This window comes from Aedes aegypti, chromosome 2 (assembly GCF_002204515.2).
Source record: "Aedes aegypti strain LVP_AGWG chromosome 2, AaegL5.0 Primary Assembly, whole genome shotgun sequence".
NCBI classification, from domain to species: domain Eukaryota; kingdom Metazoa; phylum Arthropoda; class Insecta; order Diptera; family Culicidae; genus Aedes; species Aedes aegypti.
Window position 1 is genome coordinate 293,368,167 of NC_035108.1, and position 56,407 is coordinate 293,424,573.

Below are 56,407 nucleotides of genomic sequence, written 5' to 3' on the forward strand. Positions count from 1 at the left end.
CCGGCAACTTCAGTTTTTCCCCCTTAGAAATAAGATGAAAAATCGCGATAATTTCATCGTTGCTCTGTATGGATCAATGTACGAGTTCACTAATTTGACTTTTGAGCGGTACCGTGTTATTTACGTGACCATGGCAACGAATGAATACGGCACCGTTCAAACGTCAAATTAGTGAACTCGTGCATTGGTCCGTTGACGTTTGAGCGGTGCCGTGTTATTTACGTGACCATGGAAACAAGGGAATTCGGCACTGCTCAAACGTCAAATTAATGAACTCGTGCATTGGTTCATTGCACCATATTTCCACAAGTTCTCAAAAAACTTTTCTATTTTTTGGAATCAGTTAAGTCTGTCGAATCGAAAATTTCAACAATATTCTATAACATTGTTTTTTAATCAAGTGAAGATTTTGATTCCGGGGTGAAGTAGATGATAGGTTTTAACAAAATTAAGAGATATGCTAAATATATGATCACTGAATATACGGTCACTGAATCTGAATCAAACCTCAAATATCTTACTACTTGTTTACAAATATATAAATTTTAGAACAAAACTGTGAATTACAAAATAAACTACATCAAACGTCTAAAGGTAGGCAATTTTGTTTTAATTGGCTGCCTGTTTACGAAAAAAAAACATTGGCCTTGGCGGATCCAAACAGGAATTAAAAAAATATATAGGAAGAACCAGTGGCGTACTCAGAAAATCGCTCTGAAAGGGGTTTAGAATCTATCTGATCTATAGTACTGTAAATGGGGACACTTTTAAAATTCTGATAACATTAATAGTGAGAGTTAAATATTAGACTAAATGTTATTACTTTATTCACGCGGTCAACAAAATTGAACACATACATAAACATTACAAGTTTGTCTAACAAATTCCTCACATTAACTAATTTCACGCGGGATTTCCTTAATTTTGCGTCGAAGGCTTCCGAAAAATCGTGAATTTCCATTGTCCCAACAAAACAGAAGTCAACCCAGACAACCAAAATGTACGTATAACGAAATCACCTGGAGGCTCTATATGTGCAAAATTTCACTTATAAGATGTTGCGAAACGGCCTTCTACGTACAAAAGTGGAAGCGATATGCGTGCATATATTATGTGATGAATAATAACATACAATGCGAGTGTATAAATATTCTACCGAACTAACCTGCAATATTATGCGACTTAACTTATGATAACAAATGATGATTTGACAGCTGCTACGGATTGATCCGATTTACTTGGTACGTGTGTACGGGACGAAACAAAATGTACAAATGAACTCAGAAAAGTAGTGTTTTATGCGAGGAAACTCATCAATCTGACGAGTTTATCCACGGTGTTTAGCGAGTTTGATGTAATTAGTATGAATAAACGAGTTGTAACGTGAACTTGCATGCGATTTCTGGTTGTCTGGGAACGCTTGTGTGCGCTTGAGTTCGGGCCCATTCAAAAATTTTATATCGTGGGTGTCTTCAAAATGTCCCAGTGAACCACGTATCGTATAAGAATGTGCATCCAAAATCATATATTCGTACGTTGAAAATCAGAATCGCACAAGATGCCAAATTAAACGCTATCAATGTCAACACAAGTTGTTTATAAATCCCCAACACGATTCATAAACGACAATCTGTGTTGACAACAAAACATATCGTAAATAGTGCAACACAGGATCGCGTTAAGTTGTATAAACTGACAGATCATATATCAATCCAGAAAGCATCGTATGAAATCGCAATAACTTAACAAAAATTGTCACCCAAACTTGGTATCTGCTGACGATGGGCTTCAAGGTACAACAAAGTATGTGTCGCTGTACATGAAACATGCATTAATATTGGCAAATAATGACCAGACTATCATGAAACCCTTGGTGGTACAGTGTTAAGGTGTTCGATTCTTAATCCAAAGGTCCCGCGTTATGGTGTTATGAAATTTGCGAATGAACCCTTACCACTTTTCAAAAGTATCTTGGTTGTGGTTTTACTGCACTTAAAAATCCAATTGCTGCTACATAATTTGGAAACATTGACCAGTTGAAAATCTACAATTTAATTTTTACGTTCGCGCGTTGGCGGTGACCGAGTACATTCTCGTGTACCGTAATCCGGGGGCAAATTGATCACTGGGGTCAATTTGATCAGGTCGGTTCCGAATAGCATTTCCTTTCAAGGATGCTCAATGCTTCATTGCCATCAAATACGTTCCATGTTTTCTAGTTTATAGATGTCTAATGGTGATTTGAAGCTATTTCATTTTTATTAAGGTCAGTTTTGCATAGAAATATTTACAATTTTTGAAGGTGCTAGCAATACTGTTGGAAATGTCGGTACTAAACAATCCGTTGGTGCTAAGCCAGCATGTAAACTTTGAGTGTTAAAAATGTTGCGAAAGCTTCAGTGTGAACTGCTGAACTCATTTTTGAAGTCGTACAGCATTACAAAAATAGTTTTTCACTCATAAAACCGTTTTATTGTTGACTAACGTGCTAATTTCAAGGGAAATTACATTTACATTTAGGCGTTTTATGTAGATTTTCAAAGTTTAATTTTGCAATAAAATGATGATATACACGAGTTGGAAGAATTTTGACATCAATTTCAGATTCAGGAGACCCTAATTTAGTAGATAGGAAAATTTCACATTCTAAAATATGCTTTATTATATAGTGATCAATTTCGCCCCAAAGTGTCATTTTCAATTTTTGATATTAAAACTAATTTTATGAAATGTATTTTTTTTTTCATAAAAAATTGATAACATAAACTGATGGAGATCAGTGAAGTACTGATTTTATCGAAATTTATTTGATACTAGTGGTCCCGGCAAACTTCGTCTTGCCATCAAGTAGGCTGCTGAAAAACGTCATGGTCGTCCTATACAAAACAGGCAGTTCCGTTCGCTCCCGTTTTTTCTAACTTTCCTGTGAACATCTTTAGTTTTTTTATACACACAAACACGTAGAAACACTTCAGGATCATATCTATATGATAAATTTCAAAATCCAATAGCCCGTTCTCAAGCCATTTCGTGACATACAAACACCATTTCATTTTTATTGATATAGATTTTTTGAATTCCAAGGGAAAATATGACAAAAAGTTGTGAAATAGTGATCAATTTGCCCCCGGATTACGGTACCAGTGAGCTCAGCGGTATTATTGGTGGATCATTGATAGGGATGTCCATTTGTCCCCAACATTAATTATATAATTGTTTGAAAAGAAAAGACTATATAGACGCGTTCAAAATGGACGACTTAGCAATAAAGAAAATACTACATATCATTTAAAATTTATTCATATAAACAATCTTCCAGATGACGAAACATTTCCTCAAGAAAATGATCGAGCGCAAACGGGGACACATCGTTTCCATTTCATCCCTGGCGGGAATTCATCCGCTTCCGTGGGCAACCGTGTACTCCACATCGAAACACGCCGTAAATGGATTCATGGGAGCACTGTCGGAACAGTTGCGCCTGCAAGGCCATGGCAATGAAATTCGGACGTCCTGTGTAAACCCGTACTACATTTCGACGAGAAAGGATATAACTGACTTTTTGAAGAAACCGAGGCATGTATAATGTCTGAGTAGATTTTTGATGATTTCACTAACATTGGTTCTATTTAAGGTTTGGAATCCTATCAACCGATTATACCGCGAAGGCCATTGTAGAGGGGATACTGCAAAATGAGACAACGATAACAGTTCCGAAATTTTTCGGGCTAGGTGTTAAATTCTCACAGTAAGTTATTGTACTTCAAATTTTTCATCATAGATTTATAACTTCATATGTCGTTCACAGATTGTTTCCAACAAGGGTTCAGCAAATTATCAGAGATTATATTTTGCGAGAGTACGAGCTTAATTCTGCCTAAAACCGACACTTTCCAAGGCTTCTGCGGAGGGTATATGTTTTAAAAAATGAATTGTGATAAATTAAGAATAAAACTTGACTATGAATAGCATTATTCAGCAATATCATTGAACAGCGGTCATGGATTGCATCTTGAACCATCTTCACCCATCGTATGAGCTTCGAAATAATCTAACCAATTTCCAAACGCCTACCGGTATGCAATCAAATCGGCTATCACAGTCCGCCTTTCCTGTACTATTTTGAAACACCCTGTTGTGCTGCAGGAAAATAAAATAAATGCACGGCGCAGCGCTTATTTGATGTGAATGCGAAAACCATTATAGGGTAAATTATTCATTTTGGACAGACTGTAGTTTCACGTGAAATTTCTCACTGGATACAATTCTCCATGTCTGTTTTCTGTAATGTTACTAAGGTTTTAAAACTGGATGCAGGAAAACAAGTAGGTACGACGACGAACTTCATTGACTCGTGTGTTGAAATTCGATATCAAAAGATATTTTACAGTTGAAAATTGACTTTAAAATAAAAATCCGATCAACCGGTATAACAATTTCTTTATAAATCTTTGTTCACAAATGGCGATCGCCAACGATTCAAAGTGAATCGATATCGATCGTTATCGACCATTACTGACCGGTTGATCGGGAAATAATTTACAATTGTAAATGTTGCGAGTTTTACATTTTTCAGACAAGTACTGGTACCTATTGCTCGTGTCTTTATGCTACATTTAATTTTTTGAAGGTTTTAAGCATTTTTAAAGAAATGTTCCATGTGATTTTTTTAGTAAGCCAATATGGTCGATGTTCAGACAGACAGGACCATGTGTATTTTTATGTATTTCGGAAATTGTACCCCAGGCATTCCAAATTTCAAAATATTAACTTTATTCATTGTAATAGTGGAACTTATCAATTTGATTACACATCTGTATCAAAATAGCTTAGGAAAAATGAGAATTGGTGGAGTTCTTAACGTATCTATAGAATTCCAAAAAATCATCTAGTCCGGTCTGTCTGAACACTGCCCATATGAGGGAACAATGATCGGTAATACCGTAATCCGGGGTAATATTTATCAGCGAGGTAACATTGATCGGAATGACTCATCTCGTAAAAGGTTCGAATCATTATTTACAACTGGCAACATTTGCATTGTTCAATGAAATTTTCTGATAAATATTCAAAGAGAGGATCAATGTTACCCCGAATTACGGTAGCCCCCTTTTTTCTGTAGGGCACATTTATGTTGCCATTGATGCATTTTTTTATCTCTTGGTGGATGTGGCCCATATGTTAAGTAATACCGTAATTTCGGGATAAATTGATCATTTTTCACGGTTTCTCTTGTCTGTTCTCTGATGATATCAATTGTTCAATCTCCGCGACTGTCTGTTTTCTATAATGTTGACAATGCCAAACAACTAAATGCAGGAAGTCAAGAACGATGGTGAGACTCATTGGCTCATGTACCGAAATTTTCCAACAAATGCCATTTTAGTGCTAAGAAATGTCTCTAAAATAAAAAATCGGAGGATTTCATTTCGGGGTGAAATAGATCAATTGTCAATGCGATTATTGTTAGTTTTCAAAACGACTCTTCATAATAAATTTGAGCTACCTGAATCCGAATATGCTTGGTATATTCTTAACAATACAATATCAAATATTCCAACCGAATGAGCAAATTTGTACGAGTTTTGGTGATGAAATCTGGTTTAGAGATATATCTTAAGCATTCTCACAAACTTTCAGGTTTATACCATGATCAAATCCTTGTTTAGAACTAGAAGTTTATGGATGTTTGTCAATACTGAACCGTAAATGATTTTGCAATTAAACATCATTTTCATAGAAATAAATAAAACTAATTCTTTAACGCAAAAAACTTCGCAACACACAATTCGACAATAGTTACAACAAACAACTTTCATTTACTACAGGTTACATTGGTATTTGTGATCCATTATGACGAATTAAAATCGTGTGACACGGTGATCAATTTCATCCAAATTTACGGTATTCAACTTGAATATATGCACGAACTATCGAAATCAATGTGGGCTTCGTAGCCGTGCGGTTGGTGTCACCAGGCACTTAGCCGCATCGTACTAAGAAGTGTGGGTTCGTTTCCCACCTCAGGCCGAAAACCTTTTCGAGAAAAATGTTTTCTGACTGTGCCACTGGTCGTTGCATGCTAGACCGTAGTCTACTGTGTGCTTCCTGCAAAGGGCAAATAGCCCACTACACAGCAAAAAATTCTCAAATTTACATGGCACGTTATTTTTTATGATAATCATGTAAAATGAGTTGCAACTGAACATTCAACGATAATTAATGTAAACTGTCTCATTGCATTCGATAATGCTTGCAAACTTGACTAAAACTGAAACATTTCATGATCTTCCATCCAACATTCACCAATGTTGCATGCTTTCTTGCATCTTGAAAGTGAAATTGCAAACAAGAATTCTCGGTTTACATGATTCTACGCTGAATATTCTGTCAAAAATAATGCACATGGATGGATCGACGGCTTGTCATTCCATGTGCATTATTTATGATTGAATTTTCAGCGTGAAAATCATGTAAACCGTGCCGTTTTGCATGCAACATTCTTCGAGAAAAGACGTCATGATAATCATTAAGACATACGATGCACGCGCCTCTGGTTGTAAGCTTTAAAACATTACTAATTTGAAATAATCGTTAAATGAGTGGTCGATGTAAATTTCGTCAGAATTACGTCTGATTGTCTGTGGTGTAGCAAAGAAATAGTGACTTTTGTTAAAGAATAAAAAGAAGATTATGAAGAAGAAGAAGAATAATAAGAAGAAGAACAATGTGAATTTGTGCAATTGGGCGATATTCAAAACTGAAAAGGCGATGGATGGCTCTTTTTCAGTGGTAATAAAAACGAAATCCTGAAGCAAAGAAAGCACCATGGAACATGAACCAAACACAAAAAGTTATCACATCACGTTTGATTTATAATCACTACTTTTTCTACCCAGTTTTATAATGGCTTGTAATTCACGTTTTTCATTATTTTCCATACGTTTTGACAGTTCTCAACTACCATTCTTCCATGCGCTTGTGTTGGAAGTTTGAGAAATTTGAGAATCCAACGTAGCGTGATCAGTGAGTGGAATACAAACATCAGTGTCGCAGCTCGGCGGCCAGTGAGAGAAACTGAATGTTCGAAAGGTTGTTGTCTGTATTGTTTGCCGCTGGCGCCAACTGTTAGCGATTAAGAACGAAAAAACAGTCGTTACCATATTGCAGGTAAACGTAAATTACGTTTTTGTAAGAACAAAACTCGTATATATATTCTAGCTTTTACACATTATACCGAATCCCAGTTTCAATCCAAATACAGGTCTCCGATTAGACGCTAGCACCCACTTTAGGCCCTCCGCAATTCCTCAGCTAACTCTCAGCACACTTGACTCAGGTGAAATTTGGCAGGTAACAACTCTCATAACTTATGATCTCGACCTAAAAGCCATTGGTAACCGAGAGCGTAGATCGTTGTTTTTAGGCAAATGAATGGACCAAGATAAAAACTATCACCCTGGATGATAGATGAGGACATTCTCTTAATCGCAGCATAGTTACGAACACTGTAAATCCATTTGATTGCTCAGTAGCAACAAGCTATCAATGGCTTTAAGGACGAGATCATATATTATGCGAAATAAGTAAATGTGTCAGCCACAAGCAAAATATCAGCTATATCTATTTAAAACCCCAGCCAGCGTCGTACAGGAGATCTAACTGTACTTTTAATTGATCTCCAATGATATTGATCTAACAAATGGAATGACGCTTGCCCCAACTCGGTAGACGCATTTCATCCGCATTTCATTTTTTTTCAAATATTTAGCACAAACAAAAAACATTCAAATGAACTCAATCTTTTCAATTGAATGTCTGGCATTCTTTAAAACTTCCCCTTTTCATACTTCAGTAAACGTGGGGATGCTATTTAGTGAAAGGTTTTGATTTGCGCAAGTTCTCTTATTGCAGTGTTACAGTCCGATGAAGAGGTAGAGAAAAACAGAGAGCATAGATGACCGTCCTGATGTATACCTACCAGTAATATAAGCCGAAAACTATTATTTGTATATTACTGACCAGTGCACAGTGGTCCAGGAATCAGTTTTACGCGGAAAGATGCATTTTGAGCTTTAAAATGAAACATTAGACAAAAACGGTCTTCTACAAAGTTGTTTGTATTAGTTAAGCCCTTTGTTTGGTGTTATTGAAAATTAGGGTGGACCACATTTTCATAGAAATTGTGTAACTAACTTTCTTATTTGTAGAAATTATATTATACATGCTTCAGCAAAGTTGTAGACCATACAATTTCAAGCAACTTTGCCAAAAAAAGTTTTTTTGTATCTCTTAAATTGACCGATTTAGAGCTTTTTTCCTACGGTGACATAGGGTGGTCCGAACAAAACTGGTTTTCTGGCTCTAGAGTTTTCAATTCAAATTTCTCATCAAAGTAGTCTAAGAAACACTTTTAGAGCTTTGAAAAATGCGTAATTTGGTGAGTGAATAAACTCGCTATCTCCTTCCGTTTAGGAGTTATTGTTGTTTTTCTCTCAAAAACATGCCTACTTTGATTGTGAATATCTCTGATTGGGGCAAACATAAAAAAAATCTTTTGACGGCATTCAAAAGACAAAATAAAATTGTATATTATATCAAAAAATTACAGATGTGTTATTTTTGTAACTCTAATAAAATGCCTTGAAAAACAAAGGAATTTAAGCAGAAAATCTTTAATAACTTTTGAACTAAAATAGATATCATCAATATTTTTGCATGAAAATTTGCGTTTTGTTCAGTTCTTGAAGTCGTTCATAGACCGCTTTGACGAGAAATCCGAAATAAGAAAGATAGGCCTCTAAAACTATTTTGAAGATTTTCATAGTATGTATTTCTTTATTATTTTGCATTTTGAGCATGAAAATGAAATTTTAGACAAAAATGATCTTCTACAGAATTGTTTCTAAAAATGTAAGCTAACATACTGTGTCATTTAAACTAGGGTGGTCCACAATATCACACATATCATATAATCAACTTTTTCATTTGCAATAATACTGGTATATGCTCTTAGGCAAAGTGGTAGAACTTGAAATTTTGATCAACTTTGCCAAAAAAAGTTTTTCTGTAGCTCAAAATTTCACCAATCTAGAGCATTTTTTCCTAATCATAGCAGGGTGGTCCAACAAAAATAAGTTTTTCAACTCTAGTTTTTTTAATATTATTTTCTCATCAAAGTCGTCTATGAACGACTTTTAGAACTTAACAAAACGCAAATTTTCATGCAAAAAGATTGTTGATATCTATTTTAGTTCAAAAGTCATTAAAGTTTTTGTGATAAAAAATATTTGACTTTCAAGACGTTTTATTAGAGTTACAAAAATAACACATCTGTGATTTTTTGATATAATATACAATTTTATTTTGTCTTTTGAATGCTGTCAAAAGATATTTTTTATATTTGCCCCAATCAGAGATATTCACAATCAAAGTAGGCAAGTTTTTGAGAGAAAAACAACAATAACTCCTAAACGGAAGGAGATAGCGAGTTTCTTCACTCACCAAATTACGCATTTTTCAAAGCTCTAAAAGTGTTTCTTAGACTACTTTGATGAGAAATTTGAATTGAAAACTCTAGAGCCAGAAAACCAGTTTTGTTCGGACCACCCTATGTCACCGTAGGACAAAAGCTCTAAATCGGTCAATTTAAGAGATACAAAAAAACTTTTTTTGGCAAAGTTGCTTGAAATTGAATGGTCTACAACTTTGCTGAAGCATGTATAATATAATTTCTACAAATAAGAAAGTTAGTTACACAATTTCTATGAAAATGTGGTCCACCCTAATTTTCAATAAAACCAAACAAAGGGCTCAACTAATACAAACAACTTTGTAGAAAACCGTTTTTGTCTAATGTTTCATTCTAAAGCTCAAAATGCATCTTTCCGCGTAAAACTGATTCCTGGACCATAGTGCAGTGGGTGGTGAGTTCTAACCTTCCAGTAGAGGATCTTTTCGGGTTGAATAAGTTGGTCATGCTTAATGGTCAGTGGGCAAAGAAACCAAGCGAGCTCAATAATAAACAAACTTATGATGAACATCGTTCTCTATATTCTATTTGTGACGATTTTAATCATTCATTTGCTCAGAAACAACAAGTTACACGCTTGATTGCCAAATTTCTTTTGAATGCTTATCGTAAATGATGAGACACATCTTTTTGACCTTGGAAGTCATGTTTTTATGATCAACTTCAACAGGTCTACAAACATTCTGACATTTACAAGATTTCGAAAGTTTACATAGCAATATACACATCATACCGGTGATCATCTCTTACGATTTTTTGGCACATAATTATTGGCTCTCATGTTGTCGGCTCTTCGTTTACCCACAGCATATATAATGTCTATAGACGACAGTAAAGCAGCCCAAATTGGTCGTCTCAAAGGGCTGGTGTTGTGTTTCTCGAGACAAATTTGTCTTTATGCCTATTAGCCTGGGACACGTTTATATAAAAAATTTTGATTCTCACTCCAGTTCACTTTTTGGATTGCATTTAGGTCCCATAACAACTGTGCAAAATTTCAGCTCGATCGGAGAAATTATATTTTAGCGCCAGCCGTTCAAAGTTTGTATGGGATTTTCTATGAGAAAACTTACTTTTGCAAAGAAAAATCGCCAGAGGTCGCCCATTGACCTCTATAAAAATTCTGAACACAGATCTCGATAGCTATTCTTACGATGAACAACATTGCCGAAGACCGCAAAGCAATCCGATGCATGCGATGTTTTCGTAATGAAAATTTCCTTGACTTCCCTGGGCATAAAGTATCATCGTATCTGCCACACGATACACGATTGCGAAAATGAAAGAAAGCTCTCAGCTAATAACTGTGTAAGTGCTCATATGAACACTAAGCTGACAAGCCGGTCCCAGTGAGGACGTATTTTGATCAAGCCAAATGTTTTTATGGATAGTTTGTCGCTACAAGTGTCGACATAGAGAAACTTACGTATTCTTGGCAGTCTAAGCCGATGCCGTGGTTCTTTTGTAATTTTCTTGGACATAAGCAGCCAAATTGCGTGTTTGTTTGTTCACATTTATGCGCTGTTTAACCCTCTACCGATTCACACCGACAGACTTACTAAACGCTTTTTGGAAACGTTTTTACAACGCTTCGAACATAGCTTGTCAGTGTGACTATTGTCGGCAGCCTTATTCTCTTCGGCTGCTTTCCCATAAGAGCTGCAGGCGAATCTCCAAATAAGTCACCTTTTGTGGCGTGTTCATTTGAATTGATGAGATCTTTGTCGAAATTGTTTTTTCCGTCTCGGGAATCTCATCAGTGGGAGCTGACACAACAAAGAATCATATGAATGTTATCATTGGCGTGTTGCGATAGAAAAACACTGTGTATTTGACGTTTGAAATTTGCTTGCCGATAATAGTCGAATGGTGCCGAAGCTGTGAATTACCCTAGATCCTTATTCCTGTTTCATTCATTTCTAATATGATTATTAAAAACTTACCTTTGAATAGTTCGACATTTTGTGCAAAACTAGTTTTAAGTAGGAATCGTATTTTTCCTCCTTTTCCATGGATTGCATCACCGATCAAAGGTGCTCTCAGATCTTTTTCCTCGCTCATTAATCAACACCCTTCCCGTGATGATTTTAGAGATCCAGAGGTATTCTCGGTCTCTAGAAGCAGCAATCATTACACACTAACATTCCTTCCCCATCCAAACTGACTGTTATTACTCGGCCGGCGCCGTTATTGATCAATAATATGAGAGATGCCGAGTGAAAGTCCTATCCCTTAATCATTTGGATAGAAGTGCATTTCTTACGAATTTCGATCAATCAATAGCAACATGTACAGTCAGTCTATACTATGCTATCAAAATAGATTCCTGAGTGAGACCCCCCCCCCCCCTATTTGTAAATCCGGCCTTGTCCACATGGTTTCCTTTTTTTTAAAAAGCATGAATTGAGCTCTCGCCGAGCGGTGTCACGAACACATGCGCAAATTTGCTGGTTGAAAATACTGCCATTTGATTTTGCTGGGAACAGCTGATCTTTGTTTATATTTTCCACCAGCAATTTTTAAGTAGTGTTGATGACATGTACCGTGTATGTACACGAGCGCAGAAACCACTATATTCAAATGATTCATTATTTTCATGACTTCTGTTAGGTGTTTTTATATTTGGAACCAAAATAAAAAAAATAAGTAAAATGACGATCCAGAGGACGATTGAAAAAAAGTGCGCCTTCCCCTTACCACAGACAAAAAGACGTAACACTCTAATTATTTTCATCGCAGCAGAATAGCCCTCAATTCTAATATTTGGTAGTTGGCCGACGGACCACCCGTGGCGCTCGCATCACTTTTATTCGATTTTGACGTATGCTCACTACCACCACCTGGTTCGCGGTTGACCAAATGAAGTATTTTTAGCATTGGGGGTAAATGTTCACGTGACTTTATTTTAAATTGATAATTGTTCTAGCTGTTACCACAGACAAACAGACGTCACACTCTCATCATTGTCCATTGACCACCTTTTTAACGGTCGATTCAAAAATATGTTAGGTGGCCAATCCGCCACACGCAGCACTTGCTTCGTTTTTGTTCGTGTTTGACGTTTACACACTACCGCCATCTGTTGGCCCGTTGGCTAAACACGCTGATTTTAGCATTGGGCGTACATGCCCTCGTGACTATGATTTTGATCGAGATTTGTTCTAAGTGTTACGTCTGTTTGTCTGTGCTGTTACGTCTGTTTGTCGGTGCCCTTATTATCCAAGTGATCTCGATCATAATTGGAAATAAATAATTGTATCAGCCTTATCTCATATAATCTAAAAAATCAATTATATTTGTTTCACTACACTTGAAAGTTATAAGTATTTGTAACAGTTTGTGTATAAAGATTAAATTTCAAAGAACATTCTAACAGTCAAACATCGTCATATGGTCGGTGTTCGGACAGACCGAACTAGATGATATTTTGGCGTTCAAAAGATACCTTAAAAAATCCATCAGTTCTGATTTTTTCGATGCTGTTTTGATGCAGATGTATCATCAAATAGTTGTGTTCCATTATCACAGCAAATAATGCAAAAATTTTTACATTTTGAATGTTTGGGGTAGGTTTTTCTAGAACCTTTAAAAAGCACTTGGTCCAGTTTGTCTGAACACCGACCATATTAAAATCGTGAAATTTGTAGAGGCTTTCAGGGCAATATGGGCAGTTTTGTTTGCAACATTATTTATTTATTTAGTGATTCAGTTTAGAACACTGCACATTGGTCCTAAAGCCATATCTAGGAAGACAAAAATGATTGCGCCTAAACCGCAAGCTTAAGATATATGATGTCTTCGGGAAAGTTTCTCCATATTGCTCAGACATTTTGAAGTGATGTGAAATTAGAGTGGCCCAAATGGTTTACGAGATCAAATACAAACTTTTTTGCTGGCGCATTTATACCTTTACAATGTCAATTTGGAGTAACTTTGCCGAAGAACCCAAATTTCTATCCCTTATGGTTCGCGAGTAATGATTTTGTTTAAACAAAAAAGTTAGGGTGCACATGAAAAATCAGTTTTTTCTCGAAAACTTTTTTTACGATATTTTCTCGCAAAATCTTTGTTCCGAACATTTATAGAACTTTTAATAGTGCATCTTTTTGCTGAAGAAACTACTGTTCTAGCTCTTATGATTGCCGAGTTATCAGAGATTTTCTTAAAAAAATGATTGTTTTCAAATGATAATATCTTTGAGAGGCGCGAACGGATTTTCAATCTTTTGTCGCCATATATATTTTTGAGAAGGTAATTTCATAAGCTTTAATCGCTGAAATTTTTGAAATATACTTTTTTTTCGTTTTTGAGTTATGGCCAATTTTGTGGAAAATGACCATATAAGCCTTATCTTTGAAAACCCATATTTCAATCGAAGCATCGGAAAACAAAGATTTTTTATCAAAGCAATTACAAATTTTCTAAAACATCTGAAAAAAAAGATATGGGATTGGTTTTAATGAAGTATAAGTCGGAATGGATGATATTTTTCATGAAAAATTACACCGCTAAGAAAAACTGAAAAAAACTGTTTCTGCCTCAATTTTTCATTACACTGAAAAGGGATTCTTTCTTTTCTATGGAACAAATAAGATTATTACTATTATTATTTTTATTTTATTTATTCAATTATTCAGTATATAACTTACATTTTTATCTTAATTCTATCTATGTTTTCAACCGGGAAGATTGTCTTTGGTTGCTAACACCAGAAGATTTTCGTTTCTTTGTATTATTAAGAACAAAGCATGCTGTATTTTCTTGGTTTTCATGTGCATCTGAGAATTCACTAGCAAAAATGCTTCGTTCGTCTTTTGGTATAAATGAATGATATTTTTTTGTTCCAGGAATTGGAACAAGGTTAGAAAATCTTTCCTGAAGAAATTGTTCAGCCTCTGAATAGTCATTTCCAGTTGCATAGATAAATTCCCAATCTTTTTTAAATTGGTCTTTCACCTATTGCGACACAGCCCAGTCGAAAAATTGTTTGGCGTTATTAATTACTGCTGACTTTCTAATACTAGCATCTCTAGCCATTCGCTTAATGTTGCCACCGATACCATCACAAGGACCTTTTCCATGTGAGGTTGGGAAAAAGTGCCATTCTGCTTTAATTTTAAAATCATTTTCATGGTTGCATACATTTTTGAAATTTGACATTAAGCGTTTGCTTCGTTTTATAATCACTTTAAATTTCGTGATGATATGATGATATCACGGCTTGTAGTCTAGTTTAATATGACACCAAGGCACTTACAGTGCCCGTTCGAATTCACCACGGTTCATTTTTGATACGGTTTGATTTTGGCAAATAAGCCGTACGATTCTTACAACACGATTTTTCATTGTTCTAAATTTTTTCTTGTTAATAAATCTCTAGACATTATAATTATATTCAACTCTATCTTACCCGATATTTTACATCTTGATATCTAGTAAAAAAAGAACCATAGTAAAACTTGGCTTTCAAGGCTAACTCGTTGATCTCTTGGATCGCAGTTACACTGAGTTTATGTTCTAAAACTCGATACCTCCCAAACTCGATGGTTTCTTCAATATCGAGTTATGGAGAGTTGACTATAGCTTAATTCGTTATTCATTACTCAATACAACTAAATTATTTCAAGGGACTACGAAAATGCATGTACAAAAAAGGATTATAATAATTATGATTCAGTCACCAATCTCGTCAATCTCAATGGACCTTTTCGATGCTTACGATGTTCAAAATGTGTAAATTTAATTCGTGGTGATTATTACGATTACACAAGTTTTCATAAAAGCAGGCAATGCCAAAATCGAACGGGCACTGTAAAACGTAAAATGTATGTCGTATTGCAGAAGGCTTATAATCATAAAGGTGCACATTGAAAGCCAGTAGCAAGAAAAAAAAATAGTAGCAATACAATAAAAACTAACCTGATCAAAAACTACCTTATTATAGTCGATTGTCTGCCCTTTTACATTGCAAATAAGCTTAAATAGCCGGCAAAATATTAAAAACTCAACCCATTCGGTTGATTGTTCCAAAACTATCGTTTATTTGAAAAAAAGGACTACTAAACAAATTATATGTTCCAAACCAGATACGACGTGTCGTGAACAATTACGCAACTTTTTTCAAACGAATCGAAAAATTCAAATCCAGTATTCACTAACAGCGCAGAAACCGGTATCCGAGAACGGAAAATGCCTTAGTAATTAGCGATACGCAAACATTTTACAAAGAACATCTAATCGAAGTCAAACCTATATTTATTTTCAAAGTGAGATTATCGGTTATATGCAAATCAACAAATGCCTATCAAGTCAATCGTTCCTTTACAAGTATTTGCAAAAGAGCGTACCTATCTAACATTACTCTTTATAGATGCAAAGTGCTGAAGTGTTTTGGATAGTATCCACCAAGCAATATCGTTTCCCCTCGTTATTGAACGGTGCTGCACCAGTATATAATCGTAAACCGGGAGTCAGTCTTTTTATACGTTTACACAAGCAATAAACTTTATGCACTTGCGCCTAATCACAAGGAAGCGTGATCACCAAAAAACGGTTGATTGATTTAAGGCACCACGATTTTAATGACTATCACTTCGCGGGCTCAATTTTTGGAGGTATTCGTGTCTTTTTACGTGATTTCGTTAACCTTACGAGGTAGACCTAACTATAAGCCCGGAGACTAGTTATCATAAGACGAGTCAAGCTCGAACAAAACGTTTCTAGTCCTTCGGTGGATGTGTGGATTGGAATAACACCGCGACTAAGCGGATAGGCAGTCGCGTGGAGGAGTTCGGATGAGTAACATCTAGTCGTGTCAAACCTAAGTCAAAACGATGGCCAACCCTGCGGAATCGCGCTCACCGGTGCTTAGTAAAATGTGGTCACTGTTTGATCTGATTGTGGAAGTGGTGCTGTTTACAGTAGATGTCATCAGAGTTTTTGTGCTCGGTCTGCCGACTTTGTTTCAACGGGCCTTTCGTATGGTGTTTCCTAACGAACTGAAAAATGTAGCTGGTCAACTAGTGCTGGTAAACGATTGCCCCTTTGACGCAGAAGAAGATGATCAAAGTTTGTCTCATTTATGTACGCGTAGATTACCGGAGGTGCTGGTGGCCTTGGAAGAGAAATGGCCCTCAAGCTGGCTGACCGCGGTTGCAACATCATCATAGTGGATGTAAATTTGAAATTGGCGGAGCAAACCTGCGAAGAGTTGAAACGTGAGAAGAACGTTTCCGCTTATGCGTATAAAGTGGATGTTTCTTCCTACGATGAGGTCCAGTCACTGATGGATACTGTCTACAGAAAAATTGGCCCAATAGATATCCTAATCAACAATGCGGGTTTGATTCATTTCACATTCCTACAGGACAGCACAGTGGAAGATATCCATCGATTGATCGATGTCAATGTGAAAGGATATATTTGGGTGAGTCAACTAGGTAGTGCGATATGTTACCGTAGAATTCTTAAAATATTTTAATTGGTAGGGGAAGAGCACCAATTTTCAACCCAGTATTATTTTTGACCCATTTATACGTTTTATGCCTACTTTGTCAGAAAATCCGACTATCTCGGGTACGGGATTCGATTCCAGGTCCTCAGCGTTAGAGGCGAGTGTTTTAACCACTACACCAGGTCCATCCCCATTCGCAATTAATACCTACCTAATTAATTGGAGATAAATTTTTAATCCTAAACAATAATTTTCTTATATTGGTGAACTTATAAAAAAAGCAGGAAAAGAAATTCATGAAAACTAATTAAACTGCCGTAAGAAAAAAGAGTGAACAAACTTAGTTTATCGATCCTACATGTTTCGCAGACAAAATTCTACACGTTCTACTCTAGTCAACTCGATTTTCACTTTTATAACGTTTAACATTCGGAATTAAAAAACGATGTAAGTAAGATTTTTCACTTTCGCAACCTAATCACTACTTTTACCGCTCTCTTATATGGAGACACAAATTGACTTAACCACAAATTAAAATCACACACTACTTATACTGGTACAAAATGTCGTGAGTAATTAAACGAAACGTCGTATCATCAAGTTTTTTTAGGAAAGTTATGGAAAATCATAAACTTATGACGCGTGTTGCTTGCATGTTAAGTATTGAGGATACACGTGAAAAAATGTGAAATTGTAGATTTGTTTTAAAATACATTTAGCATTAGGTTTCAATTCTTTTCAATTATTTTTCTGCAAAGCGTATGAAAGTGTCTTACGTCGATTTGAAAAAGTACTTTTTAAACGAAGAAAATCATTTTCCTAGTGCCTTCTTTTTGTAATAAATTAAAAAAAAAAAAAAAATAGGAGGAGGTCTTGTGTGAGAGTTACGTTATTAGAGGGGAAGGAGTTCAGCTCAACATTTTTATTGTTATATAGAGGGTAGAAGTCAAAAATGTCGATTTTTAGCGTTACGTAATTTGTGCACCATGCTTAGTATTGCATATAAAATTTCTTAAGCCGTCATTTAGTTTATTAGTTAATTTTACAATCAATATGGGTTTTGTAATGTTAGCTTCTTTAAAAAAATGATACAAATCGGTTAGGTAAATTGTCTCCATGCAATCTGAAAACTATTATTTTTTTTATTTTTCAAGTTTTCAAGATCTCTATATGGAGTGGTACAACCAGAAACAAATATGCTCAATACTGTAAAACGGTTGCACCAATTTGCTTCATTTTCTTCACAACAGAAACAGACTCTCATTCGACTTTTTTTTATTTATTTTTTTATTTGATACAGGGAAAAGCCCTTGGGAGTGAGGTTCCTTTTGAACCTCTTCTTCCAGAGGCATAAAACCTGCTCATTTTTCATCTATGTACAATAAGGGCCCACTTCCAGTGAAAAATAATTCTCTTTTAAGGAAGTGTAGTCAGAGGCGCGTCCACGTTCGAAACCATGGGTAGGACACACGTTGGAGAATATTTTGCACAGTGAACCTAAGAAATTTTTTAACCCTGGACGGAAAATTTAAAGTTACTATGTAGACTCAAACGCAAAGAGGTGTAAGTAACATTTATGTCGGTTTTAAGCTGAGTTGAGTTGAGGAAATACTTTCCAAATGTTCAAACGACATTATCAACAGAAAAATAACGTAATTGTTGGAAGACAGTTATTTTTTGTTCCCCATACAATTGGTATATAGTAAAAAGTGCTGCAAAAATCGAAGTAGATTTTCTTAAAACGAGATTTTGTCACTGACACACTAACCCTGACTGCTTCTAACCCCCTCATTTCCGTGACAGTCGTTACCACAAGACTAAGAAAGCTTTTCGCCTTCACAGGGCTGCTAGCGACTGAGTGCCTTAAATTTAGAGAACTCTTGCAGGAAGAGACCAAAAGGGATAAAAAAAAACCAAGATAGAGCAATTTTCGCTGAAACCAGGCCGCCATCGGCACCCATCGTTAGAATTCCAATTTTATGTCACTGATCGCTAGTTTTCGATAAAACTTAAGGGTGGTCCTTTCTGTTTTCTCAAATTGGTGGACCCCTCGTACACCAGCTAGCTGAACAGTTTGCGAAATAGCCCATTTTTCGATAAATCTTGGGTATTTCTTCACGGGATATGTCTCATATTTCGCTTAGAACACATAGCAAACTTAGTGGCATCGTATAGAGAAAGGATATAGCTTTCATTTGAACTCGAAAAAATCGCCATCTTGAATTTTGTTAGAAAAATCGTTTTTTCACCATTAGCGCACCGCTAGTTTTGAATTCTGAGATCACCATCAGAAAGCTGAGGAAAAATTGCGTAAGAGGCTACAGAAACTAGGTGAGCAATTGTATTTACCCTATCAAATGAACGATTTTCTAAATCATGTTATACGATTTTGACGTATATGGCGAGTGCAATCAATACAAAAATCTTTTTTTGTACTGCAAAGAAACAAGTTTTCAATTGTTGGTGAATTATTTGAGACAGATGATGAATAGGAGTATTATTTTGAGTGAAAAAATCGGGCGGCTATCTTGGATTTGACGCCATCTTGATTTTAGGTAGAAGAATGAATTTTTCTCCCTTATAGCACTCAGCATGTTGAAATTAGAGGTTATCAATAAAAAACATGGTTACTTATACTCTTCTTCTTTTTATTCTTAATTTTCCTGACGTTACGTCCCTACTGGAACCGAGCCAGATACTCAACTTTATTGGTCATAAATCCAGGTTATTAAATAGGAATTTTCTTTTGTCATGCGATTTCTGACAACAGAATAATTCTTCGACATATCTTTGAATTTAGTAATCATGAATAATTAAATTCAATAAATGAAAACCGTCCAAAAACATTGATTGTATTAAACAAACATTTATTTACCATATGCATTGTTGTTCATTGAATGAAGTTTATAGATTGCGTGTCGGGACAAGTAAGTCTTGTGGTAATATCTGTAACTTTAAAGTAAAACATTGACAAAATTGCAATAATATAGAAGGTAAATTTCAATTTTGAAGCAAAAAAACATCCTTGATTTTTTGAGCCATAAAGTATCGTTTTAAGTACCGCCCAACATGCATGTGAAAAATAGCGAGATTGAAAGATGAGAAGCAGGTTTTGTGTTAATGTGGACGTAATGCCGTAACGCAAATGTATTATTTCGAGGTTGTAAAATCTGGCGGCCATCTTGGATTTCGACGCCATCTTGGTTTTTAGCAGTTGAATGATTTCTTACCATCTCAGTGCTCATCATGTCAAATTATGAGGCTTCCGTTATAAAAACAATCAGATTCTATTTTATCTCAGCTGTTCAACTGATTGTTCATTTCTAGCAATGGTTTTAGACAAAATAAATGAAAGAAATAATGCTATTTTCAACTCGAAGATATGCAGAAGAATCATTCAGGTAGCGAATAAGCGTTAAACAATCATATTTGATAATTTGTTTAAAAGCTAGTTAAGCTAGTTATCAAGAAGAAGAATAACTGTAACGGTAGCATTGAAATTCAACATGTTGAGTGCTATCAAGGTGAAAACTCATTCTACTACTTTAAAACAAGATGGCGTCAAAATCCACGATGGCCGCCAGATTTTTTCACTCAAAATAATACTCCTATTCATCATCTGTCTCAAATAATTCACCAACGATTGAAAACTTGTTTCTTTGTAGTACAAAAAAATGATGTTTGCATTGATTGCACTCGCCATATACGTCAAAATAGTAGAACATGATTTAGAAAATCGTTCATATCATAGGGTAAATACCATTGCTCACCTAGTTTTTGTAGCCTCTTACGCAATTTTTCCTCAGCTTTCTGATGGTAATCTCAGAATTTAAAACTAGCGGTGCGAAAATGGTGAAAAAACTATTTTTCTAACAAAATTCAAGATGGCGGCCAATTTCAAAATGGCCGCCAAATTTTTTTCGAGTTTAAACGAAAGCTATTTCCTTTCTCTATACGATGCCCTTAAGTTTGCTATGTGTTCCAAGCGAAATATGAGACATATCCCGTGAAGAAATACCCAAGATTTATCGAAAAATGGGCTTTTTCGCAAACTGTTTAGTTAGCTGGCGTACGAGGGGTCCACCAATTTGAGAAAACAGAAAGGACCACCCTTAAGTTTTATCGAAAACTAGCGATCAGTTACATACAATTCTAATTCTAACGATGGGTGCCGATGGCGGGCAAGAATTTCTCATAACAAAACAAAACCTAGTAGGAGCCAGGATATATGAGCTTGATTATTCATAGTATCAGAGCAGACATTTCTTTAAGATTTAAGATTTTTTTGAGTATTCCTTGTAATATCTCATTATTTTCTCTAAAAACTTCTTCAGAAATTTATTAATATATTTCCCCAAACGTTTCTCCACAAGGAATTTCTCCGCGAATTTTCCTTGAGAATTTCTCAAAGAGTTGTTTAGAATACCACAAGAGTTCAATCAGGATTTTCCCAAAGAGAACCACTGAAATGGGTTTCTCCAAAGAATATTTCAGAAATCACCTGGAACGCTCCAAAGTGTCTTTGAGATTTTTTTTTTCAAGAATGTCCATTTCCTAGATTATATCCAGTGAATCATCCATCGATTTCCCTAGAACATCCTCCAAGATTTCCAGTCAAAATTCAATCAATAACTTCTCCAGAAATTTTAGGAGGTTCCTTCAAAATTATCTTTCAGGATTTATATAAGTTTTTAACTAGAGATTTTTCTAAAGATACCTTCAGCAATTGCTCCAGAGATTCCGTCTACGATTTCTACAGGAAATCATTGAGATTTTCTCAAGTAAGCCTTGAAAGTTTTTTAGTAATTCTTCCAGAAATGTCTTCAACGAAATATCCCTGTATAACTAACCCGATAGGTATTTCTAAACAAATTCCTTGAGTAAACTTTGATAGAACTTCGATAAGTCATCCTTAATTTACAAGGACCTTTGAAATAACTCATGGACTCTTGAAGAACTTTTCCTCGGGGAATCTGAAACGAAATTCTTGAAGAGCTTGTGAACCCGTCAAAATTTCTTTGGAGCCTGTAAAATTTTGCATTTTGGTTAAAATAGATACTTTGGAGACATTCCATTAAAAATAGAGGCTTTTAGAAACCTGCATTACAATAGAAACCACGACTCTAAAAAGAAGCCTACTGCCAGTTCTGTCTTTAGAATCAATCATTGGATCAACTTTTGTTATCATTCATATTAAATAGTATGGATAACTTTTTTATTTACCAATCTGACCAAAATAGATCAAACAGTTTCCCTTGAATCGTGGGTAGGACATTCCTTTGATTGTCCTACTCAGGCGTTTTTGTGCGTAGTACATGTTTTACCTGTCCTACCCACGCCACTGAGTGTAGTAAAACTAATTCATTAACAATTTTATGCAAACTAATAAGGAACACAATTTACAAAAGAACAACAATTCAATTAATGACTTAGAAACTAGGAAGCAGTTTGAAGTTGAAATCGTTGCTTGGATGTTGATGAGACAGAGGAACACAATTTGGTGGCAATGGTGACGTGAATCGGCATGAAGCGTTCTACAGCGAATGGAGGCATGTAGAATCGTAGTACGGACTGCATGTCAGTTGACGACGGAAGATCACAAGCTGCAATCATTTTTTTTTTTTTTTTTTTTTTTTTTTTTTTTTTTTTTTTTTTTTTTTTTTTTTTTTTTAATTTCTTTATTAGTATCATTCCAAACATTACATTCATTTCTTATATCTAGGTGTTCTGTGTTATTTGACAACACTATCATCCTAATTTGGTAAAACAAATTTAAGATTTAATTAACATTTTGTTAACAACATATTACATTTCATTTGCCGTAGCAGTTCAGTTTTTTTACAGGGGAGTTGATTTCACCTGCTTATAAGAGAAAAAAAAAAACGTTTTTAATATACTTAACCTAACTTAATCTAAACATATAACGCATTAATCGTGGCAATAGAAGATTGTAACGATTTTTGCCTGAAATTATTAATGATTGTATTTGACATTTGTTCCAATGTTTCAACATTGGATATTCTATGTAACTCATTGGTACTATACCAGGGAGGAAGCCTCAGAATCATTTTCAAAATTTTATTTTGAATTCTCTGCAGAGCTTTCTTCCTGGTATTACAACAGCTAGTCCATATTGGTACAGCATACAACATGGCTGGCCTGAAAATTTGTTTGAATATCAACAGCTTGTTCTTAAGACAAAGTTTTGATTTTCTATTAATAAGGGGATAGAGACATTTTACATATTTATTACATTTGGCTTGAATGCCCTCAATGTGATTTTTGAAAGTTAAATTCTTATCTAGCATGAGCCCTAGATACTTAACTTCATCTGACCAATTTATTGGAACCCCTCTCATCGTGACAACATGTCTACTTGAAGGTTTCAAATAAAGAGCTCTTGGTTTATGTGGGAATATTATTAGTTGAGTTTTGGAAGCATTAGGAGAAATCTTCCATTTTTGCAAGTATGAAGAAAAAATATCCAAACTTTTTTGCAATCGACTACAGATGACACGCAGGCTTCGTCCTTTGGCGGAGAGGCCTGTGTCATCCGCAAACAAAGATTTTTGACATCCCTGAGGTAGCTCAGGTAAGTCAGATGTGAAAATATTGTATAATATTGGTCCCAAAATGCTGCCTTGAGGAACTCCAGCTCTTACAGGAAGTCTTTCAGATCTGGAGTTCTGATAATTAACCTGAAGTGTACGATTTGACAGATAACTTTGAATTATTCTAACAATGTATGTTGGAAAATTAAAGTTTTTCAATTTTACAATCAAACCTTCATGCCAAACACTGTCGAATGCTTTTTCTATGTCTAGAAGAGCAAGACCAGTAGAATAGCCTTCAGATTTGTTGGAACGGATCAAATTTGTTACACGTAAAAGTTGATGAGTGGTCGAATGTCCATGGCGGAATCCGAACTGTTCATTGGCAAAAATTTAATTTTCGTTGACGTGGGCCATCATTCTGTTCAAAATAACCTTTTCAAAAAGTTTACTGATGGAGGAAAGCAAACTGATTGGACGATAGCTAGAAGCTTCTGCAGGATTTTTGTCTGGTTTTAAAATTGGAACAACCTTAGCATTTTTCCATTTGTCAGGAAAATGCTAATTGAAAACATTTGTTAAATATATCAACTAAAAATGATAAGCTACTTTCTGGAAGTTTCTTGATGAGGATGTAGAAAATTCCATCATCGCCAGGAGCTTTCATGTTTTTGAATTTTTTAATAATAGTTCTCACTTCTTCCAAATCAGTCTCCCAGGCATTTTCGAAAACGTTCTCTTGATTGAGAATATTTTCGAACTCCTGAGTAACTTCATTTTCAATTGGACTAGTAAGTCCTAAATTAAAATTGTGCGCACTTTCAAACTGCATAGCAAGTTTTTGAGCTTTTTCGCAATTAGTTAGTAATAATTTGTTTTCCTCTTTCAATGCCGGTATTGGCTTCTGAGGTTTTTTCAAGATTTTCGATAATTTCCAAAAGGGCTTAGAGCCAGGGTCCAATTGAGAAATTTTATTTTCAAAATTTTTGTTTCTTAATTGAGCAAAACGTTTCTTGATTTCTTTCTGCAAATCCTGCCATATAATTTTCATAGCAGGATCGCGAGTGCGTTGAAATTGCCTTCTCCTCACGTTTTTAAGACGGATCAAGAGTTTAAGATCATCGTCTATAATCACGGATTCAAATTTTACTTCACATTTTGGAATTGCAATGCTCCGGGCTTCAACAATGGAATTTGTTAAAGTTTCAAGAGCATTGTCAATATCAAGTTTAGTTTCTAAAGAAATGTTAACATCAAGATTGGAGTCAACATACGTTTTATATATATTCCAGTCGGCTCGTAAATAATTGAAAGTGGAGCTGATAGGATTGAGAATCGCTTCTTGGGATATTTGAAATGTAACAGGGACATGATCAAGCTGCAATCATTGGCGAACATCAGTGAGCGCAGTATCGCTGGCTTCCGCCAAGCATAAACTATGCATGTAACCTGGAAAAGAATATGATGCTGCTTCCTGACCAAGTAACCAGTTTTAAGTAGTCTTATGCAATAAATGAGGACGAAAAAGGACGGATGGATCAGTGATGATGTTGAGCAAACATGGGAAGCTAAATCATGTTTGCTACTCAGTTGCTCAAGGCCTCAAGTGCTTCAAAGCCCAGTATGTCGACGGTGCAGATGAGATTTTCAATATATTGCTCGAAAAGGACCGTCCATAAATGACGTAGCATTTTAGGGGGGGGGGGGGGGAGGGGGGAGTCTACCATTTTGCTACGAACCATGTATTAAGTATGGGAAAATAGGCTACGATGGGGGAGGGGGATGTCAAAAATTGGCCAAAATATGCTACGTTATTTATGGACGCTGCCAAACGGAAATTTGTAAAACTGTAAACGAGTACGAACTTGGACGCGCGCACAGGCTTTGGAAAATTTAACGATCATTTACACACGAGCCATAATTACAGCCTATTTATCCGCTTGCATTCATACAACACGCATGACCTTTATCGTTCGTGGAAGATAACGAGCCATGAACGAAAATAAGACAAACACACACCATCCACTGTCTGGCGCCGATCACTTTGTGTCTACACTTGGAACATTCGCTGACCCACTCTCATTGTGATCAAGAAACAGAGGCGAATATTTTTTTTAAATTTCTGTGCTATGTTTGCATCCAAAGGGGTTGTCAATGTTCCGATAGATTATAATTAGGTTGTTGAAGGCTGCATTACCAGAAAATATGAAAGTTATTACCAATTTTATGCAAAACATAAATCACTCAAATGGTTCGATACTGTTGCAGTATGTGAAAGTTGCTGCACTTGGACGCTCTCGTGCCACGTACCAAACGAGAGAGTGAATGTTCACATTCATTGGGCTCTCCGATTACGATGTGCCACGAACTGTTGTGATTCGCGAACTGTTACACTCTCCGAATATGGATCGATCGGCATATTCGGATCAAAATCCAGAACCGCGCGTATCGTTTGCTCCGACCAGGCATACAACAGTCATTACCTGAAAAAGCAAATAGCTCTACTTCTGACCGACTCATCAGATTAAGAACATGTTGATACGGTAATTCTGGGTTCATCAATCTGGTCATCGACTATGATTACGTAAATTCGAATTGATTAGCAATTGCAGGTGGTTAAACTGAAATCATTGACGGCCTTAAACAGGCGCAGTATCACTGGCTTCGGCCAGGCATATACTAGTCATGTTACCTGAGCAAGTAACTGACGTCACTTCCTGACCGGTGTAACGTTAAAACAATTCATCTTCGTTGATAGTTATCCTATAAAAGTGTCCAGTCGGCTTTTCATTAGAGATGAAATCCTTTTCTTGAAGCGTTCAATGTTTTGTTCAGCTTTTATATGATGAGAAATGGCATTCGCGCAGAATTCGTGGACGGCTCACAGTATCAGCACACCCCAAAATACATGAAAGACTTTTTTCCAGCTTCCGTATTTGGTCGACTAACATTTAGGACAGCTTGACTTCTCAGTGAATATCGGTGTGATGTATGACGTGGAATGGTCAGCATAGTATGCATTTAAACTAGGCATTCTTTCTCTCGCAGAGCAGCAATTGGTAGGATTGCTTCTGCGGATTCTTTGTATAATATCAAAGTAGGGTACAGCCATTGCCGTTTATATATTATTTTCAAGCACCGATTTTGAGTGGTTTGCAACGCCCACAATGTAGTTTCCGCCGCAACGCCCCAAATGGACACTACATATTGTAGTTTCGATTGAACAAACACATGGTACACCATCAGGAGTATTTTTTTGGGCCATAAACTTTGCCACCTTCCAAAATATTCCACATATTGCACTCAATTCACGCTGTAGCAAGGAAATATGTTTACTCCATTGCAGGTTTGGTCAAATGTAAGACCGAGGTGCTTTAAAGTTGTAACTTTATCAATTTTGATTGAATTTACTGTGAGATCCATATGAGGAGGGACTATACATATACATATTGTTTCCTCCCAGTCAGATAGCTCTTGAATAAACTATTTGCAATTCCTCTAATAGGCCTTTTCACATGACGTTTCAAATCAGCTGATCCGGAAGCTCTTTGACAGTTCTTCTATGAAAATGACAGGCCCGTGTTAGCACCGGTCCTCCACCGATGTAAACAAATGCATAGGACCTGTCACATGAAAAGACCTATCCCATTATAATCCAGTTTCTGCAGTAACACTTTATGGTCTATTGTATCGAAAGACTTCTTTAGATCGATAAACAGGGCACCTTCTATATTTCGACTATACAGAGCCCCGTAGATCTCGTCTACGAATTTACAAGCCGCAGTTCATGTGCTTGAACCTTCTCTAAATCCGTATAGCCGATTGTATAGGACATCGTTTCACCGTAGAAAATTTATAACCCTGGATACCATCATTTTTTCTAATAATTTACTCAAAACTGACATTATTGAAATAGGGCGGTAATTGTTGACATCCAATTTGTTTCCTCCTTTGTGAATAGGGATTACTCGTGCAACTTTAAAAAAATCGGGATAAGTACCCTTTGAAACACACTCATTGAAAACATCGCGAAGCAGCACAGCAAAAATGTTGTGATGACGTTTAATGAAATCAGCTGAGATACCATCTGGTCCGCAACTTTTACCACTGATCAGCTCTTTAATCACGGCATAAAAATTAACAAGGCAGGCTTTTAACTGATGTAAATGTCAAGTTTGATTTTAAACTTGTGACGTCACTCCTATCGTACCATATACCTTCCGGACCACTAGATCATTTTTTCCGTAAATTTGTTCGATGGGGATAGGGATGGCGTCGTCAAGTAGCTGTCAGTTTTGGGAATATATCACCTTCTTAATATAGTGCACCGTGCCCTTTAATAACTAGGATGACTTCATGCTCTGTTGCTGGCTCCAGATAGAACGATTTTCTCAAGGGAGTCAAAGTGATGAATTTGTAGATAACTCGATCACTACGGATTGAGGAGGCAAGCTGGAGTCCGATTGAGCAGATAAAGTCATTAAATGCGTTCGCCACGGTTGGGCCATGGCTAATGTTTTTCCCATTCATTGTTAACTTCACGATGTCATCAACTTCATTATCTCTACCTAGGGTTTTGTTGATGTTCCTCCATTGGCAAACATTTTTTTGAAGTGTTGTTGTTTAGCGTAATCCTTTGCTCGTTGCAGTTTTCTAGAAACATGACCCAACAACTCTTTGCAACATGTGTCACATTCAACATTTTTGACAATTTCGAGTTAATACCGGGGAGAGTCATCAAATGACAAATACTTTCGATCAACTTACTGAAATCTGTGAGATTGTTCTAGAAAATTCGAAAAAAATACCAAGTTGTTTTGTCACATTGGAAATTGTAATCGCATAACAGTCACATTGAGATTATACATGAGCCTCATAATGTAGTAGGTAGAAACGAAATCTATATATGAATTATTTTCTTACTATTCACCCAATATGCGATATGAGTTGTACAAAATTTCAGCCTCAAATACGCGCTTTTGAATTCTTAGTGATTCTTTTGAAGTTTTAGTTTCCTCACATACTGCAATAAAATGCAAACTTGGTACCCCATTTGCTCAATGCCTACTTTTGTCGAATGTTACAAATATGCAGTTATGGGCAGGCTGCAGCTCTTGGCGAATTTTAGAATTTTCGGCTTTCACATACCCAATCTCCTAATAAAAAAAGCCATAAAACCATGCTGGTCTGAACAATGTTTATTGGCATGATTTCAATCATCAATAAGGCGATTAAGAAATATAAGAAATTGAAATATTTGAAATCGGCTTGTAGTTTGTCGAACTGCTCTGCCAAAAATTCTTGGGACTTCTGTATTTGCTTGCTGGTTATGACTGTCTGGAAACTTTTGTTTTAAAAGCGAATAAACGAACATGAATAAATTCTATAGCCTTGGACATTAGCGTGGGTTATGGCTACGCGTCAGTCCCCAGGCAATTTCGAAACATCTCCGGAACCCGCTGACCAATAATTAAAATCGACACAAATTCTCACTTTAACCGTTGTTTCAATTAAAAAAAAATGCATTTTTCGCGCACATCATTCACTAAAAATATCATGCTTTTGAGTCAATCATAAACTTCACGTGGCTGAATGCTATCTTTTGAAGATAATTGTCAGCAAACTGCAAATCAGCTGCATCACACTTTAGGTAAAGATGTAATAGAATTTTTAATTTAGAAACACATATTTTTGTTATAGCTTTGCCCACTAGCCTTTCATTTCAGCCATGAAATCGACGGTGCGTGACCGGTGCAGTAAAGGTACCTATTTTTTAATTGGCTAACCGACTGATTGCAAAGATGCCGCATGTCACCGACAATACTACATAAACCATCGAATGTCTTGCTATACTATGAGATGCGCTTCTTCCATGATCTATCTTGGTTTTATGAACCTTAGCCGAAAGAGTGACATCAAAATATCAACGCAGGAAACTGGTGATCAAATGCAGAGAAATCAAGTTTGGCCTTGGCGTATAACGCAGCTCCATATATTAATATTAATGAACAAAAAAAGGTGAAAGAATTCGCATTTCAAATCCAAGCGATCCTGTATTCGAAACTTTTTGTTTTTGAAAGGTCGGGTTGATTTGCTAATCTTTCAGACGTAGGTTACCGTAAGTCGGGGAGAAGTTGATCAATGATCATTGAATAGACTATCAAGGGAGCTATAATTCGATTTCAATTATTAAAATTTCTCTCATGTCGCATTATGTGGTAGCTATTCTTATTTTTTCTTAATCTCTTTTGGCATTCAATTTGATTCTACCTTGGAAAACAGATTTTCTTAGAAACGTTTGATAAATTGTTTAAGGGTTCTTCTCAGAACCAAGAATTATTATCAAGAACGCATAAAATACCATTTAAATAAGCTGTTTCATTAATTCTAGATATGTTTTCTGAACTCAGTTTCGAATTTGCAGGGAAAATGTACTTATCGTCAACAAGCAAACTTTAAAGAAAATCATCTATATTTAGACCTTTAATGAATTTCATTCTGCAAACTACAAGATTTAATTGTAACATTAACCGATTTATCAACAGTTGTAAGTTGTAAGATTTTTGAGACTTGATTCAGAATCAGTGACCCCTAATTCAGTGAGTAGCATATTTATTTATTTTTTGAAACTTAACGCAGTAGTTGATCAACTTCACCTTGGAACCAAGAACTTCACTTTTTGATTCATAAATACTAGTTTCGAATCATTGTCATTCCCACATGGTCTACAAATACATAGGACAGCAGATTCAGTATTTTTTTCGGGTATTAAAACTGCGATCGCGCATAATTTATTGCAATGTAAAAAAATCATAAAACCATTGACTTGATTTTAATAATCAATAAGGCGATTTAAAAAAAGAGAAAAAAATAAACTTTTAAACTGCCTGCTGACTTGTAGGCGAAACTTGAATCAGCAAAGATAGTACATTATGTAGAAAGTGTACCTTCTACAGCCAGATCATAAGTAGAAATTCGTTCGATATCTTGTTTATTTGTTTAATTTTTTTATGGTTGCAGATCAGAATCAGCCTACAAGCGAATGCATTTGGAAAACTATCGGAATGACCTTTACGTATGTGTCGTTATCGCTATAATTAAAATTAATGTGAATTCCTGGCCATGATTGGGACCCACTTTTTTCTTTATTCAATGCAATATGGCTCATGAATAAACGACCAACTGGTGGTGGTATTTTATTTGCCTAATCACGTTAGTGGTTTCGACCACTATAACTTAAGTTTAAAGAAAACGTGATTAACAACAACAACATACTCTCAAGCTATTCGTATACTTACACATTTTTTCTGCTGACAAAAACTTTGTACTCTCCAAAGCAATAAACAGTAGGGGAAGACGGGGTAAGTGCGCCCGCCGGGGTAAGACGGACCATTTTCAGTTTGGTCTGAAAATAGCGGTTTTCTTAAAAGTTCACATAGCACTTTCTATAAATACAAGATTTTTGACATTACGAACCATTTAGGGTGATATTTACAATTAATTTTACATAACAAATATCAAAAACAAAGATTCTGCTCGCCGATATTGAATTTGATCTAAATTTAATGGATGCTTACTTAAGGGTTTTTGAAGGGATTTTTTAGTATGAACCTAACAAACTACCCATCCATGCTTTAACAGCAATGTGAAATATGCTTCAGTGAAGTTTAATATGAATTGTAAATATTTAGCTTTGAAATAAGGCCATAGTTGTGAAAATTGCGCTAGCGGGGTAAAAAATTGTGTATGACAATCGTGGTGGTCGCTTTTACCCCGTTGGTGGGCGGTCGCTACAAATAATCGTGACAAGACATCACTTTTCCAAGCTTCAAGAAATATATATTTTTTTATACCGTAACTGCGGGTGAAATTGATCACTTCTGTTTTCAGGTATGTTTTCTATAATGTTGTCAATTCCAATAAACTGAATGCAGAAAAACTGAACTTCATTGGCTCAAATTATGTCTTAAATAATAAATCGTGAAATCCTATTTCGAGGAGAAAGTGATGAATTGTCAATGCGATTATTGTTGGTTTTGGAAACAACTCTGCACAATCAATAAGGGGTCCCTGAATTCAAATATACATGTCAAACTCTTTACACTAATATATTTATGGAAATAATTAACAACTAAATTTAAAGAATACCTTAAAATACTCCTAAATGTAATAGACTTTCCAGATACAGTACACCCTCCATGAGTCGATATCTGAAGGGACCATCGACTCATGGAAAATCGAATCATGGAACACCCAAGCAACCAAAAGTTCAGGTAAAAGAGCAAATTTAGGCTTAATCAGCTTAACGAAATGTAATGAATAGCATGCTAAGCATCTCACTTTTTAAGTAATTATCCGAACTTCAGTTCACAAAAAGTTCCCTTGAGGTGCTGTAGGGAAAGCAATTCAGCTCAAAAATAAACTTTATAAGGCGAACAAAAATAAAAAAAAATGCTTTTTGTAAGCCCATATTTTACATGCACTTTTTTAACTCTTTATGGTGTTGGGAACTAATTTTCCTACAATTTTTATTGATGACATTGTTCTATAAATACGTTTGCTGCAAGACTCGAACTCGAGCTCTCCTCATTGAAAACGTAGTCCATACCCGTGCTCCATATACGTGTTGTGCAATTGCTAAGGAATTTACTTGATGTGCTGATTTCTTACTTTTGGACTTCGGCAATCCTATTTTTAAACTTGTTTTGAACTTTAAATTCTCTTCGAAGATAGCTTGGAACTCAATATGGACTAGAAAGTTCGAAAAAGTTCACACGGAACTTTATCTGAACTTGAGTCATTTGACATTTCTATGTTTGTTTTGTTTTCAGTAGTCAACCTTTTTTTGAACTGAAATGCAAGTGTTTCGATCAAGAATGGTAAATCAAAAAACATGAATCTTACGCTACACAGTATTCAACACAGTTTAAAAAGACTAGTATTGTTGCTGAAGTGTTCCGTGAAGTGATCACGCATGGATTTTGCCTGAGAACGACGGGAATGGACTCTGATGGTGGACTGGACGGTGCATCGCGGTGGGGCAAAGGTTCCACATCAAATAATCAAATACAATTATGTTCCATCTAAAAACGGTGCAGGTAGGTCAAATAAAATATAGGATTGTGAAGTGATTGATTAAAATCTTCGTCGCAGTTTAAGTGAACGTTGTGTTTGAAGTTCAAAACAAGTTCATATCAAACCATTGCAAGTGGCTGCGAAGTCTACATTCGAACTTTATTTCTACTTTCAAGTCTGAGAAATGTTTGTTTTAAGTACGGTTAAAGCTTTCACTGAACTTTGCATCGAAGTTCAAAACGAGTTGTTCAAAGACTAGTTGTGAACTTTTGTGCTGAATTGAAATAATAAAAGCAACTTTATTTGTACTTTCAAGTTTCCAATAAATGATAACCGTACCATTTTAAGAATCAAGTTCTGATTGTAGATATTTATCTTTTTAATCAGCAGTAAAGTTCCATAAAACCAAATTTCAACTTGAATTGAACTTCTGAGTTCACAGTTCAAGTGAATTTCGAACTGTTGGTTGCTTGGGCAGTCGGTGTTCATCGTACCTTCGTGCTGTGCGTACACGAATTCTCTCTGCTCTTGGAAGTTTTTTAAAAACTACCTAAAGCAATAAAACAGTATTTCTCAGTGCTACAACAACCCTTTACGATCCTTCACACTAAACTCTTACGGTGAATTTCACCGTAATCTCAGCTGAACAGTTCGGTGATAAAACACCGTAATTTTGTCGGAATTTTACGGATTCCGGTGAATGTCTACCAAATACTGTGAAAATTTACCGTACTCCGGTAATTTATTTTATCGAACCGTTCAGCTGTTGAGATTTCACAGGAATCCGTAAAATAATTAAAGTGTGTTGTTTGGACACGTGCCTTCGATTTTTCGTTGGACCCGTTCGCGAAATCTAGCGGTGGTAATCCTTCTTGGACACCGTCTTGGAAAAAAAAACTTCTCGAAGGTTACGTCTGCTTTAGTTTATTCACTAAACATGGTTGCAACTACAAATAAAAGGAAGGGTGAATCTCTGAATTCACCACTTCCTTCCAAAAAAATGGGATTTCAAACTCTCACCAAACGTGGCAATTGCCTTATCTTAAGAATGGAAGAGAGGACGTTTCTCCGGAATGCGAACTTTCTTCCAAGGGTGAAATGGATAATGTTGATAATTGCATCGAAATGAGCAATCAGTTCGATGCGCTAGACAAATTTTCCGAACACCAAATCGAAGCAGCCTCTAGCCCAGGCTCTTTGATTCAAGTGAGGAAGCAATAGGGCGGCCTGTCGTAATCAGTTGTTCCGAATTTGGGAGATTTAGGCAGGAGATCTTGAACTCCATAAGGGGAATTTGCGTTTTGCCGGAAATTCCAAAAGATCGCGAACTTCTTCTCAAATGCCTTGAAGAGAAGAAACATATTTTTTTACTTATTTATGACGACAGAACTGAACGTTTGTTCAAAGTCGTCTTGAAAGGTCTCTCAAGTGACTATAAGTCACTTGAAGAGATCAAAAATGGAATAATTGATTTACTTGGATTTTCCCCAGTTCAAGTAATCATTATGGAAAAGAGAAACCAATCTGGCATTTAGCCAAATCACGGAATGAGACGTTGGGATTTGCTTTAACAATTCGCTTCAACTTTCCCTCCGTCTTTTTGTTCTCCGGTCCCGGTTTTCTTCCAGCTCCTTTGCCGTGATCTAACGTCAACCGCTTCAACACTCTGGAGACGGTTGAATTGTGAATGTTCAACATTTTTCCCAAATGCCGGTGCGACAGGTTAGGAAATTCCAGGTGTGTGGAAAACATTTGTTCTCTCGACTCGCGTTGGTTCACCTCCATTTTCGTTGAATCTAAATACACGACTTCGAGTTTGACAGCATGTAAACAATACACATCAATGTGAAAGTGTGCACAATTTGGTTGATTTTTACCCAATGGTAGAAAAGTTATGCCCTGTTGAATGTGTCGCAATAATTTCGTGTTCGCCCTTTATTATGGATCGAATCACCAAACATTGGTGAATCCCAGATCTCTACCTTATCCCACTAACCCAATATCCATTCCATGACAAATATTGAGATGCAGAGGTGATCTCGGTCTTTAGTAGCAACGGTTGTCCCTTCCCCGATGACCGTAAGGACGTGGCCGGCACCGTTTTTGACTTTTAAAATTTGAGCTCTCGATTTGTGCACATTGAGAATGGTAAGCTAATCCCAAGCCCCATTCATTAAATCTCTGTGCAACCTCGATTGTTCTGGTCAATCACGGAGTACCAACTACGAATTGTACGGTCATCTATGCTTATGCATATTAAGAAACAAAAATTTTGAAAATAAAATTTCTCAATTGGAAATTATCTAAAATTTTGTAAAAACCTCAGAAGCCAATTCCGGCATTGAGAGAGGATAACAAATTATTACTAACTAATTGCGAAAAAGCACAAATTCTTGCTATGCAGTTTGAAGGCGCGCAAAATTATAATTTAGGATTTACTAGTCCAATAGAAGTTGCTCGGGACTTCGAAAACATTCTCAATCAAGAGAACGTTTTCGAAAATATCTGGGAGATTGATTTGGAAGAAGTGAGTTTTCTATTATTAAAAAATCAAAAATATGAAAGCTCCTGGCGATGAATACTTAGATAAAAAAATACTAAGTTACGTTATAAAGCTAGCAAGCAAAATATTTGAATAACTTTTGCGTTAACCTTACAAGTATAAGATTCCACAAAGCTAAATTTCAACAGAAATAATAAACGGGTTATGTTTTTTTTTATCTTTCAGACCACCAAAGTTGTGTTGGAGAAAATGATGGAACGTAAACGGGGTCACATTGTGGCCATCTCTTCCCTATCCGGTGTGCACGCTTTTCCGTGGGCTGTCGTCTACTCAACATCCAAGTTTGCCGTCAATGGATTCATGGCAGCGGTAACCGAACAACTCCGTCTGCAAGGCTATGGTGATCAAATCCAAACGACTTGTGTGTGCCCGTACTACATTGCCACACGAAAGGACATCGTCGAGTTTCTGCAGAAACCTCGGTGAGTCAATCCTGTAAACGTCGAAAAGAATATTTTTAAAATTGTATTTGACTGTTTCAGATTCAAACTGCTGTCAACGACATATACAGCACGCACTGCAGTCGAGGGTATCTTACGTAATGAGTCATTCGTATCCGTGCCTCCCATGTTCGATTTAGGTCTAAAGATCATGCAGTAAGTCTTATATGTATAAAAACACTTCAAAAGTAACCCACAAAAAATATCTTTTCCATTTCAGTTTGTTTCCTTTGAAAGTGCAACAATTGGTCAGAGATATAATCATGAAGGAATATGAACTTCACTCATCCCTATGAAAGAATGATCTGTCGCAGCATGTGTACAACACAAGGTTGCAGTGCTAATAGTTTAAGTGAAAAAAAAAACAACTCCAGTGCAATTGTTTGTACATTAAGCTGATTGGTAAGCTCAAGTAACTGTTCAAAACAAGTGATTATGTGATTGCATGTGTGATGTGTATTTAAAAGCATGACATAATAAAACTATGAACAACTCCTAAAGCTCTGTGTCAATTTTAAGTACCGAACGCTTAAGTTTAGGTCAAAAACACAAGTTTACTCGCACAGTCAAAAAATCTTCAATTCACATGACACGTAAACTTCTATGATAATCATGTTAAACGAGTTATAACTGAATGTTCCATGATAAATAATGTAAACTGTCTCATTGCATTCAGGAATGCTTACAATCTTGAGTGGAATTAAAACATTTCATGATCTTGCATCCAACATTCGCCAATATTGCATGCTTTTTTGCTTTTTGAAAGTGAAATTGAAAACAAGATCGCTCGGTTTACATGATTTCACGCTGAATATTCTGCCAAAAATAATGCATATGGATGGATCGACGGCTTGTCATTCCATGTGCATTATTTATGATTGAATTTTCAGTGGGAAAATAATGTAAACCTAGCCGTTTTGCAAGCAACGTTCTTTGAGAGAAGACGTTTCGCGTTCAATATTAAGGAATTTGGTAACAATGTTGGATATAATAGATGTGTTTATAGGTTTTATCATTGAATAATACATGAGAGATGGCTTTGCATGATTGAAAAAAAAATAACGATACGTGTAAATCTAAGATTTTTTTTGGTGTGCAGTTTTCAAATGTTCAATCCAAAAATTAATGTTCAAGTCGTCTGGCTACACCGTTGGTCATTGTAGAGTTGCCCCAAACAGTAGCACTTTCGAACACAATCCGAAGATATTAAAGACGTTTAGATATGTTTAACACGCGTTCACTTTATTGATCCGATCTCGGAAAAGGTTAGCACTCAACTGCCTATACTAGGAAATACCCGGTCATGCGACCCAAGCTGTTTTTCTATCTCTCTGTCGTTTTCGCTCTTCTAACATTATTCTTACGGGGGGGTGCTACAATGGTTATAATACATTCTACATCCCTCCCCTGGTCCAAGGTTTGACATTTACGAAACTTGATAATAACAAAATCATTGTTTATAATTATGTGTCATAACGTGCTGGCATTTTCGAGGATCTCTTGGGCCGCTTTGTAGGTGGGGTCTCCCGTGATTTGGTTTCCTCAGTCATCGTGTCCGCCATGGTCTCACGTTTATCGGAATCGGTCTTGGCTGCTGATTGTGGTGAATCCCTGTTGACAACTGTGGAAAGTCTAATAAGAAAAAAAAAATCGATTTTAAATAAAGTGTTTCACATATATAAATCAAGTTTGCTTCGACGCAATGACCATACTAACCATCTTGACCATGTGAGACTGGCCACTTTTTTAAATGAGTTATTGGACGTCTATATTTGGCCCCGTCTGCGCTCAAGACAACTACGTCACTTCCGCTTTTGTGAATCACAGTATACTTCTCCGATCGGAAACTAGGTTCCAATTTTCCCATTTCATAGTTTTTAATCATGACGCTATCTCCGACAACTATATCGGATTCTTTGGCGTGTCGTTGTTTATCCGCATACAATTTTCCTTGCATTTTCTTAATAGTGTCCTTATCACGCGTTCCTTCATCCCGTTTCCAGTATGGCTCAGTCCTTAGCGAAGGCAATAAATCTTTGACCGGTCTTCCGGTAAGTAGTTCCATTGGTGACTTGCCAGTGACGGAATGCGGAGTTGTATTGTAAGAATACAATTCGTCAACCGCTTTTCTCCTGAGACGAGACTCGCGAAGACGGTCTTCTTTTTCTGTGATTGCTGAGTTTTTTTCTTATTCCACTTTGTGTTCATACCAATTATGCGCAAGCTGTTCAAATCCTCACATGAACCTCTCAGCAAAAAATGATTGAGTTTGCATCACATCGAATCATAAATAGCCGTTTGAGTGAAATTTCATGCCAGCAAACGTAGCAGACATTAGAAATAATTAATCTTCTGCTTAGATTTATCAGCAACTTTGGAAAAAACTGCTCCGCTGACTGAGGTTTTCAATAACAATTTACCTTGAACACAATACTTTTCACTTTTTCAGCCATAAAAACGGTGGGCTGCATTTGACGTTTCGTGAGAGGGGAATCTGGGCTGCATATGACGTTGATATTTTTCCTCTTCGCGAGTCTCTCTCAGCTTTTCTCCAGTCTACCTTCATCGATTTAGCAATTCGTAGAGCGCGCAGAATCCCCTGGTTCTGTCGTTCTACCAACCCATTCATTTGGGGCCAGTATGGGATGGTGCGGACTCGTACGGATGTTCTTGCTGGTACAGTAGTTTGAAAATTCTTCGCTTGCAAAAGGAGGTCCATTATTCGTACGAACTGTTTCAGGGTAGGTGTGCTCCCTGAAGATACGCTCCAAGGCCTCGATGGTCTTCAATGCATTAGTTGTTTTCATCTCAATCACAGTCAAAAATCGGCTGTAGTAATCGACTACAACTAAAAACGTCGCACATTCTTTTGCCGAGAAAAAAATCCAAAGCCAAATCTTGCCATGCTCAGTCAGGCATTTCCTTACGGATCATTGGTTCTGGCGGTCCTTGTTGCCTAACTGAAGCACATCCAGCACACTCTTGTACGTGATTCTCAACGTTACGATCCATATACGGCCACCACACATTCTCCCTCAGATTCCGTTTCATCGATACCACACCAGGATGGCCTCGGTGAGCAATGTCCAACGCTCTTTGTCGTAACTTTGAAGAAAGAATGATTCTATCTTCTCTCACCACGACGCCATCTAGAACACCAAGCTCTTTTGCGAAAACTTGATAAGCAAACAGGTGTTTGGACCATAATTGCGTTTCAACTGCCCGTGCAACTTCTTAAGTTCGTCATCAAGAGCGGTTTCTCGCTTGATCTCGTCCAAAGTGATAGCCGATAGCCCATCTCTGATTGCGCAAACGTAGTGTTCTGAAGCCTCATCGAACGGCGCATCAGGTTGAGAACATAATCTTGAAAAGACATCGGAAATGTTGTCTGAACCAGGAACGTGCACCAGTGTAAAATCATAGGGTTGCAGTCGCAACGCCCATGCCTCATCACGTGAACATGCACGCTTTCCTTCTTGATGTTTTCCGTTAAAAATATACTCCAGTGTCTTATGGTCCGTATACACCGTGAAATGTATACCAAACAAGTACGAGTAGAATTTTTCCACAGCCCAAACAACAGTCAAGGCTTCACGCTGGGTTTGTGGATAAATTCTTTCCGTCTTCGTGAGTCCCTTTGACGCAAAGCTGGTGATCCTTGGTTGATTCGTACTATCCCTTTGCGTCAAGACTGCACCAAGGCCAACTGCAGATGCATCAACCGAGTTGTACGGTTGGGTCTTTCGGGTCGAAGAATCCCAGTCGATGAACGGCACTCGCTAATTCATTTCGAAGGTCATCAAACGCGTGTTTCTGATCAGCACGAAAAAGATCATCAGATCATCATCAGATCGAAAAAATCTACCTCGCCTCTAATAAAACTCCGCAGTGCTTCAGTCCTTGAGGAAAGGTGAGGAATGAACTGCCCTAAAGAAGAAAATGACCCGACCGGGAGCCGAACTCCAGACCTTCCGATCAGGAAGCAGGCTTGCTACCACAAAGCCAGCTTTCACTATGAATAACACCACAATTATATTTATATTAAAATATATTATATTTACAATACTATGTCCTAACGGTTAAAATATAAAGTACACGTACACCAATGTTAAAATACTAATTAAAGTATTGAGAGTAAATTTTCCGGCAGAGCTTCTTCCATTACGATCCACGAACGGCTGAAACAATGCAATGTCTTCCATTTTGGAGCTCCAACCAATTATCTAGAACAGAAACCATGTCAAACAACACGATTATCGTCACATATATTTTTTTTTGTTACCGGTTCTCCTCTGTTCTGCAACTCCAGCCATGCTTCCAATGGTCTGAAAAAGTCCAATAAGGGTTCCACGGAGAGACGAGATGTTTTACCCCTTGTCAAAAGTTTCATCAACTGGGTGGACGTGAGAGAAGCCCCTTGCTGCATCACATCCCTGAAATCATAATGAATGAGTGAATGTATAAATTTCCCACAAATCCGTAATTATTATGCAATCTGACCCCAGTATTCTGCCAGCTTCTCGCGAACGATAGAAGTCGCACGTGTGCAGCGGTCCAACATGGTGCGATGCCTGGCACAACTCCGAAAAAACTTGGAACTGAAGCACGGTCGCAACGAAATATTTAATGTAGTCCTGATCGGAAATGACGTGATACTTTGCTCCAGCGTCGAAGTGCTCGAAGCCTCGGGCCACGGGAGGAATGATGCCTTGGTACCTGAGGCGAAGTTCCCACCAGCGTGCGTTCATACCGATTGGACCCTTCTCAAATACGTACCAACGCCACTAGGGAAATAAAGAGGTACATTAAGGCATTTTTAAATATATATAGTTCATACCTTTTCTAAGGCCAAACTAAAGGCCATAAACGGGAGCTTATCCAACGCCACATTCAGAAGGTATTCGATGTTGACCATGGTGTTTCCATTAAGAACCGATACTGGGGTATTCAGCAAACCTAACTTTTGCAGATGGTTAGGACCTCCGACCGATAAACTGACGGCGTTTGCAAGAGCTTCGTGAAATGCTGGATTCGGTCCTTCACGATAAAGAAAGGGTTGATTGGTATATTGCATGTAATATTGCACGTGTGTCATTTCGTGATGTGCGTTAACGAAGTCCTCCAGGTTAACTTGTGTGCACTGCTTGATGCGAAAATCAACTTTGTTGCAGAAGTCCCAAGCCGAAGCCGTGCAATGACCAAACATCTCATTTGCCTTCTGCAGCATTGAGTTACGCCAAAACTCCGGAGCCATGGGAGGTAGACCAATAGACGTAAAGAACTCTTCCGCAGTTTGGAACATTTTCAGTGGCGTGTATCCTTGGCGCACTAGTTCTCCTGAAACATCTGGAGTTTCGGGTGGACCAGGCCTAGCTATATCCAGGATGTTACGCCAATTTTGAGCCCATATGTTACCAAGCAAATGTGCCGGAAGCGGTCCATCACTGCGAACCACGTGCTCCCCATATTGTCGCACGAGACCTTTTCTAACAAAAGTTACTAGCTGTTTATAAAGCGGTTGAACTCTGGTCCAGAGGTCATTAACCGTAAAGAAGAAGTCACTATCGTCATAGACTGAACGCATCTGTTCTCCAGCATCGCTGAATCCATGCCGTTCGGCAGCTTGATTCGCCAAATCCAAATATCTCATGAACGTATTCTTCACCGGTGGACCAGTTTTCTCCCGCCATGCTGACCAGTAATATCTGAGTTCTTGTTCAACACGACTTGATTCCATTATCTGAGCCACATCAGGCTCAAGTTTCAGATCACAATATGCCGTATATCCAGTAACGTAGTTCGAGCTTTTGTAGCTATCTGTCCCAATAGCGGTTGCATGCGGTCCATGGTACGGGCACACCTTTGCATTGTTATAATTGTCCTTCATCAACGAAATGACATGCACTAACTGAAATTGACAGTAATAATATGGCATATCAGATAACTACAGTCATCTCTCCCTTACTCGATATTGAAGGGACCATCGAAATAGGGAGGTAGCGAGTTACAGAACACAAAACCAGTGCAACTGCGATCTAAGGGACCATCGAGTTAGCCATGAAAACCAACTTTTACTATGGTTCTCTAACTCGATATCGAGATACGGAATATCGAGTAAGGGAGAGTTAACTGTAGAATTAAAGTAAACATTCTTACCTCAGCGTACTTGTCTTCTCCCAATCCACAACGACCAGGTTGAACAATACGTCCCAACTGACGCCGAATACCGGAATCCACAATGGTGGATGAGTCGAACGTGGCAGCCCGTCTCCAGCTAAGACACTCGAACTTCGATGCCAGGCTTTGTTGCTCTCGCATGCGGCGCTTGTTGAACTCTGTTGAGTTGGTAGCGTATTTCCATTCACTGCTAGCTACACTGTTGAATACATGGAATGAAAAGCTAGTTCAGTAGGACATATTCAAACTTGAAGGACATCAACTTTACCGATTACACATCTCAGCAGCCTCTCGATCGAAGTCACGCAGGAATTGGATGGCATCGCCCAAATTGTCATTATTGGTCTAGATAAAGTCGAAGAATTAGATATGAATTAGCGTCCAAGGCACGGTAAGTGTATAGCACAAATTGAACATGTCCTACGCATAAAAATCAGCCTCCTGACACTGCCCATACTACCCCATTGGAAAATAACGAGCAAACATCTTTGGTTCCCCCTGGGAAGTGGTTCCCACTGACAACTCAATGTTTGTAAACAAATAGTCGTTTAAGGACTAACAATCAAGAAAGGCGTAATGTTTTGTGCAGAAAAAATCCTCTTTCTCAACAACAGTTATATTGGCAATTGATTGCTAACTATTCGTTTGCAGTACAGCAAGGTAATTTGAGTTGGTGTGATTAGCGTGGATCCATGGAACACATTTGAATATCGGAGAAAAATTTCCCTGATATTATTACGCCACTGTACGTTGTTGTTCTTGAGTTTGATGCCGACCTCAAAAACATGGCTGCCTAGCACCGGGTTGATAAAAATACCTGGGTAGAACAGGCAAAAGTTGTCTACATTACAAGAAAAAAAAAACCAAAGATCGAAAAACCTGTAGGACTTTCGACTATTTCTTATATATCCAAGTAACAATTCAATAACATTTTAGCTTTCGTAGAAATTTCTTCTTCTTCTTCTTGGCATTAATGTCCTCACTGGGGCTAAGCCTGCTGCTCAGCTTATTGTTCTTATGATCACTTCCACAGTTATTAAGGTGAAGATGAATCGAAGCCAAAGTTCAAATTTTCAAGAGCACGGATCTGGAGAACCAAACATCCGTTTAAGCTGAAAACTTAATCGATTGGTCACTAGCTGGTGGTGACCAATCGATTAGGTTTTCAGCTCAAACGGATGTTTGGTTCTCCAGATCCGTGCTCTTGAAAATTTGAGCTTTGGCTTCGATTCATCTTCACCTTAACTGAGAGTTTTCTTTGCCAAAGTTTCCATTTTCCAATTCGTATATTGTCGCGCGCCCACCAAATCAGAACGCGCGTGTGGGACACGCGACGTTTGACTCGTTCCCGACATAACTTTCATAATGACATGTGTGGCGCTGCATTCTTACGATGTTTATGACCACAGCGCGCTATTCGAATACTAGTCGCGACGCTTGGAGATAAAGAAAAAATATATTTAATAAAAATGTTTGTCCTTATTTCTGTCGGATCCATACTATCGTGTGGCAGATACGATTATACTATATGCCCAGGAAAGTCAAGGAAATTTTCATTACGAATGAATACATAGAATGAAAAGAAAAAAGGACCGACCGGAAATCGGACCCAGACACCTTCGGCATGGCTTTGCTTCGTAGCCGCGGACTCTAACCACTAGGCTAAAGCTATCAGTACACACTTTGCCAAATGTGCAAATATTTGCCAAATTTTGACAAATTTATTTGTCATATGTGTACTGACCAAATATATTTGCACAAACATTGATGTGCAAATATTTGTCTAACATTGTAATAGCCAATACTTGAAGATATGAGGAAATATATATTGCAAAAGTATGCCAAAACAAGTTTTAATTGGTCAACTTTGCAACTCCGTTCAGTTCTCGAGTGGCAAACATGGACAAATAAGAGTTTGTCAAATGTTTGTCCACCGTGTACTGACCATTGGCAAACAATAGGCAAACGGCAAACGTTAGGCAAACGTCTGAAACGTCAAATAGCCAAATATTTGCACACTTGACAAAGTGTGTACTGATAGCTTAAGGAAGGCCCCAGAACGATTGTACCCCGTTTGGCATAAAGTCTTTTGGCATAAGGTCGTTTGGCATGAAGCTGTTTGGCATAAAGTCGTTTGGCATAATGGTCGTTTAACATAATGGCCGTTTGGTATAATGGTCATTTGGCATAATGGCCGTTTGGCATAATGATTGACTTAAAATAAATATCAACATTTTTTAAGCTTCCACCGAGATCAACACCACCGAGCCCATAGCAAAAAAATTGGTAGGTTCTAAACAAGCGTGGTGTTAGTTCAGAGATTTTCCAAGCTAAGAATTCCAAAAATTGTTGTGAGATTAGAGAGCATTAGAGTAAGGTGGGGCAAAAGTTCGACCTTAGTGGTATAATCAAAATTTCCAGGAAAACAATAGCAGTTAAAACAAAACAAATACCATCCAGTGAAACTTCAACATATTGGCTTTAATTTTGCTGAACAAACTTATGTCAAAATATTTACCCATTTTTAGTTATAACAGTTTCAAAATTGATTGTCTTATTCGAACTTTTGCCCCACCGGTGGGGCAAGAGTTCGAATCTAGTGTGGGGCAAAAGTTCGTTGGCTAAAACACAAAATATCGATCCTTTTATGACAGGCATATTTTACACCAGCCGTTAACTTAAGTTTGACGAAAAATACACACTAAATTTTCATCAAAAAATTGCCCAAAACTGGGTTAATTGTAATATATCCAAATATAGCAGTTTTTCGCAAAACTAAGTGGAAATGTAAAATTTTAGTGATAGTTTTCACACGATCAGACAAATTTAACTAAATTTGAAGATAATATGTGGATTTAAGACAATTTGCAAATTTTCCCGTGATTTTATACATGGGTCGAACTTTTGCCCCGCTGATTCGAACTTTTGCCCCGCTATGGGCCATAAATTGTTTTCAAGCATTTATGCAAAAACTAATACACCTCAAAGCTACCTTATGATAGGCCTAGAAACGCCCTTACATAAAATATTGAAAAAGATTTTATCTTCAATTGGTTCCATGCAACGAAAGTTTGACCAAAAATTACAATATTCACGTCGAAAAACAACAAATAGCCATAACTTTTCCAAATCTCAATCGATTTTTATGATATTTGGATTGAAAGTCTCTTACTTGAATAGCATTCGAACCACCATGACATTTATAAGATTTGTTTTGAATTGAGCTAGAAATCTTAAAAAGAAACTCTTACCCCACTCGAACTTTTGCCCCACTTTACTCTACTAAATTAAATTCGTGATGGGTCTCTACATCTCACAACATAGAGTATCTTTGAGCTTGTTGCGATATACATATTTGAAAACAGTAAATTGGCAAAGAAAGTTCGCAGTTATTCATCAAGGGAACGCTCATAGAATATTTCGCTGCAGATCAAGCTCTGTTCCAGTTTTCACGTAACACTGGATGAAAATTACTTGATAAAAGAATGTATTTTTTTTTGCAAAATGTCTAAAGCTCTAATCCAAAGATCTATCAATGCAACTTAAGGCAAAAATAGCCTATATTCGAGAGCAGATTATTTTTCGTTTAAAATGTTTAAGGCTCTAACACAACAAAAAAATTTTCACAGCATAGCTCAAATGAACAACACATCTTTAAAAGAAAATATTGTAACCAGTGGTGTGTTGAAGTGTCCAAGATTTGTGAGACTATCGTGATGTTGTGTGTCGTTTTGTTAAAAAAAACCAATACCAAGAAAGCATTAAATTATTCAAAACTGGACACCACCCAACTCCCACTGTGAAGAACGCAGGCACATCATTAGTTCCGCTACTCACCACCAGCCGTCACAGGAGCATAAGGATGGGCGGCCATTGTGGGTGGTGTAAAGGGGGCCATGATGGGGCGAATATGAATGGGCGGAAAAATGCTTCAACGGTTGCGATCGTCGATAACTAACCGCCATCGCAAAGATCATTAAGTCTGCAGCAATCGCAAGATAAAGACGTGCATATAAGTTGATGCTAAAGTACAAAAGTTAAAAAAAAAACTATTGTTAAAGATAGTGTAAAGTGGTACAAGTGAGGAGAGATATAAATCCAGGTAAACCACTATCCCATCAAAACTAGAACCCCATCACTAACCGCCAAAACCCACCACACCACCGCCACGTTCTCCAACAGGACCCCGTAGTTCACAATTAGTTTTACCTGTAATCTACGCCGGAGCTTATCCTGAGTTTGGCCTTGGGCCGGAGCCTGCGTTCGCCGAAGTCGCCGGAAGGGTATCGCTGTCATCTCGGATGGGCCATACCTAGGAGTTGGCCCAGAGTAGAACCGTGCGCCTCTCCTTAGAAGGCCATCGTGAGCCGTTAGACGCCACGGCGCGGCCATTTTGTAAACGGCCTGAAGGCAAGGAGTCGAAGGGCAGTGTGAAGAGGAGTAGTGCCAGCCGGCCGTCCACCCCAAACGAGACCGTGAAGAAGAAGGTGAAGTACCCGCCGACCATCCAGCGAGAAATAGAGGAGAACCGTTCAGGAAGGAGAGGAGGTGAAGTAGCAGGACGAGAAGAAGGGGCCCCGCCAATAGTGAAGAAGAAAATAAGTGAGGTAGGAGATAGCGTTAAGAAAGTGGGAGAATAAAGGTACCTTTTGTGCGAAGATTTGGAAATAAAGTGGGTTTGTGTTCAACAACGGTAATTTAGTGTGTTCTTGGTCGCGATAGTTAAGCGCGTACGCTGACCCTGAGGCGATTGTAGAGAGGGGAGTCTCACCAGTGCTGGGCAGGGATCGCCCCATTAGTTACAATATTTGTGACAAAACTTTTCAACGGTTCAATATAAATTTTAATTTTGGAAGTGTACATTAAAAACATCGTCTACTATCGAGAGAAGGGAAAATTTGTGATTGAAATTATTTTTTTTTTCAGCATATCTCGGAAGGAGATCACGCGTGTCTTTAAAAAAAAAGTATATGTTGAATATTGGCAGGTTCTAAAATAATTATCGTTCTAACAACACATCTGACAAGAATTGATAAAATAGCAAAATATAAAATTGGTTAAATATTAACCTTTAGCTTTACTAAATAATAAAATTTAAAACAGTATATATGTAAAGAACAGCCTATTTTTAAAAGAAGACTAAATTAATAATTAAACCAATAGAAGAATGGACGCCAAAAATTATTGCGGCATAATAAAACGAAAAGACGTAAATAAGTGCGTTCAGAATCATCGAAGCCAAATTTTCCAAAGCCTGTTTTAAGGCATCAATTTAAGAATTTTCAAAGAATATATTCCAAAATTCATGCAACTTTTGTCCTCCTGATTTTATATAGACATGAATCCTGATGTTTCTTGTGAAAATTTGACATGAAACTCTCAGTAGATTACTAATTATATGTACCATTGGGTTCTTTCAGCATTACCACCAACAACTACTCCGGTGTTCTAAATACTTTTCTAAATGCACTGGAATTCTTCCAAAGATTCATACTTCTCTTGGAATTATTTGAAAATCGATGTTTTCATTTCGATTAATCGATATTTTGAATCGATGCATGAAACATTTAAAATCGGGTGATTCGATTTTCTTCTTTTGATTGTTATTCATTCGACTCATAACCTAAATTCTAAATGAGTGGATGGAAAAGAGATCAAACTGTGAATTAACCTTGAAGTAATTATTTTGTTTTAACGAAATGTGAAGCTATTCAGTAACATCGATGTTATGGACAAATTTACCCAACGCTTCTTGGAACATATTTAACCGATTTTTCTATGCTGTTCTATGATGTTCATTGTGATCCATTCCAGGTGCTGCATAATATGACCTGTAATTCAAATTAATCAGGGAAGTTTGAGATAATAAACTTCAACGAAAAGTAGGCGTGATAAAACGAAACGCCTCTGTATTTCTTAGGAGAACTTGTAATACTAAAAATTCAATCCAAAATTCAATCCAAGAAGAAGAGCTTGGTGGTACTAAAATAATTTCAATCCTGTTTTCCGTCAGTAACACGGAATATAAAATGTGTATAAGAAAAAAAAATGTCGTATTTTCAATGTACTGTTGAATCTATTTATTTTATTGCCAAAAATTGGTGACCAAAAGAGGCATAAAGGAAAAATGAAAAAGTTTAGGGATATTCAAGCATCAAAAACCAAAACTCACATATTTTCAAAAAAAAAACAAAACGTGATTAGATCGATTTAAGATAACAAAATTATTATATTTAGATCGAAATTAAAAATTTGGGTTTAAGAAGGTTAAGATAATAATAAGCTTTATTACATGCTGTAGTTTTTTGCCCTAAGTATGGAAAAAATAATAATTCCAGAGAATTTTCTAAAAGACTTCTTGAAGGACTTCTCAAGCGTATCTAAGCACGATTTGTTTTTGACGAATCAAAAATCGAATGCAAAAATGGGCACTTGACGATGAAAGCTTTGTACTTTCATTTGAAACGAGATTAGGTTTGTATTGCGCGTTTATACATCGATGTACCGAAATCCGGGGTAACATCCCAACTAACAATTTTAGCGCTATAAGCCAAGGATTATTTGCCTCGTGCTGTATAACAGTTGAATTGAAGCAGCGAACGCAGCAAAAAATGAAAGCTGTCAAAAATAGAACGGTTAGCGTTAATACAGCTGTAACGCAAACGTTTTGTAGCTACAAATCTTAGCTGAATAAATTTCGTCAGTTATCGCTTTTGCTGCTTTCACTAAGCTGTAACTCAACACCGTAAAATATAGCAACCTAATGATGTGGAATAAAACTCGCCATCATTAATCCAGCTGCTTCTATACAATATGATTTGTTATGCTGCTCAATATATAATTAAGAAGCGCTTTGTCGCCCGTTATACAGCGAGCATACAGCAGTAAGCTGTAAAACAACAATTTGTGGCGCATCTACTCAGCTTGTTGGATGTAAACATTGCGTTTGACGTTTCGCACCCTTTTACAGCCTGATGAAGTGGTATAAGCGTGGCTATGACATCTTTTACGATCATTATAAAATATTGTGTGAACCGTTTTCGATGTAGAACAAAACGGTGTGTTTTCTTTGCCTTTCGATATAGACTGTGGTGGCAACAAGGACAGCGTCCAGACTTGTGGATGCAGAGATCGTGAGTTCGATTCCAAGCGGTGGCAGGTAACGTTGGGAACATTAAATTCAGATACTTATGATATGAATTCCGGAAGCTGTGAAACAGCTTGAAAATAATATTAAATATTTAAATTATTTTATCGATAATAGAGCGAAGCTGTATAAAAATTATTTAAAAGTTGTGAAATGGTTGAGAAAGCGCCTTCAGAAACAGCTTGAAAATAATATTTAATCGATAATAGAGCGAAGCTGTATAAAAATTATTTAAAAGTTGTGAAATGGTTGAGAAAGCGTATGTTACACAGCTACTTGTCGTATAACTGTTGAGATAGAGCAATGATCAGTATGAATAAGAGCTGAGTAGCTGAGTAGATTCGCCAGATTTGTTGGTAAAAAGATCGCATAGCAGCTTTCGTTCGTATGTACAGCGCCTTTACTCAGCATATAGCCGTATAAAGAGGGCCTAGAGAATGTTTACATTTGCACTAAATGTTAGTTGGGATTAATCATTTTTGTGGATATTTCTTAAAAATTTCATTCAAAAATGTATATATTGCAAGTTTTATATTTTTAAAATAAGTAATGACACCAGTTGCTCGTGTCCATATACTGTATTTTATTTTCTGAAAGTTCAAAGCATGTTTAAAAAAATATTTTAGGTGATTTAACTACTATGGGGTAACATTGATCACCCATGAAAACAACGTTCGGTATTATTATTACTATTGTTATTATTTATTAGAGACACTTTACACCTTACTTTGCATTCGTGTCGTATAAAAAAAATCACTTTTGTATTACACATAATATTAGATTCATTCGGTAATATTGAAAACATCAGTACTTAGTAAACCATGGTCCCAAAAGTCGAATATGAAGGCCAAATTCTTACAAGTCATTTACTTTTTGAGTTATTTTAAAATTAAAAACACATTGAATTGTGGAATATGCCTAAACGTACACAGTTCGAACGAAACGTGTAAATTTCTGAGACATATAATGCACATAACTGGAGCGTGGAATATCATGGATATTTATATGATATATCATGTAAACTTCAATTATATGTCATGTAATCCAGCAGGATTCTATGTGATTACATGACATATAACACATTTTTACATGATTTCAGACTTAAATTTAACTGACGTCATGTTTACATCGCATAAATAAAGTTTACATGACGTGTAATCTTCATTATTTTTAACTGTGTGAGCAATTTCCTAAGGAAATCCTGCATTCTTTATAGTAATTTATGAATTATGCTTTACTAAACTTATGTATGAAAGTTTTGACAACGGAATCATTTTTGGCTATGTCATTTTTAGTAACAACCACATTTCTCTCGCACATATCGTTCACAGAACTCATGTGAGATATGATTCTTTGATCGTGTTATCCATAATCATGAAAATCATTGTTTCTAAAAGTTAAAAAATTTCCGCATGAACGCGACTTAATTTTCACAAAGACCTTATTGTTTATTAGCTCATGAATAGAAGAAAGTGAATCACCATTCATGCATTGAAAATAACTCATCGATAGACGTTGAAACGAGCTTTTACGAGGAGGGTTATTGCGATCAATGTTGCCCCGCTGATCAATGTTACCCCGGATTACGGTAATCATAATTTTCAACATGCTTACAGTCTCTATACAAAATTCATTCATTTTCAATGTGAACGAAAACGATACATTCAAAAACATCAGTAAGTTCCTTTCTAATTTCGAAGGAATTACAAAATTTGTTGGCTTGTATTCTAAAATACCGGGGATGCCCATTTATTACGTAGGATAATTTTGGCGGTTTTCAGACTCCCATAAGATTTTAAGTATGAAAATTCAAAATAATTTATATGGTGCGTAAGAAATCGCAAACCATGCGTAATAATTCCTGCAGTTCTTCCAAAAAATTTCGTGTGTTTTTTTTTTCAAGTAAAATCTTTATGCCTTCTTCAAAAGTTCATCTGTTAATCCACACCAGCTAAAACAACAGTAAATATTCTTGAAATTCTAATCATCTAAGAAATTTATCTACGAAAGCCTTCAAGAATCCCTCAAGAGCCTAGAAGTTCTTTCAGAGAACTTCGTAGGAGCTCATCAAGGGTTACTTTCAAACTTAATCAAGTTTCATCAGATGTTACTTTGAGATTTTCTTCTAAAATATCTTTCGGGTTTTATAAAAAAAATCACCAATACTTTCTAGAAAAAACTAGATCTTTTTTTGGGGATACTCCTGAGAAAGCGACTAGGCAAATTCTTTGAAGATATCTTTGGGAAGAACTTCTAGAATGATTCCTGATGGAATCTTAGGAACAATCGCTGGAGTAATTTTTGAAGGAATTCTTTGAATGAAATCTCAACGATAATTTTGAAGGAAATTCTAAAAAAAATCCATCAAGAAAATACTAGTTGGATCTGAAAATTGTTGCTAACGGAAACCTTGGTGAAAATTTTAAGAAAAGGATAGGGCAAACGCTCCCTTAGTGGAGGTAGCTCCACTGCTTTCGAGAGCAGACCCCAACAAATGATTGACAACGCAAAGATTTTGCCAGTGTTGAGACCAATGTTTGTCTGTTGATTTATGCCTAGAAAAATATTTGCACATTTAGAATAGCGTATACTTATAGCTTAAGCTTAAGGAGAAAATATTATCGGGCCATAGGAAAAGATGGTCAGCATAATTTTACCTAAAAACAGCAAATAAAAAAAATCGAAACAAGCAATAGATGGGGACAAGTTACCAAATGAGAAAATCAAAATACATAGTATTTTAAAATATATTTTTCGCCGAAAATTCTAAAAAAATATATATATAAAAAAAATGTAAAAATTGTAAATGACATTTGTTACCGAAGTCGGCAACAATATTGTAGACAGTTTTCCATAAATTCAAACGAATCGCCGAAGATAATTTGTATTCGTTTATTGCTACGGCTTGTGCGTTAAATTTTCCCTGTTGGAATACAATAATGCGTTTAATACATTAATTATTGATCATTTCACTGAATTCATTTATTTTTTACTCACGTTTAGTGCCTACTTCGTAGTTTTCGTAGGGTCCAAAAATCGGTACTGTACGGTTTCCGTTTGTCTGTGATTCCTACATAGTTAGTTTAGTTTTGTTTGTAAGTTGATATTCCAAAGATATGTAACTTATTACCTGAATAATTGTAGATACTTCCCAAGGTACTTCCTACTTGTTTTTAACTCTCATGTTCAGCTAATTGTGATCAGTTTTCCCTACACCAACTGTGATTCTACCTGTGATATCAACAAATATATTTGAGTTTAACTGCTTTTAAGTATTCCGAATCTAGTTTAAGGTGAAACAGTTTGGAATCGATTTCTAAGATTGCACTGAAACTTCAAAGGCACAAATCACGCGAAGAAAGCATCCAACAACAGTGAACTTTTTATTTTGGCTTTGTGCACTAGCAGAAAGCTTAAAATAAGAAGATCAGAAATGTTTACCAACTATTCATCCAGTTTTGTGCCTTTGAAAACGTGAGTAGGGGCACAAGTCGGCCATTGTGACGGCCATCTTTAGATTCCGAGATGTTTCACCTTAAGAAATTCACTTTTACCTTCTGTCCAATACGGCTAGTAACTAATAAATTCACCGATTATCCAAATTGACTAGTGAGTAATTAAGAAAGAAACAGTTTTGCAAGATTAATTTAGATCACTTTTTCTTGTTTTGGTTATTCCAATACGCTAGGTACTTTTTGCCATATCGTCATCTTTCACGTTCTGATGATTCTCCATCATCAACCGTATGACGTTGAACCGATGGAGACAAATTCTAATGGGGCTTATTGGTAATGGAGGCACGTCCGCAGATAGCGGAACAACATTTAAAAATAAAATGTTTTTACAATGAAAAAGAAGCTGAAAATAAGCTCTAAAATATAAGAAAAAAATAGCGCTCAAAATATTATAAATAGCAATCAGTGTGTGCACTTTTTATTGACATTTTTTTATTTTTTTAGTGCTTATTCTTATTTTGCCATTGGTGATTTTAGAATTAAGGTATTTAACTTGTTTTAGAAAGAATACTTAGAAAGTATATTTTTATCAATGTTTTGACTTTTTTACTGCCAAAAATGATCAAACTATCGCTAATGTCTTATTATTTTGTTGGCTCCTTTTTGATAAAACACAGTGTTTCCCTTTTTCAAATAAATGTTAATTTTGCTGCCATTTGTATGAAATTAAATTTCTGAACAGATACCGATTGATTCTCTGGTTTAGATATTGAGTTCAAATGAATCAATCGTTTTTGGAACTAAAATAAATGCATGTCGAACAAACCTGCATTATTTATTTAGAGCAATTAGGGTGTTACATAGTCTTTTAACGTTATTTGGGAATTTTTGACTATGATTACAAAAAAAGCCTTAATTTGTGCATATGATTTCCACTAAGAGGTTTCAGAACGAGGTTTACTTTGGCAAGGCTGTTGAGATTGTTTGTGAGTTTTCCAAAAAATGCTAATATCATACAATTATAACATAACATATGTGTAGCGATGTGGAAAAAAAATGTTGGTTTACTTGGAATAAAACGGAACTAGAACATACTAAATTTGAGCATTTGATATGAAAGTCGATACGCTCTGCTATTATTCAGAACAGCACTTCACATGATGTTTGCTTCCAACTTCCGAATCTTTCCTGGTATTTTTCCAGATTCTTCTTAAAGGATCAGGTGGTTTATGACGACCGTTAAAACACCATTCGTAATCCTAACTAGCATTGAATTGATTTTCATACAAAATAAACTTGTAATAACATGTAAATCAAAGAAGACGGCGTTTTTGGTCCTCTGGCGATCTTTTAGAAAGAGGGGAGCGTTCTTGATTTAAACATTAAAAATTGACTAACAACTCAGATCATAATGTACATAGGGTGCAGAACCACTTGAGCACTTACATTGTAATAAGAAGCACTCTAGTACGACGCATATTGTAGCCAAATATAAGCTTTGTACCTTTAAAAGAAACCCACTGCCAAAGTGAATCAAAAGTGCCAAGAATAGGATCCGGCTCCCTATATGTTGCATCGACTGGCGTTTTGGTCTTATCTACCGTAAGGACGCCATTTACCGCTCATTTAACAGCATTTTAACACATTAAATTCTGTCAAAAATCGGTTTTTCGATATTTTTCGCAACTTTTTGCGCTAGACGCAAGATAAAACATTTGTTTTTGCAGGAAAGAAATTGAAATGTGAACAACGTATCATGGTACCGAATAAAATGTATGCCAATTATACATGTGTAGGGCGCCATTCACCGCTCATCGTAAGTATGAGGCTCTATATACACAACTAGTTGGAATTAATTTACTTTCATTAGCTGGTTGTTATCTTTGTACTATAGTACAACAACATATTTAAAGCATGGCAGCTAAGAAGCATTTTTCGATCTACTATAATAAAATCATTGTTGAGCTCATGTTTACCGCCTTAAACAGCCTAAAATTATTTTTTATAAATATTATATAATATTAAATCATATGAATTTTATTCTGGTACAATCCCTTCTGGGATACTAATACATGTTGATGACTTTTATTGCAAAAATTTGTTCAGATTTTTCAAAATAATTCAATGAGCGGTGAATGGAACATGAGCGGTGAATGGCGTCCTTACGGTACACGTTAATTCCTTAGACGAATTGGAATAAATGCACAGAAGACACCGAAAGCGATTTGAAATGAATGCGTGAATTCACAAGCGGTTTTCGAGGTTTCCAAAATCGTCAGCATAGTAATTTTTCGCGCAACGCACAATATCACTGGAGGATGGAATTTTCTTCACAGACGTTAGAAAAATTCAAATATACTTCTTCATCCATCCGATACAGTTGTTCACTGGTGTTCTTGTCAAGGTTTGTTAAGTATCACCATCCGTAGCAAATCATAAAATAATCATGCTGAAGCTTCACAACACTTGTGCCAACAATCTTCAATGGCCAACTTAGAACACTCGATCATTTGGGGGAAAAGAAGCATGTTTAAGCTTGAGTGCACATCGAGGCCGCAGTCTGTATACGGTTTGGGAGACGCACCCTATGACTATGTTGCTGCAACATGTACAAAGTTTATCGAGACCAATGCCGGTTGAGCTTGGGAGAAATTTGCATACTCCAGTTACTACCATGATTATCTCGTTTTCTTTTTGAATGGTGGGTTTATCAGCATTTCAGATATCAAATTTGACTTTTTCTTATGAGATTTACCTCTGTATATCTGAGGTCACTTATTTGTGAAACAACTACACTCGTTATCACATGCACTATAAAGAATACTATAACACTTCTGGCACCCATTTTCATCTTCAGTTACATTTCACTTATAGTCTTATGAAAAACATCCGAATGAATTTCGCAGAACAACTACTCGATCATGGTCCACGTGATCCTCTAAATTTTCTCATACGACACCGTTGAATTTCTGACTGAAACTGACTCTAACTGAAGTTGCTCAACAGATGCTATCCCCCCGGTATTGACATAGAAGCGCACATACGCGTACATACGATGAGAATCATTTCCTACACATCTCTTACCGTACCTACTCCTCAGACAGGTAGGATGATGTGTTCGTGCGGTGATTATTATGATTGTTTCAGAAATCACTCATTGTGACAATCTTTTTCGTTGATGCCTTTGGGCTTAGGTCTTTTAGCAGCTGTAAAGTTTTCGATGTAAATTTCGAATTCCAGCATGAATTCCTATCCTAGATGATGTATTTTTGTGTATAGGCGGATGATGAGTGATCAAATGATCAAAATTTCACTTTCAGTTCGAGTCCGTGATTATTTCATGAGCCTGTTGCATTGATATATCCCACGAAACGATTCTCTATCAGCTCCACTTTCAGTTGATTACGAGCCATCTGGAATACATATGAAACATATTTCGACAGTAATCTTGATGTTAACAGTTCTTTGCAAACAAAATTTGACATTGACAATGCTCCCGAAACTTTAAACATTTCTATTGTTAAAGCAAGGGGCATTGCCCAAGTAACAGTTTTAGTTTTTTTCATTTACTACAAGCTATTGTTACCACCATATCGCTAAAACTCATTTTAGAACTTGTTAGTTAAGGTTGTAAAACCCTAATAAACCTTTGATGAAACTCCGTTAAACCCCAAAAGGCCCACACTACAGGAGGTAGTTCAGACTATATCTCAAAATCGTTTGTAAACTTCTTTGTTTTGTATCGTATGAAAACATCTGCTCTTGTAGTGATCTATAAAACATACATAAGAGCTATTGCATAGTCGTATTGAGCTCAACAGAACTCAATAGAAAATACTCACGAAAAATACCGGGAGTTACCTTTAAAGGATATATTTTGATATAAATAGTAGTTTTACTTGCAACATTCTTGACAGGAGCTTCATCGTCACGAATATTTAGCGGATTGTTTGTAAGATCCTTGATGGAATCCTGACGATGTTAATTGGAAGATTATTATTATTATTATATATT

At 36.6% G+C, this 56,407-nt stretch overlaps 3 protein-coding genes across 4 annotated transcripts in view; 2 read left to right on the forward strand and 1 right to left on the reverse strand.

The window, feature by feature from the left end:
- The window catches only part of LOC5564500 (17-beta-hydroxysteroid dehydrogenase 13), an 11,178-nt gene extending 7,161 nt beyond the window's left edge, over nt 1-4,017 (forward strand). Inside the window, exons 3-5 of the mRNA XM_001648793.2 lie at nt 3,320-3,576; nt 3,635-3,748; nt 3,809-4,017. Coding sequence (XP_001648843.2) covers nt 3,320-3,576; nt 3,635-3,748; nt 3,809-3,881 — 444 coding nt within the window. The 3' untranslated portion in view covers nt 3,882-4,017. The remainder of the gene's footprint in view (nt 1-3,319; nt 3,577-3,634; nt 3,749-3,808) is intronic.
- An 11,975-nt stretch (nt 4,018-15,992) lies between these two features.
- On the forward strand, nt 15,993-36,114 carry LOC5564501 (17-beta-hydroxysteroid dehydrogenase 13). Its single transcript, XM_001648794.2, has 5 exons — nt 15,993-16,560; nt 16,626-16,958; nt 35,340-35,596; nt 35,657-35,770; nt 35,835-36,114. Exons 1-5 carry the CDS (start codon nt 16,366-16,368, stop codon nt 35,908-35,910), a joined length of 975 nt encoding a protein of 324 aa, XP_001648844.1. The 5' UTR covers nt 15,993-16,365; the 3' UTR covers nt 35,911-36,114.
- Nucleotides 36,115-39,644: 3,530 nt separating this feature from the next.
- Nucleotides 39,645-55,386, reverse strand: LOC5564488 (angiotensin-converting enzyme). 2 transcript variants are annotated; one of them, XM_021845389.1, is made up of 8 exons: nt 55,149-55,386; nt 46,001-46,195; nt 42,060-42,136; nt 41,771-41,990; nt 40,452-41,522; nt 40,115-40,398; nt 39,897-40,047; nt 39,645-39,837 (listed from the first exon to the last, which is right to left on the reverse strand). In XM_021845389.1, the coding sequence occupies exons 1-8, from the start codon at nt 55,242-55,244 to the stop codon at nt 39,694-39,696; spliced, it is 2,238 nt and encodes a 745-aa protein (XP_021701081.1). In that variant the 5' UTR covers nt 55,245-55,386; the 3' UTR covers nt 39,645-39,693. The 2 variants fall into 2 exon arrangements, with proteins under 2 accessions (XP_021701081.1, XP_001648845.2); XM_001648795.2 differs by lacking the exon at nt 46,001-46,195.
- Between the last annotated feature and the right edge of the window lie 1,021 nt (nt 55,387-56,407).

What these genes read in the sequence shown, in the direction of transcription:
- LOC5564501 (XM_001648794.2), top strand. Translation starts at nt 16,366, where the DNA reads ATGGCCAACCCTGCGGAATCGCGCTCACCGGTGCTTAGTAAAATGTGG. An exon ending in TAGCTGGTCAACTAGTGCTG is followed by an intron (nt 16,561 to 16,625) that starts GTAAACGATTGC and finishes ATGTACGCGTAG; the next exon opens with ATTACCGGAGGTGCTGGTGG. An exon ending in ATGTGAAAGGATATATTTGG is followed by an intron (nt 16,959 to 35,339) that starts GTGAGTCAACTA and finishes TTTATCTTTCAG; the next exon opens with ACCACCAAAGTTGTGTTGGA.
- LOC5564488 (XM_021845389.1), bottom strand. Translation starts at nt 55,244, where the DNA reads ATGAAAATGGGTGCCAGAAGTGTTATAGTATTCTTTATAGTGCATGTG. An exon ending in GTGACCTCAGATATACAGAG is followed by an intron (nt 46,196 to 55,148) that starts GTAAATCTCATA and finishes CCTTGCCTTCAG; the next exon opens with GCCGTTTACAAAATGGCCGC. An exon ending in TGCAGAACAGAGGAGAACCG is followed by an intron (nt 39,838 to 39,896) that starts GTAACAAAAAAA and finishes TTTCTGTTCTAG; the next exon opens with ATAATTGGTTGGAGCTCCAA.